Genomic DNA, 60,948 nt, shown 5'->3' with positions numbered 1-60,948 from the left:
GTCATAATTATGGGAATTTTACATGAAAATATTGGAGGGAAGATAAAATAACAAAATTTAACTTTCAATTATTTTATTTTCCCTCCAATATTTTCGTGTAAAATTCCCTCTCTCATCCATTTCCGCCCTATAAACCACGAACAATCTCCTACTTAGATAAGTTTGAGGTATCCAACTCAAATACAACTACATAGACTCCAATAAGAAGAGAAATTCGTACCATTTATTTTCTACTTCTTCTTCTTTTTCTCCCAATTGCTTTCTGTTATCCCAATTAATGCCATCCACATCCAACTATCGCAGGTGCCATCATCCCCGACCTCTATAATCAGGTAAACCAACTCCTCTCTTTGGTTTTGACTTTCTTAATTTCTCTACCTAATAAAATTTTCTAACAACATTTACCAATGTTCTATTTTTTAGTTTATATGCAGGAGTTGAATAACACAAGGAGCAACTCCACAATCCTTTGCTGAGAAAATCGTCTTTTGTTATAATTGAGGGACTTAATTTATGGCTTAAGGAAGGAATTCTTGATATTCTTTTGATGAGGAGGTTAATTTCTATTGATATAGGGTTTTTTTTCTAAAATACTTTTTTTGTTCTTCAAAATTTTTTATGTAGGGTATATTGTATAGTTAACGATTTTGTATAGAAGTTACTATCTCTTTCTTATTTTATTATTATTGATTCACTAATTAAAATAATGAAATCAAAAGTATTTATAAATTTTTTTCTTTACACACAGGTATATGAAGGTCTAAAAAGTGTCTGGAAAGATTGTAGATAAGGGACGCTGCATTGGCACATGAGGAAGCAACATGCTTGTCTTTTTTAGTTTACCATTGTTCATGTATTTCAATTAGACTTTTTATGCTTTAGTTATTTCACTTTATTTACTCAATGAATTTGTAGTCACATGTTTATCTTACAATAATTATAGATGTATTAGTATCTGATTTTGTATGAATTTTTGGTATTACGTTTTCTATTTTATTTTTGTGATGTTTTAAATTTGCATAAGCTAATTTTAAAAAACTGAATAGACATGAAACTAATAACAAACTATTTAACTATAGCGATAAATATATATATGCAATTTCTCGCAAAAAAACATTTAGTAACAAAAAATTATTTCTCCAGAAATGGCCTTCATATTAATAATATAAATATATTTTAACTACAAATTAACTTAATATTTAATGACAATTGAAATTGTCACTAATTAAGACAATATATAATGACAAATTAGTCTTATCACTAATAGTATCATTTGTCGAGACACAAAAATAGTTTTCAACTACGAAATTGTTTCCTTCTCGGACAAACAAATTTGTCGCTAATTTATCTATTTAGAGACGAAACTTTTCTTTTGTACATAAAGCATAACCATTTAGTGACAGAATCACATTCTTTTAACTACAAATTATGCATAGCTTTTAAGACAATTGACATCGTCACCAATTAAAATGATAATTAGTGACAAAATAGATTCGTTAGTATTAAAGATCTTTTTAGCGACGACACAATGCTTTTAACTACAAAAATTTTACACTTTTTATGACAAACAAGTTCATCATAAATACTATGTATTTGGAGACAAAAACAGATTTTGTAGTTAATATAACTTTATTTAGTGACGAAACATAAAGTTGTCGTTGCATACTATTAGTGACGGTGTTTTAGAGACGAAAGTTTGACAAAAAAAATTCGTCACAAAAAGCATTCTGTGACGAAATATGAATTTTAGGTGACAGAATAATTAATCACTGATAATGAAATTTGTTGTAGTGCATATAAACTTAGCTTGTTAGCTTATTATTTGACAGAGACAGCCACTAAACAGAAAAAAACAAAAGGAGGAATTTAGAAGTGCTTGGCTACAAAAAATAGCTTGATTTGGGTCCGTTTGTTCATAATTTTTTTGTTCTAAAAATAAATTTCAAAAATATATTTGTCCATGAAAATTTGTAAGTTTTTGATATTTTTTTTTTTGAAAATGATTATTCAAAAACCCAAAAGTGATTTTGACCATTTTTTCAAATTTTTCATAATTTTTTTTCTCCACACATAAAAACTGTAATATTTTTTCAAGTAGAATGCATGTCCAAACATAATTTCATATTCCAAATACCATTGTTCAACTTAACTCCAAATACTATTTTTTTTAAAATTACAATTTTTATGTCCAAAGGCCTACTTAATTATATATCAAACAAATAAGAAATGAAGATACACTATCCTCAAAATCATGTCGGTCATGAAGGGTAGACTTTTCTCCAACTTCGACAAAATATAAATTATCTCTTGGTTGAAATATATATATATATATATATATATATATATATATATATATATATATATATATATATATATATATATATATATATATATATATATATATATTAAAGTTTAAATACTCTTTAAGATTTGGCTTTAGACACTGAAATTTTAACGGATCAAGATAAATCTTAAATTCAACACGACTCTTGAAATATTAAGAGTCTATTAAGTTAACTTGGTGGCTACTCCAACCAAACCTTAATTCATGCCTATAAATAAGGTTACATATGTCCTTCAAAGACTATCTCAGGAATTCCATAAACTCCCGAAATATGCACAACGAGATCAAATATACAATCTCCGAAATTCCATTAAAATCTTGAAATGTTCATTAAGAGATCAAAGACATGTGAAATATATCTTGCTTAAAGTTCTAGCAACATTAAGATCCAAATGGAGTGCTGCTACATGCTTCCTAATCATCAAATACATCAAGGAGATGCATATCATCCTACATTCGAGAAATACGCCTCTAAGACGAGTTGTAACCTGCAATGTTTATCAATAAAATTCTTTTTTCTTTATAATTGTTTGTGATTGCAGTTTTATTTTTCTGCACAAATTTATTGCAAACAAATTAGCACGCCCAGTGACACCAGTTCTGCTCTTCATCTCTTTCCTCCCGCAAATCGAAAACTACAAGTTTCAAAATTATATATTGTGATAGTCGGATACTTCAAGTCTCGTCTTCAAGTTTCAGCAAAGACTGCACCTCGACAAAACATTGAAGTGTGGGGCATTTGTAGACACTGAAATTTTAGCAGATCAAGATAAATCTTAAATTCAAGACGACTCTTGAAATATTAGGAGTCTATTAAGGTTACTCGGTGGCTACTCCACCCAAACCTTAATTTATGCCTATAAATAAGGCTACATATGTTCTTTAAAGACGATCTCAGAAATTACATAAACTCCTAGAATATGTACAATGTGATCAAATATACGATCTCCAAAATTCCATTAAAATTTTGGAATAGATGAAAGGCATGTCAAATATGTCTTGCTTAAAGTTCTAGCAACATTCAAGATCCAAATGGAGTGTTGCTACATGCTTCCTGATCATAAAATACATCAAGGAGATGCATATCATCCTACATTCGAGAAATACGCATCTAAGGCCCTCGAATTACGGATAACAAATCGAAGGAAAAAATCAAGGGATAAACAGAATTGTAACCCATAATGTTTATCAATAAAATTCTTTCTTTATAGTTATTTGTGATTGCAGTTTTATTTTTTTAACAGCAAAAAGCTTCAAATACTAAAGTTAGAGTCTTTATAAATATTAAAATATTATCTACAACCAAACAAAAACCTTAAGAATTCACCAAAATCTCGTGATCGTACAAATATTTGTGGCTGTAAAAGCTTTCAACAATACGAATATAAAACTCCTTTTCACAAACAAGGAAAGAAAAAAAAATCTTTTTCGTTGAGACCCAAAAATAGAATAATTCCAATATCGATCGCGAAATTTCCTTTAAAGAAACAGACACCATATATCTTCAAAACCAATAAACTCCAACCACGTAAAAAGCAATCACATGAACGTCACGTGACTCAAGCATCATTATTTTATTTTAAAAAGTAAAATAAAAAAAGAAGTCTTCCTTTATTAGTCTTGCCTTTTCTTTTTCTTCTTCTTTCATTAATAAAAAGTTTCTGTAGTGTTTACACACAAAAACCTTTTCTTAATTGACAATTTAATTTCATGATATTTCCAGCTGGTGGATTCCCCACAACGTTAAATAATACTTATACGCATTAAATTAAAAATAATCCTAATACGAATCCACCCCCACCTCCCATCAACCCTACACCAACCACCTTTTAATATAACCCCACAAACAAATAGATAACAGTATACATACAGCTCCATACACAAATCATTTTTCTTACTTTTACACAAACCTCCTAAATATAGCTCAAAAACACAAACAACAACATCAACATCTCCCAACTACACGACAGCCCACCATTTCAATGGCATAAACTCCTCTAAAAACCCATTTTTAAGGCTGACTTTCAACTACCCCTTTTGATCTTTTCCCTATTTTTCGCAAATCTTGAACTACCCTTTGGTTGCAAATTTGGAAACCCCTATTTGATAATATTTTGGGCATAATTTGAAGTATACCATTTTTGGTTAAAGTTTGGAGAATCCATGGCCGGTACCACTACCGCCGGCGACACCAGCACCAGCAGTAGAAGCAACCTAGCGCCGACAAAAAGTCTGAGCAAAAAGGAAAATCAAGGACTTTTATTGGGTAGGTACGAAATTGGGAAATTACTTGGGCATGGTACGTTTGCTAAGGTGTACCACGCTAGGAATGTGAAGACAAATGAGAGCGTTGCCATAAAAGTTATTGATAAAGAAAAGATCTTGAAAGTTGGTCTTATTGATCACATAAAACGCGAGATCTCAATTTTAAGGAGAGTTAGGCACCCAAACATAGTCCAATTGTACGAAGTTATGGCCACAAAGGCCAAAATCTACTTTGTCATGGAGTATGTTAAAGGCGGTGAGCTTTTTAACAAAGTTGCTAAAGGCAGGCTTAAGGAGGAAGTTGCTAGAAAATATTTCCAGCAGTTAATCTCTGCTGTAGCCTTTTGTCATGCTCGTGGTGTTTACCATAGGGACCTAAAGCCTGAAAATATACTGTTAGATGAAGATGGGAATGTGAAAGTTTCTGACTTTGGCCTTAGTGCCATTTCAGAGCAGATAAAACAAGATGGTTTGTTTCATACTTTTTGTGGTACCCCGGCCTATGTGGCGCCGGAGGTGTTAGCTAGAAAGGGTTATGATGCAGCCAAAGTTGATATTTGGTCATGTGGTGTTATTCTCTTTGTGCTAATGGCAGGGTATTTGCCATTTCATGATCAGAATATTATGGCTATGTATAAGAAGATATATAAAGGTGAATTTAGATGTCCTAGATGGTTTTCGCCTGAATTGACTAGGTTTCTAAGACAACTTCTTGATACTAATCCTGAAACTAGGATCACTATTCAGGAGGTTATGAACAATAGGTGGTTTAAGAAGGGTTTTAAACATGTCAAGTTTTATATTGAGGATGACAAGTTGTGTAGTGTTAATGATGATGATTATGATGGCGGGGCTGATTATTCGTCTGATAGATCAGAGTCTGAATCTGAAATGGAGATGAGAAGGAAGCCGGCTACTTTGCCTAGGCCAGCTAGCTTGAATGCATTTGATATCATTTCATTTTCCCGAGGTTTTGATTTGTCTGGTTTGTTTGAGGAGGGAGGAGATGGGGCAAGGTTTGTATCCGGGGCTCCCGTGCCCAAGATCATAAGTAAGTTGGAGGAAATTGCTAAAGTTGTGAGCTTTGCAGTGAGGAAGAAGGATTGTAGAGTGAGTTTGGAGGGGTCTAAGGAGGGTGAAAAGGGACCATTGACAATTGCAGCTGAGATATTTGAGTTGACACCGTCGCTGAGAGTTGTTGAGGTGAAGAAGAAAGGAGGAGATAGAGTGGAGTATGAGGAGTTTTACAACAGGGAATTGAAGCCAGGGTTACAGAATTTATCGCTTGAAGTTGGAGACCCTATCCATTCATCTTATTTGCCATCAGATACTGAATAGAGAGAAAGAGAAGGGAAAAGGGTAAGCTCTCTTCTCTTTCGTTTTAATATCTTTAGGTGCATTTGTATAGATAGCACTTTGTATTTACACTTTTGCATCTGTTATTAGCTCACATTCTAAGGTTGTGATATCTTGTAATTTCTGTTCTTGTTGTGGAATACTATATGAAGATCTAAAAAATGGAATACATCAGTGTCTCAGAATTGGCTCAGTTCTCAATTTCCTTTTATTTTCTCTAACTAATATTATTCTGACGCTAAATTCATAATTTGGTAAACTATTCCTATGAGCGAATCCATAGCTGTACTAGTCTGTAGCTTGTGGAAGTGCTTCTTTATACAGATTAAGCTTCCCAATTTCGTTGTAGCTTGTGGAAGCCATGTGCTATAGATCGAGCTTCTCAATCTTATAAGGCCAGCTTTTCTGTACCACTTGTTGCGGATGATGGTATATGCTTGAATGCTCTCGTTTTGTGCAACTTTCTCTAGTTAGTATGGACAAGAAGCAGGTGTAGCTATCATGCAGTTGTCAATTGTTGGATTGAATGAGCAAGCATTTATAAATAACGAGCAATTTTTTGTAAAATAATATTTGCAATGAGATTTTGGTAATATTTAATTAATTACTCAAAAGTTATTCAATCCATCCCCAACACATATGGACTTCGCAGAATGATGAGAAAAGAAAGAGGACGATGGTCTATGGAAATTCATATCAAGCAAAAAAAAGGGGGGGGGGGTGTCTATGGAAATTCATGAACAATTCCAGATATAGTATAAGGTTCAATTGTTTATCAACCGCTTTTTTGTTTATTTTTGTTTAGGTTGTTGGTGTCTGCATTGGTCTTATAGAAATGGGGATCATTCATGGATTGTAATCTTTTCCTTACTATTGCCAAGTTTCTGATCAAGGCCAGTGGAACCTTGATGATTGGAAATTGGATTAAGGCTCTTAAAGATTTTCTTGAGGATGTTACCTCCTATGCTAAACCTTACTGAATGATTGCTTGTCATTAGCTTTTCACTTGAGCTTTTAGCTTCCCTGCTAGTTTTCTTGGTCAATCTGGAGTTTCCCTTTCAGTTGATTATACTTGAATATCAGTAGATCTTCTCCAGGGAAAAAGAAAAAGAAGAACCTAGTTTGAAGAGCTACAAACTAGCCACGCAATGCCCGTTTAACCTTTGATAGGTGTAGGTGCCACAAGTCTAAGTGAAGGCAACAACTAAGGCAATGACATTTGAGTGAGGTAACTCTTCCTTTTGCAATTGGAGGATAAAACTATTTGTTTACTTATAACAAAAAATATAGCTGGCTGAGCTTCTGCTGGAAGGGATTCTGAAAAAGAATTGATTTTCTTTCAGATCAGTTTGTCCAGATAGGTTTTATTTGCGTGAATGTTTTAGGACAATGTATATGGAGAATTTGACTGTTCAAACTTTTAAGTGAAGACGACTATTGTAGATTTACAGAAACCAGCTCTCTGTTCTCCCTTGGTCGGTGATGAAGTAGGTATATACCGTGTTCGAATAATTTGCCTCAAGCTTTTCCCTTGAAGCCTATAGTATGACTTTTTTCCCCTAAGACCTGAAGCACTGCCTTTTGGCTTTCCAATAGATGGCAACTGCTTTATACTTCATAATGTATAGAATGCCTAAATCTATAGTCAAATTTCAAGACTACAGGGAGAAAAAGTCACATATTACACGGAACAAAGTAATTAGAGAAAATGCGGGATAACTTGTGCTTTGATAGTAAGATTGGCTCTAGCTAGAATTAAACTGGTATTGGGAAAAAACCAAAAGATCTCGGGTAAGACTGCTTCCTGGAGTAATTAGTTTCTGTTAGAGGCAAGCACTTAGTACACTGACATAGCTGTAGGTAGTGTCAATAGACAGAAATTGCTTGATTTTTATTCTAATGAGGAATCAGATATTCAGAGAGAACCATGTTCTGCCGCTATGCTTTTAGTAGGTGTAAAATTTCTTTTATGCGGTGCGAAAATTTAATTGGATAAAGGGGCATTTGGAAGTTATCCATAATACATGCATAGGAGTATATTTTCAATTTGACTAGCATGTTCTAACTTTTTGAGGCACTTTCTGGGTACTGAGGTAATAAAATTTCATTTTACTTATAAAAAAAGTGGTTTTTGATGATCTCTCATATTAGGCTGACCACCCATTTCTCCTTGGTTCTTTAGTTATAGTCCTATTGTTTCACCAGTAGGGAATTATCTTTTGCTGATGGGAATATACTGCAATATCCTGGATCTATGAACAGATCTTTTGTCAATTCTTATGTTTACTTCTTGCATATGCTGTATTCTGTTATGCTGTATGGTTGGTTTTAAAATTAGTGAAGGACTAGTCCTTTCTGGTTCCTTCCCTTTTTATAGTACTATTGTTTTCTTGGTAGTGCCAATTGAACATTGTTGACCAACCTTTCTCATATAAAAGAATGAAACTTTTTTTTCTTTATTATGGCCAGGTCATTCATCACTACGATGCTGGTATTATTAATTAAATATTTAGTAGCGGTTCGTACTGAAAGACGTAATTACTAAATTTGTATTTGGCAACTGGTTGCCTGAATTTGGCCACTTATGGCTTTTTATATACTAATAATAATAGGCCAATTAACTAATGACACATCTATTTATGCACTTTGAATAAGCACTTCATTATTTTCTATTGATGATGCAATCGACTCTTCTGGCATATTGGTTTCTTTCTATTGGTGTGATACATGCATATATAATCATCAATGAACATGCAGTGCCATGAAATTTTTGTAATGTACCAATAAAGAAGAATTGAAAAAAAAAAATAACAAGAGAAGGGGTAAATGGAAAGAGCAAGAAGTAGTCTGGCAATTTTGCAGCTATATAAAGTGGTAAACTGCTATTATATCCTAAAACCTTCAAAGCCCCTTTGAATCTTAATATAACTATTAATTAGTGCTGATTAGTTTTATTAAATTTCTAGCAGAAGTTATTGATTCTTTCTTTTTTAATCTCTCTTTATGTCCTTTAGTGTCTTTATTTATTGCCTGACATTGTCAAATGGGTGTTAGATCTGTGTGATTGCACTGGCCAGCAGGTTCTAATGATTTGGTATCATATCATGGGATGCCAATTGCCAAACAAAATTAGACTGGCAGAAAATGCAGTTCAATAATGTATTTCTGTTTGTTCCATGTATGTTAGGTAAGTGTGGACTTCTAACAACTGGTGAAGGCTACTTCCACTAGAAGGGAGAACTCATGAATTCCAAAAAGCAGAGCCAAATGCCAAGCTGGATGGATCAAGCGCTAACCCTCGGCAACTAGACCTTTGCGTTGCACTTCGTCACAAGTTGATGTTCAAGATCAAGATTTAACCATTTCAACTCAGACCAGTGCATAACATGGTTCGTAGTCTAGTTGTATATTAGTAGTCTATCTAATATCTATGGAACTGGTAGTTGCAGCCAAAAAAAAAATGTCTTCTGATTTGCACTTCATGCCAAGTTAGTGGATGCAACTCTTATGCAGAGAAACAAATAAATAAATACATTGAAAATGGCATAAGGAATAGTCAAAGTAGGTTTTTAAATTAAATAACTTTGTAATAATGGTTCTGGACCATACTAAAAACGAATATTTCTGGACCACTGTGTAGTGAATGAATGAAAGCTTTGTTTAGTGTCGTGAGACGGCAGTTTCAGGACTAGTGCAAGCTGTTGCTATCAAACATTTTGGCCTCTTACCAAATTTCTGCAGGCATGTTAGATGAAATGATCTATTTTTTGGTCAATTTTTCTGCGTGGGGATATTGGTATCTAGCTTTTGTATATGCGAATCTCATTGATCAACAGAGAATTCTTTACTTTGCACTAATTTAGAAATTGCAAACTAGGGAGAGAACAGAAAGGGAAAATAGGATGAGATACAGGCGAAGTAAACAATGATAATTATATCACTTAACTATGGTTGTGCGATAAATGTGTGTACATTAGCTTAATATAAACATTGAATAGTCGGCTCAATTTTCATTAATTTAGGAATTATTTATCACATATAAATCCTATTATTAGTTATTGTACATAATTAACATGTGAATCAAAAACAAACTTCCTTGAGAGTACAAGACAAAAGCATTTTAGTTTATTGTTAGGTTTATGTAATATTACTGTTGTTGATTTTTCACTAATAATCACTATTAATTTATTTCTTCACTTTTAATATTTCGTATAGGTGTCTCATCCTCTTGGAACAACCCTAAAAGAAGATCTGACATGACAAATAACAAATCTCTATTCTCTAGCCGAATCCGTGCATATCGTATCTCGTATAATAAAATCATCAAGTGCCTAGATTTTTTTTATTTTTATTTTTAATTTTTGCCTCCGATATTGGCCAAAAACAATTCTCAAATCTCAATATAACACTCCTCCAATAATTATTCCAAAATTGACGTTCCTATTGCCATATACTATACTAATTTGATTTTGCGGAGTAAGTATTTGTTTTGAATTTTCCTTCTAGGAGCATATTCTAGTGTTTTACCTAGTATATGTTCATTGGTTCTTTAAATTTATATTACAAGGCTATTTGATTCTATAGCATCTAGATGCATTGACTCTCAGCTCGAGGCGATTAAGATTTATAGTTACTGGTTTAGAATAAGTTGAATTTATATATATCCATACAAAGAGTGAATCTTTTTTGTATTTATAGTTATGGATCGAGTCGATTAATTGAAATAAATTTACATGCCGTTCACTTTGAGTAAGGATAATATCTTTTGATGATGAGAATATGATGGACAAGATCCGGGATCTAAGGACTGAGCTTTGTCAATTCCTATGTTTTCTTCTTGCATACTCAGTATTCTGTTATGCTCTGTCATGTGTATTTTATGGTCCTTTTGTTAATAAATGAGTATCCTTATGGTTGATTTTTAAAATTATTGGAGGAATAACTAGTCCTGTCTGATTCTTTTCCTTTCATATACTCTACTTCTCTTTCTTTAGTTTGTAAATTGAACATTGTTGACCAACCTTTCTGATTCAAAAGAATGAAACCTCTTTTTATTTGTTAGTGTTGCCAGCATTTGACATGTCATTCATCTTATTTTTATGCTATTGGAGTATATATATATATATATATATATATATATATATATATATATATATATATATATATATATATATATATATAATGTTAGTAGCTTCTTCTAGGAATAGACCTAATTGCTCAATTTGTATTTGGAAAGTGATTGCTGAACTCGGCTGCTTATGACATATATATTATAGGAAATTTTACCTCCTACAACAAACAAAGGTATACACTCTATTTATTATAAACCAAAATTATTTTAAAATATTATTTTCTATAGCTACCTTTTATATTTTATACCAAAATAAGTATTTTATGGTATATACTACCATTGAGGCACGAAATAAGGCATGAAATACCCTATTTATGTTTTTCCTCTATCTTAGATAGTTGGACATACCTATTTTTAAGGGATTACCGTTACTGTATTCATGAATACATGGCGCAAATACATGTGAATACATGCGCGTACAACTGTATTCATGAATACAGCAGCGCAAATACATGTGAATACATGCGCGTACAACTGGACTGCCCTGTTTTTAGGCGCTTTTTGCTGCTGTATTCATGAATACATGGCGCGAATACATGTGCGTACAGCTGGACTGCCCTGATTTTAGGCGCTTTTTACTGCTGTATTCATGAATTACTGCTGTATTCATGAATACAGCAGCGCGAATACATGTGAATACATGCGCGTACAACTGGACTGCCCTGATTTTAGGCGTTTTTTGATGTTGTATTCATGAATACATTGCGCAAATACATGTGAATACATGCGTGTACAGCTGGACTGCCCTGATTTTAGGCGCTTTTTGCTGTTGTATTCATGAATACAACAGCACGAATACATGTGAATACATGCGGTAATAACTGAATAGTAGCTATAAGAAATAATGATATATATGACAGCTATAAGAAGTTAATAACCACTAAATAATACTCCCTTCGTTCCAGTTTATGTGAACCTATTTCCTTTTAGGTCCGTTTCCAAAAGAATGACCCCTTTCTAATTTTGGAAACAATTTAGCTTAAACTTACAATTCTACCCTTAATAAGAAACTTTTATAACCACACAAATACTATGGGCCCATTTTTAACTTGTTTAAGACCACAAATTCCAAAAGTCTTCATTCTTTCTTAAATTCCGTGCCCAATCAAATAAGTTAACATAAATTAGAACGAAGGGAGTAATGGTTTATGAAAATTCCTCTATATTATATAGTCTTGTAACTGATGACACATCTGTTTATGTACTTCGAACTACACTCTAGTCACTAAGGCCATCTCCATCCTTGCCTCCATTTTCTCCTCCAAAATGGAGTAAAGTTACTCTAATTATTATTTTATTTTTTACTCCAAAAAAGAATATTTCATTTTATATTCTTCTCTCTTCAATATTATATTATTATTTTTTGTTTAAATTTTATTTTGTTATTTCTAATAAAGAAATTCTATCTTTTTTTCCTTTTTACATATTCATCACATATAATTTAATATAAAATTATTTTATACCATAAATTTTTAAATAATATAATTTGTAAGCAAATATTATAGATTATATATAATAACGGATAATTCAAATAAAAGTGAAATCATTGAGATACAAGATAATTAAATACATATTATATTATGATAAAATTCGGATTAAATATTACATAAATATTCAACTTCCACCTCTAGTATGCTCCCATAAATAATCTATTAATGCATTACGAAGTGCAAAACGAGCATCTTTGTCCTTAATCTATTTGTGTCGAGCTAAAAATTGCTCAAACCGGTAATTTTACATATAAATAATAAATGTACGAAAATTAATTTATCAAAATTATACTCCAAAGTTAAGATGTAAAATTAATATTATAAAGATATTATATAAATATAATTAGGTATATATAAAGAGATAAATTAAAAGAGTTAAATAATAAAAATAATAATAAAGTAATGATGAATAGTAATGAAGGAGATGAATAGTGTCACTCCAACACTATTTATCCTTCGTTTTGGAGGCAAAAATGAGGAAAAAGCAGAGGAAATTAGGAAAAGCTAATAAAAAGGGGAGAAAAAAAGATAAAAGGATAACTTGCTTCATCATCATTCCTTTTTTAAATTCAATTCAGATCTTTACGCCCTATTAGATCTGTGCAATATACTCTAATGAAGCAGCTGCCTTCCAACTTCAGTCAAAAATATCTATATATATCAATCAAAACAAGGAAAAAAACAGAGAAAATATATGCAGGAAACTTCCAATTAACCCCACCCCTTTCTCCCTCTCCCCTCCAAAAAACAAAGAAAAAAAAAAAGACAAGAAAGAAAGAAATTATTTCGGAAACAAACAAAAGGATAATACATCATTAATTTCTTTCTTGATTTTGATCAACTTGCTGTTGCTGCTGATCACAACCTTGCCATGTCCAAACTATATCTTTAAGAGAAGTCTTCAATCCCTGATCAAAGAATTTCTTGTATTCCATTGTATCTCCTGATTTTTTTGACACTTCTACCACATGGAAAGAAGGTGTAATCTCAAAAATCTCTGCATCAATAGCTAGCTGTCCTTTTCTCCCTTCTTTAATACTTTGCATTGTCACTGTCCCATCTTTCTTCTTCACATTAAAACTCTCATTTGAAGCCACTTCCTCCAGCTTTGATACAATAATAGAAGCTGGTTTTTTCGCTGTAAATCGAGCATCTGATTTTCTTTCTTTCTCTTTCTCGAATAATCCAGAAAGATCAAAACCAGGAGAAAGAGAAATGATATCAAATGCATTTAAGCAAGTAGGTTTCATTGTTGTTGAATCTTGATCTTTCTTTGGATTGGAAGGTCCCTCTCCATCTGAATTATGGTCCTCAATATCCAAAACGCTACGAGGGGATTCGAGTTGCTCTTTCCCTGGATTTGTGGTTTTATCAATTTGTTTGAAACCTTTCTTGAACCAGTAATTGTCCATGAGCTTAGTTAAGGTGATTCTTGAACTTGGATTTGGATCAAGAATTCTTGAGAGGAGCTTTCTTACCTCAGGATGGAACCATTGTGGACATTTGAATTCCCCTTTGCTTATCTTTTTGTACATTTCCATTAGGTTTTGATCATGAAATGGTAGATAACCAGCTAACAAAACAAATAAAATAACTCCACATGACCAAATGTCAGCCTTTTCGCCATCGTAACCTCTCTTGTTGATCACCTCAGGGGCAACATAGGCTGGTGTTCCACAGGTTGTGTGGAGGAGACCATCTTGCCTTTTTGAGTCTAACAATGCACTCAGCCCGAAATCAGATACTTTCAAGTTGCCACCTGTAATTAAGTAAATAAATTAAAAGTGCGACTTAAATTAAAGGACATAATTAAATAGATAAAAGTTTGCTCTTTTTAGATGCTCTTCACACCTTCGTCGAGGAGAAGATTTTCAGGCTTGAGATCACGGTGATAGACGCCACGGCTATGACAGAAATCAACTGCAGCGATTAATTGTTGGAAGTATTTTCTAGCTGCATCTTCTTTAAGCCTGCCTTTAGCAACCTTATTGAAAAGTTCACCACCTCTCACATATTCCATGGCGAAATATATTTTAGTTTTGCTAGCCATAACCTCATAGAGCTGGACAACATTTGGGTGTTTGATTAGCCTCATGACGGAGATTTCACGTTTGATTTGATCAATTAGGCCAACTTTCATCACCTTCTCCTTGTCAATGATCTTTACAGCAACACTTTCGCCAGTTTTGAGATTTCTTGCATGGTAAACCTTGGCAAATGTGCCTTTGCCTAACAATTTCCCAATCTCATACCTTTGCATCAGAATGTTGCCTTTCTTCTCGTTCTTCGTTGTCATCTTGGAGAAGAGATTGGCGCTACAATAGAGAAAATATTATTTATTGTTGGGGAATCGTCGCCATTGCGCCTAATAAAACTTCCTCACAATCCGTAAGGGTTACAAATTGGGATCCCAGTTTGTTTGAGACGAAAGCGTAGTTGTTATAGTATGGATTAAGGAGCCTTTTTTTGTTTACTCGAAAATTTTGGAACATTGAAGTTTAAAGGATATGGAGGAGACAAGGGAAAAGAGGCCAAAAACCTTGCCGTTTTTGTGGCAGGGTTAGAGGAAATGCCTATTGGGGAAAGTCCAGTGGTATGGACAAAATTTATGCAATAAATGCAGTAATCTCATTCTGTTTGATGCCATAGGTTACTTTGGGAAAATTGGTGAAAGTTAGTTGAGATATGACCATATCTCAAGATGCACCATTCAATTTTCACCTTTCATTTTCCTTTCTCTTCTCCCATGCCTCAATCACCCATCTCTTAGAATCCACTTAAAAAATTTATGTAATTATTATTATTGCAAATAAATGAAAAGACAAACTTATGTAGCTTCATGGGAGGTCCACATGCACTACTTATATCCACAGAGTGCAAGGAACATAATTTTAAGTTGAAAACATAATATTTCTTCTTTTTCAAAATTTCGTCCATGTTACAATCTTTAAGGTTCAATGTATTTAAAATTTTATATGGATTTATGTAACTTCAGAATTTTTTTCCACGTGTAACTGGCTAAAAGTTTTAAATGGGAGTATGTTTAGATCCCCAAAAATTCTTATATTGTATATTTCATCCGTCCCAATTTATATGGCGGTGTTCGAATTTCAAGAGTCAAACAAGTTTTTGTTAGATCGTAAAATTTTCATATGTCTTTTATATATTTTGAATTGTTAATTATTGTGACATATAGTACTTTTTACATAGTTTTCTGATATGTAAATTTTATTCGAAAAAAAATTAAAGAATCTATGTTCAAATTTGTTAGATGCCATGGCTATCAACGAGAGAGAGAGAGAGAGAGAGTTGAGCTTAGATGAAGATAGAATTTGAGAGAGGAGTAGAACAGATCGAGAGAAATGAAATGCAATATGTTAGTTTCCATTCACTGTGCACTGTGTATATATACAATAAATAACTATTCCCTCCGTTTCAATTTAGATGAGGTAGTTTGACTCGGCGTGGAGTTTAAGAAAAAAGAAGAAGTCTTTTGAAACTTGTGGTCTTAAAAGCTTAAGGGGTAAAAGCTTTGTGGGGCCATGACATTTGTGTGGTTATAAAAGTTTCTCACTAAGGATAAAATAGGTAAAATAAAGAATTTAAAGTTAAATTATTTTTAAATTTAGAAATATGTCATTTATTTTGGAACAGACTAAAAAGGAAAGTACATCATCTAATTTGAAACGGAGGGAGTATCACCTAACAACTTAACCATAACTAACTTCTAACTACCAAATCATACATTTAACAACCTAACTACAGTTAAGTCTACTCGCTAACTATGTTCAGTCATCAGCTTGTGTCTCGTTTAGCCAACACCCCCCTCAAGCTGATACTCTAAATAAGTTCTCAACTCCAAGCTGGTTCAGTAAATTATCATGTTGTGCCTTCCCTAAACTCTTGGTAAACAGATCTGTCAGCTGATCTTTTGTATGTATATGTTCAGTTTGTAACAGTCCTTGGCTGATTATTTTCTCTAAGTCGATGTCGATGTGCTTTGTCCTCTCATGAAATTATAGGATTAGCTGCTATTTGTATTGTAACTTTGCTGCCTGATATCATATTTACTGGCATCTGAATGTTGACTCCAAGTTCTTTAAACAAGCCTACCAACCATGTGATTTATGCTGTATAAGCATCCATGCTTCTAAACTCAGACTCTGTCTTGAGACAGTATTCTGCTTCTTGGACTTCCAGGATACCAAAGACTTTCCAAACTTGACTAGGTACCTAGTGACTGATCTTCTTGTTTCTATACATGCTCCCCATGTTAGAGTCACAGTAGGTAGTGAGTTGCTCATTATGTCCTGTAGGTATGATCAATCCTAGACCAGGAGTTTTTTTGATATACCTTACTAGCCTTAAAGTTGCTTTCATATGAAATACTTTAGAAGAGTACATGTATTAACTTAATACCTGTACTGCAAAGGCAATATCAGGTATGGTCATAGTTAGATACAATAATCTTCCAACCAATCTTTGATAGCTGCTGGGATCTTCAAGTTGCTTATCCTCACTTGATTCCTTATGTTTGATACACTCATCATACTTTACTGTTATAAGTTTTTGGTTCAATTCTAGTAGAGTACCAACTGGTTTAGCTCCTTCTAGGTCTGCCTCAGCAATTAGCTCAAGAGCATACTTTCTTTGATACATAAAGATGCCTTTATTTGATCTTGCAAATTCAATGCCAAGGAAGAACTTTAACTCATCCAGATCTTTCATCTTGAACCTCTGCTGCAGTTTTCACCTAGTGTCATTGATCAGATTTGGATTATTTCCAGTAACCAATAGATCATCTACATACACCAGAACTATTACTACGTCACCTGCAACCTTCTTGGTGAATATGATATAGTCATAGTGACTTTGTTTAAATCCCATTACCACCAAAGCTTCAGTAAGTTTCAAATTCCATTGCCTAGGAGCCTGTTTGATACTATATAGAGATTTGTGTAGTTTGTAGACCTTCTGATTCTCCCCCTGTCTAGAAAACCCTTAAGGAATTACCATATAGACTTCCTCTAGGAGATCACCATTGAGGAAGGCATTATGCATATTCATCTGATATATGAGACACTGCTTCGAAGTTGCAAGGGCAATAATGGATCTAACTGTCACTATCTTAGCTACTAGTAAAAAAGTTTCATTGTAGTCTAAGCCTGTCCTTTGGCTACCAGTTTGGACTTGAATCTTTCTATCTTCCCTGAAGCTTTATGCTTGCTCTTGAATATCCATCAGCAGCCAATAGGCTTCTTTCCAGGAGGTAGATCCACAATACTCTAGGTGTAGTTGTCTTCTAATGTTACTATCTCAAGTTTCATGACATTCACCCACTGAGGATCTTTGACTGCTTCTGAGAATGATTGAGGCTGAGTTATGTAAAGTAAGCTGATAGAGCTTGACAGTAGGATGGAGATATATTTGAGTAAGTTACATGAGCTGAGATTGGATAGGTACATTTGGACCCTTTTGACTGAACTACATAGTCCTTCAACCACAGATGAAGCCTATTGGTTCTAGAAGACTTTCTAAGTTCTTCTGTACTTAGAGGATCAACTACAAGAGCTTCACTTGTAGTTGGAATTGCAGTTGTGTTTGGAATATGAGAGTGATTAGACATACTATCATCTTCTGAGGCTGCTGAAGAGGATTGTGTCACATTTTAAGGAGCTGTAGTAGGGGGTAACTGAGTTGTCAAGAGCAACAAGGACAAACTCCAGCACAGGAAATAAAGGATTGCCGACTTGTTTAATGTGCTTAAGGGGATAGATGTTTTCCTGAAATATAACATTCTTGTTGACTAGGAAGGTTCTTGAGGAAAGATCATATAGGATATATCTCTTCTGAGTGGATGAATGCCCCATGAGAACTGTTGGTATTGCTCTAGGTGAAAACTTGTCATGTACCTTAGGACTGGATGCATAACACAAACACCCAAAGACTCTTAAGTGATGCAATGAAGGAAGATGTAAATAGAGTACCTCAAAAGGTTTATTGTACCCAATTACCTTAAAAGGAAGTCGATTGATAAGATAGACAATTGTAGTGACACACTCTCCCCAGAATCTTAGAGGAATAGAGGCTTGAAATCTGAGACACCTTGCCATCTCTAGGATTGTTCTATGCTTCCTTTCCACAACTATATTCTGTTGTGGAGTGTAAACACAAGAACTCTGATGCATGATCCCAAGAGTAGTTAACAGACATGTAAATTCATTGCTAAAGAATTCATTTCCATTGTCAGTTCTCAAGTACTTTACACTAGTAGAGAACAATTATTTTTTGCTTTAACTAGGAAGTCTCTCAACACTACTACAGTTTGAGACTTAGAGTTAATAAGAAATATCCAAGTATATCTAGAGTAGTCATCAACTAGAGTGAAAAAAAATCTCTTCTCATCATAAGTTGGCACCCTATAAGGGCCCCAAATATCACAATGCACTAATTCAAACACAGACTTAGTAGTTGAATTACTTAGAGGAAAGGACAATTTTGATTGCTTAGCCAAAGGACACGCATAACAATGTTCATGAGTACATGCCGTCACATCACTGATTACACTGAGCCTTTTTATTATATTTACAGGGGCATGACCTAATCTCTTTTACCACAAATTACTAGAAGAGAAGGAACTAGAATTAGTAGTAGTACTATAGCTAGAAATATGATCAGAATCAGAAGATACATTAACTGTGTTGAGACATCTTAGCTTCTAGCAAACTGTGTTGAGGAGTTCTGAAGACCTTATCATTGTAGAATATACAGTCCATGAATCTCCCTACCAATCCCCTTCACCTGACCACTGTAGAGATCCTAAAAAATACAGAAGTCAGGGAAAAAGCCAACAAAGCACTGAAGCTCCTTGGTGAGTTGTGACACTGACAATAAGTTGTACTTAAAGTCTGGTATGTACATCATGTTAGATATAGTGTGATCTTTAAGAATAGTAGCCTCCCCTTTATGAGTAACATACACCATCTCTCCATTTGGTAAGTGAACTATATTTTTATTTCCTTTGTTAATTGAACTGTGTGAATTAAGCATGTCAATTCTAGAGGTCGTATGATTTGAAGCACCAGTGTCTATGATCCATTTCTTATTGACAAAGTTGGTCATTAAAGTCAGAGTACATGTTGCAGCCAACCTACTAGATGATCCTGGAGCTTCCTCATTCCCCTTTGACAACAGCTGAAGAATTTGCTGATATTGTTCCTTAGTAAAGAAAGCAAGAGTTGAATGAGACTGAGGAGGGGGTACAATGTTAGGAGCCTGCTGCTGTGGATAAACACAGGAATATCCTCCTTTGTTTTGTTGATAAACAGCATTGGCTTGAGTGAGTTCACAATGTGGTTGAGTGTTCCTGTGAGTAGTATCCCTTGCAGTAAAGTCAACACCTGAGGCACCATTGATATACAGACTAGGGGTAGATGCAGGACCTTTCCTCTGGGTCTTGAAGTCAGGTGGATATCCTATGAGTTTGTAGCAATTCTCTTTGATGTGCCCCTTGCAATGACAATATTCACATTGAACCTGACTTTTCTTGAATTTGTAGTTACCACCTGAAGCTCCATTTCCTATATTGCTATACAATGCTGTGCTTTCTATCCCTTCAGTAACTAGCATAGACTGCTGACAGGTTGCAAGACTTCTCTGACTTTCTTGATCAACAAGCAGAGAATACGCTTTGTTGATACTAGGCACATGAGACATCATCATAATTTGGCTTCTGGCTTGGGCATAGGTTTCATTTAAACCTACCAGAAACTGCATTAATCTATGAGCTTCAAAATGCTGAGAATATTTCTTAGATTCAGGACAAGGGCAACCAGGACAAGGCATGAGTGCATCAAATTCATCCCACAAATATTTCAGTTTAGAAAAATAGTCAGCAATTGTCATGGTTCCTTGGGTCAAGCTATGAATTTCTCTATGAAGATATATAACTCTAGAACCATTGACTTAATCAAATGTTTCCTTGAGATCCTCCCAAACCTTATGAGCATCAGAAGCATACAAAACACTACTCAATAGTCCTGGTCTAATAGAGTTCATGATCCATGATAAAACAACAACATTAACCTTTTTTCACTGGTCATATAGTTCAGGTTCAAACCTAGTTTTAGGATATCGACCATCAACAAAGCCTAATTTTCTCTTACCTAAAAGGCAAATTCTCATAGCATGACTCCATAGGGCATAATTGTCAGATCCAGTAAGTTGAAGAGAAATCAGAGTACTACCTGGAGTGTCTGTTGGCTGTAAGAACAATGGGTGATTGTTGGGAAACTTGTGGTACATGTGCCCAAATCACTATGTCCTGTGGTCGGATGAGCAGGTACACCACTCGAGGGACTCGACTCATCTCTAATCGCCATTTTCTAGCAGCAAAGTAATCGCAAAACAATTGTAGTGAACAATTATAAAAAATTTCCACTCAATTCACAAACCCTAGCTACTTCTAGTTCAAAGGAACTCTAAGACAATTCAACCAGAAATTGTTGAATTGAAGTTTCAGAGACGACTGGAGCGAAACTAGAGTTGCGATGTAGATCTACGCTGGAGGCTCTGATACCATATTAGCTGCCGTGGCTATCAACGAGAGAGAGAGAGAGAGAGAGAGAGAGAGAGAGAGAGAGAGAGAGAGAGAGAGAGAGAGAGAGAGAGAGAGAGAGAGAGAGTTGAGCTTAGATGAAGAGAGAGCTGAGCTTAGATGAAGAGAGAGCTGAGCTTAGATGAAGAGAGAATTTGAGAGAGGAGAAGAACAGATCGAGAGAAATGAAATGCAATCTGTTAGTTTCCATTCACTGTGCACTGTATATATACAGTAAATAACTACCACCTCACAACCTAACCATAACTAACTTCTAACTACCAAACCATACATTTAACAACCTAACTACAGTTAAGTCTACTCGCTAACTAGGGTCAGTCATCAGCTTGTGTCTCGTTTAGCCAACAAAATTCACTATCAATATTTTAAAGTTTGACTCTCGAAATCCGTAAATCTCCACATAAATTGCGATGGATAGAGTATATAGAAGTTAAATTAGAGGTACATAAATTCAGAATTTTAAGTTTATCGGTTTTGGATTGTATTAGAGGTACCTAATTTCAGGATTTAAGTTTATGGGCCTTGAATCAAAATCCCTTTTACTTACTGAATTATAAGAAATGACTCATATATATGAGTTTCTTAATACAAATACAAAGTTTAAACCAAAATATTGATTTTACCGAACTATAACTATAACTATAAACTCATCCCCGGTTAAACTCTAATGAAAGTTGTAAAAATGTATCGTGCGGGTCACTTTTAATGCCTGATCGGACGGGTATCTGCTAAGAAGTTAGTGGTGGAGAAAAAACTTGGGAAACAGGTTGATAACAATTATTGTAGTGCTCGAAAGAAATGTATAAATTATCCATATTCATTTTGTAATTCGGTTCCTAGTTTCACATGTGCTTCTTGCAAGTGCTTTTACGTCTGATAGGTCCATATGACAGAAAATTGCGTAGATATTAGAGATGGACAACTGGTTTTAGGTATTATTATAAAATGTTAATACTTCTAATACATGTGAAATTGATATTTTGTTCATTTGTTCAATATTCCTTCCGATTCTAAGTACATTTTTAAATTGAACATGTGCCTCAACGTTTAGCGTACGTGATTAAACTTTAAATAATATTTCAAACAAGAAACTAAAGCACATATGTATAGGATATAATTTTCCAAAGACGCGTCTTCTTGATAGAACAGCTATATCTTAAAGTAAATTACAAAATATACTACCCGCAAATCCGTATTTATCAGTTGAGAGGAGGTGTGCTGCTATATTATTTGTTAAATATATAAATTTTTGTAACTAGTTTAAGACATTTAATTACTATAGACACTGAGGTTTCCAACTTTATGAAAAACTACTTTAGTCATGAGGGACAAATTCGTATGCCCCAGCCAAATCAGGGAATCATGATAAAGATATATAGCAAAGATAGTGATGACCTGAGCAGTTTAATGTCGATTAATTAGGGTAATCGCGACAGTCCTTTTAGTGTTTATTGCCTATACGATATTAAACTAATATCCATGGAAATGCAAGGCCTAAACTCTTAGCAAGATTCATGACTGTCCATTTATCTATTTCGCTTAACTTAGGAGGCCATGCTGTCATCAGTTGTATTCCTTCCGGTCGTAAATATTAATCGCGAATTTGTTCCAAATATTCGGTGTTGTAGAAATATAAAAGATATACACTTACTTTTTTATTTAGTGAGACGTTAAGGAGAGATAAGAATAGCATAAACAAATGCTTTTATGATTAAGGCTAATAAATATCTTTCTTAAAAGCTGTGCGAACATCATAAAAAATGAGTACTATATAATATGGATCAAAGGTAATACTATTTTGTTTAAACACCCAAATATACCTATCATAGTCGCATCAATAAATTACTTCTAGACCAATAGCATGTGTACACAGATTGGTATAAAATAATTGGAGAATAGGTGTGTCAACATCTGGTAACCGCCTTGACATGTGACTCCTCAATAATGTATCATGCTGTAGTAGCATCCACGACCATGCAGACATGTACCATAAAAATTAGATACGTATATTAGTTTGTGGCTGAAGGAAAGTGAAGTGGACTAATGTCTAATGCTAGCCTAGTGAATGATCTTTGTCACTATTAATGCCTTCTGTTTTTAGGGTTTGTGTGGACACCGGCCAGTAAAATCAGTAGGCTGATATTGAATATCTCACGACGTTACGCCACAATTTATTCGAGGCTGTTATCAATGTAGAGTTACGTTAGTTCAGATTTTGCTTAACTAATTATTAGTTTACCAATCCTATTTTGTTAGTATATTATTCTCCTACTTTAGTTTTCCAGATGCTGTTAGCTTTGATTTTAATGCAAGTTTTACCTTGTTAGTTATTGTGCTGGATTACCAACTTATAATACTTTATTTGTTTGATTCTATTTCTAATGTTAGGAAGCCAATTGGGTTTAACTATTATGGGTCAAAGTCTATCTTTAAAATATCTAAGGGAAAACGTTCCAAGGTCGTCGTTTGTCGAAATGACCCAAGAAGCGACGAAATCTGTGGTCGAAGAGTTAAGGCTAAGGTCGAAGAGTTAACAAGGGCTGAGGTCGAGGAGTCAACAAGGATCAAGGCCGAGGTCGAGTACTGTTGACAGAGTTATAACGGCTAGTTTAAAGATATGACATTAAAGAGAATATTCTAGTGGATATTCTCTGCACTTGTACTATTAGAGTTTTTTAGGAACATGTTCCCTATAAATAAAAAAAGACACAATAATAGGGGACATGTGATATTCATATTGTAAAAATACACTTTGACTTTAGAGAGAGAATCGGATTTCATTGCAAGTATACAAACATCACATTTTCACTAAGATTCTTGTCTACACTTTTTTACTAGATCCGAGAATAACTCAGATATTCAAAGGATTGTCCATCACTCATCATTGTCAAAAAGAACATTCACTGATTCCATCCTTTCTTGGGCGACTCATTTATTCTAATTACTTAAATGTCATTTATTGCTATTCATCGATATTTAATGTTACATTATTGCCTTTGATTTTTTGAGTATTGATTGTATGCTACCGCTGCTATCAAAATATACTTACGTAGTATTTATTGCACTTTCGAGAACTCCATCTTTGGGATATTATTGTTAGCTAAAATTAACCTTCATTTATATAAATTTAATTAGTTGAACCAAGATCTATATTTTTTGGTCAAACAATTTGGCGCCGTCTGTGGGGACTTGATCTTAGTTAAATTTGTAGTTTCCTCTAGATCTACAATTAACGCAAGTCACTAACATCAAAAACCCCGAGATCTCCTTTCTTTGTGCATACAAAACCCTACATGGCAAGTAACCAAGAAGAAATGACAAAATAACAAGTGACTTCCCAACCAACCTCATGAATGTCATCAATGAAAGAAACAGTAGGTGAGGACATGACACATAACGCATCCCCTAGGCGAGAGAGGTCGCCTCCCTCACATTACAGCATAACAAAACCCAACGGAAAAAGGGGCCTACACGTCTGCAGAAGAAGGGACGCCCCCAACTATGAAAAAACTCCTCGAAGTATGGATGACCGACACGCTAGCAAGCGTCCTCAACAAACCTGCTCCAGGCATGACTGTAGAAACCGCAAGAGCTTGCATGATACAACAAATAGATGAGCAGTGCAAACGACCAAACCCTCCAACGACATGTATAACTCACAATATTACTAACAGTACAGGTGACAATGCCCTCGCTGCCATTCTAAAGAGGATGGAAGAAATGGAGAATGAAAAAAGGCACTTCGAGACCAGATGAAAGAACACCAAGAACGAGCCAACAAGATACCGAGAGCTCCTAAGCTGTTGCCAAAAAGGGACGCCGGTAGGTTCGTAAAGAAGTCGTACAATGATGATGCAGCCCGCATGGCATACCAAAGACCTTCAAAATACCACCCTACCTCAGGACATATGACGAAACGACCGATCCTGAGGATCATGTGACTCACTACGTCACCGCCGTGAAAGGCAACGACCTTGCCAAGGAACAAGTGTCCTCTATTTTGCTGAAGAAGTTTGGCGAAACTCTTACGGGAGCGGCATTAACATGGTATTCACACCTACCAGCCCGCTCCATAGAAACTTTCAAGAAAATGGCTGATAAGTTCGTAACCGCCCATGCCGAAGCCAAGAAGGTGAAGCAAGAGTAAACAACATATTCATTATTAAGCAGTCCTTGGGAGAGGGACTAAGGGACTTCCTCGCCCGGTTCAACAGAGTAAGGATGACTCTGACGAACGTATCTGAAGGGATGGTGGTGGCAGCTTTCCAAAACGGGCTGAGTAGAGATATTTCAAGAGCAACTAGAAAACTGTTGAGCTGATTGGTGAAGTATCCTCCAACCACTTTGGATGAAATCCATAATGCTTATTGTGCCGAGGTCCGAGTAGACGAGGACAACCTCAATGAACCAACTCACCGGCTAACCTCGGTACAAGCCAAATCCAAAAAAGAATGAAGAGACAACACCAGAAAAGATCACCCGGTTCTGCGGCCCAACAGGGAACGACACCAACCATACATCAGGACGGCCGCCGCGCCTCCCCCCACTATAAAGAAGGTATATTCCGGCCAAGGACGGGAACTCACCAAAATGCAAAGAGGTATGCCCCCTTATTATCTGCTCATAATTTTTATGTATCACCTACAGAAATAGTCTACGCTCTTGAGAAACTCGGAACAAAGGTGAAGTGGCCGCCGAAGATGAGATCATACCCGAACACCAAAATATCCGATGCCCTCTGTGAGTTCCACCAGGAACGTGGGAACAAAACAGAAGATTACATCTCCCTCAGACAAGAAGTTGTAAACTTGTTACGACAAGGGCACCTTAAAGAGTTGTTAAGCGATAAGGGGAGAACCAACTCCGCTAGAGGACGTGAACATCAAGGCCTGCCAAAGCTGCCATCGCTAGCTAGTACTATCAACATAATCATCGGCGGCGACGACGATGCCTCTATCCATGGCGTGAAGTTTACCACTACCCACAAGCTCAAGCAGTTTATCACCTACGAACGGTACGAAGAACTCGAAGAAAGTATCATCTTCGACGAGTCGAATGTCGACGGTTTGACTTTTCCTCATAATTATGCTATCATTATTACTTTACATATTTTAGATACCGATGTCAAACGCATCATGGTGGATGATGGAAGTGGAGCATGCATTATCCACCCCCGAGCCCTTACTCAAATGAGACTCGAGGATAAGATAGTGCCGCGTTGTATCACGCTAACCAGTTTTAATAATGTAGTTGAGCAGACATCCGGGAAAATTTTACTCCTCATCTTGGTCGGCGGCGTGACTCTGGAGACGAATTCCACATCATGGATCAGGAAACTGCGTACAACGCCATAGTGGGATGACCATGGATACATCCCATGAGAGCTACCCCCTCCAGTCTATACCAAGTAATTAAATTCCCAACACCATGGGAAATATTCAGCATACGTGATAAGTGATAATTTTGACTACTTATTAGCACCTTTTATTTTCGTTTTAGTCCAAAAGCGTTTAATTGTGTTCCCGAAAACTGATGAAATATGCTTAATTGCAGGAATAGTGAAAAATGAGCCCCCAATATGAAATCCAACTCAAGAAGGAGTGATCTGAACTCAAGGACACAAACAGGCACAGAAGCTCAAAGTGCGGACCGCAGATTGTGAAGAAACGCCTATCAGAGACAAGTGCAAAGTGCGGTCCGCACATGACATGTGCGGCCGAAGAACCTGGGCAAGAGCAAAAATTTAGAGAACTTGCATCTCAAGTTTAACAGAAGTGCGGACTGCACAATTATTATGCGACCGCAGAAGAACAACTACGCAACCGCAGTCACATTTGTGCGATCCGCAGAAGAGCAATGTGCAGCCGCACTCAAAAATGTGCAGACCATAGAAAGAGAGAAGTGAGGCCGCAGGTTTCCGTTCCTGTCAGGCTGAAGTAAAGTGCGGACCGCACATGGAAATATGCGGCCGTAGAACCTCCGGAAGGGCATTTTTGTTCGAAAATTCCAGCACTGTATAAATAGAAGAGTTTCATTTTTTTAGGTCAAGTTTTGACATTAACAACTGCAGTAGACGTTTTTTTTAACTCTTTTTAGTAGTTTTTGCTATTTTGAGCTTTTTGAATGTTGATTTCATAATTTTAATTATCAATATGAGTTTAATTATCACTTCTTCTTCTTCTTTTTCTCCCAATTAAAGCATGAGTACCTAGATTTTTACTAGGGTTGTGACCCAACCCTAGTATGTAAACTTAATGAGTGTTTGATTTATTGCTTGTTTATGGTTGGGTGTTAATTATCTAGCCTAGTTCTTGCTTTTATGTGAAGTATTAATGGTTGCAAATATTATTTCATGCCTATTTGACTTGGTCTCTACTTGAGAAAGAGAGACTTAGTCTAGAAAAACTTGGCTAGCAAGAAATTGGGTAAATCGAGGGATTGATAAGCCCAATTAAAGGGTTGGTACTCCGCGGGCTATTATAAGCGATGGGGTTTGCATTTTTGCAACAAAGCTTTTGACACCTTACTTAGCAAGTATGGTGTCACTCATAAAGTTACGACTCCCTATCACCCTCAAACTAGCGGTCAAGTGAAAGTCTCCAACCAGGAGATAAAAAGTATTTTGTCCAAAACAGTGAATGCTAACTGGACGGATTGGTCAAAGAAGCTTGATGATGCACTATGGGCTTATCGGACTGCTTTCAAAACTCCTATCGGAATGTCTCCATACCGGTTGGTGTTTTGGAAAAGCTTGTCATCTTCCGGTGGAACTCGAGCACAAGTCCATGTGGGCTTTAAAGAAGTTAAATCTTGATTGAGATGCAGCTGCTAACTTGCGGGTTGCACATTTGAATGAATTAGATGAATTCCGGTACCATGCATATGCAAGTTCGTCCTTGTACAAATAAAGAATGAAGTAACTTCATGACAAATACATCAGAAATAGGGAGTTCAAGATGGGCGATCTTGTTTTGTTGTTCAACTCACGATTGAAGATGTTTCCCGGAAAGCTGAAATCCAAATGGAGTGGTGCCTTTGAAATTATGGGTGTGACACTTTTTGGTGCATTGGACTTGAAGAACATAAATGATGAGGTATTCTGAGTCAATGATCACCGAGTGAATCATTATTTGGGATAAGTTGATGATGGCCACGTGGTGGTAGTGATTCATTTGACGTGATGGTAATCTGTGTCGTGCCACGACGTTAAATCAGACGCTTCTTGGGAGGCAACCCATGTTTCTTTTTATTTTTTATTTCTTCTTCTTTAGATAGGTCTTATTTTATGCTAACTAGATTTGAAGTGTGTTGCAGGAAGGTGTGTGCTTTACAGGAACTATGCTCAGAAAAATTGGTTAAGTATGGAAAAAGTACGGACCGCACAATTTTGGACGCTATAATAAAAGGCAAATGCGGCCGCACAATTCTTGTGCGGACCGCACAACTTGAGATGGAAAAATGCAAACTCTCTGAAGTTTGTTTGTCAGAGAAACAGCCAAAGTGCGGCCGCACAATGAATTCTGCGGTTCGCACCAAAATCTGCGGCCGCATAGCTTAATCTGCGGATCGCAGATGATCAAAAGGAAGTGGAACACCAGGTAACAGAGTGCGGACCGCAGAAGGAATTCTGCAGCCGCACTCGTCTCTTGATTCTTTTGCTAGACACACTGTGTATAAATAGTAACCCTAAGGCTACTGTTGAAACTTTCCATTCTCTGAGAAATCAAACTAAAATTTTGCACGCATCTGATTCAATCAATTACCACCTAATTATGCATATGTGATCATTCCATTGCACCACTTCATCACTAGTATGTTCAAATTATTTCTAGGGTTCTTCAATTTTCTTAGTTTAATGCACAATTTGTTAGTCAGTTTAGACCATTTGTCAATTTCATATCCATGTGGGGGTTAAATTGTGTGGGTTAACTCTTACTTGCTTTTTGGGGCGTGGGGAGGTTGATTATCATGTTTAGTTGCTATCACCATGTCCAATTTGTGCTTAAATCAAAAGCCTACAGGACTCTGCCCGATTGAATTTTGAAATGTGCGGTCACACAAGGAATTGTGCGGTCTGCAGAAGTATAGATTAGGGCAGTTGGTGAGGCAAGATTGTGCGGACTGCACATAAAATTGTGCGGACCGCAGTAATTTCATCGCGACCGCAGAAAAGTTTGTGCGGCCGCAGATAAGGCCAATCTCTGTCATCAGAGAGTTGGCACTTTTGGAAAGTTTCATGTGCGGCCGCACTTGCAATTGTGCGGACCGCACTTCAATTCTGCGGTCGCACTCAAAATTGTGCGGACTGCAGTTTCATTGTTGTGGCCGCACTTTAAAATTGTGCGGGCCACACTTTAAAATTGTGCGGTCCGCACAACCCAGGCTGCGGTCGCAATTGCAATTGTGCAGACCACACTTCCCCACCCTGTAACGTGTTTTGTTCTGTGACTTTCTGTGTATCTGCAATTGAATTGGAAGTGACTCCTGTTGCTGTTTGTTATAGAAAATGGTTAGATCACGAGGTCGTGATGATATATCAAGGGGGAGGGGTGGACCTTCCAGAGGCAGAGGCAAAAGCAATTTACCCCTCACCCTCCAAAGAGTAATTAAAAATAAAGCCAATATAGGTAGAGGAAGACAGCCCAACCCCTCCGAATCTAGTTTATATGCCCCGTCTAGTGAAGCTTCGGAGGGCAACTCAGTGCAAGAGCATCCTGCTATGCAATTACAGCCACAAGAGCCACATGACAGATACCAACTTAGAGACGAGACTTCCTCCTCTGAGAGCTCTTTCAGAGGTTTGGAAGGTGACAGTCAGGCTTAAGAGCCCTCATCCACACATGCCCCCGACGCACCTGCTACTACAGTGGATGTTGATGATATTCCGAATGATGGCCGACGGGGTGATACCAGAGTTTCCGGCCTTGAGAGGTCGAAGAAGATAGATATTTGGGAAGATAGGTTTGTCAATCTAGCTGCTTTCACAAGCTTCTGAGAGTGGTGGCCAATGAGCTCGCTCACTCTTGAGCGTCGGTTCATGATAAAAGACCTTGACAAATACAACCCGACAGTGTCGAGACAGTTCTGGGAGTGGAAGGGGTGGATGTGGTTCACCAAAAGTGTGGTAGATTCCAAGGAATACCTGGTCCGGGAATTTTATGCCAATGTGGCACATATAAAGAAAGGGACCAAGGTAACAAAAGTGAGAAATCTAAAGGTGCGATTTGATCAGAGCACCCTGAACACATATTTAAGGTTTGAGGATGTGGAGCCTGTGCAATACGTGGAAAAGTTAGCACTGGGAGATACAGTTCGACCATGGCTAGCTGAGATTCTTGTAGCTCCGGGGCTGCCTCCAGCATGGATCACAGCAGGGGTTTCCATTCCCCGGAACACCCTAAATTTTGAGGCAAAGGGATGACAAACATTCGTGTGTAGCAGACTAGACCCGTGACAAAATGAAATAAATCTTCCAATTCAACGGACAGTGCTAGTCGCTTCTATCATGGCTGGGTACCCAATCAATGAGGGTGCCGTGATATCGGCCAACATGTCTGTGGTCGCCAGGCAAGGTGACACCTCCTACCCATATCCCAACACTATCACTGAGTACCTTACGGGTGCGGGTGTGGAGCCGAGGGATTTTGATACTAAGGTGCGGGCGAAAAAGCCCTTCTCATGGTATTATTTGATGGGTGGTGGAAACCCAAAGAAACAGGGTCAACCCTCTACTACTGCAGTCCAGTATGATGAGCCTATCCGGGTAGCTGCTGAGACAGTTGACATGCCATCTACTTCAGCAGAGCCTATGCCTCCACCTCCTTCTTCAGGCCCCTCAGCATCAGTGCCTCCCACATCAGCTTTGAAGCCCGTGCCCATGCCCGCTCATCCACTATCTGCGCTGTGTGTCTCCTAAACACTAGCGAGCCTCAACAACTGGATACAGACAGCTACTGCAAAGCTGTCTGACATATCCAGTACTGTTGCAGCACAGTCCTCCACTCCGGCACCCCAGATTCCTCCAACAATGGAGGATACATTGAAGAAGATCTTGGAGAACCAGACCACCATCATGAACACCTTGGTAGCACAAGGAGTAGTGATTGAGGAGCTAGGGAAGCAGGTAAAGAAAATGAGGGAATCCCAGGCGTCCAAGAAATCAGTTGAGAGGCTGAGGAGAGAGGTGACCAAGATAGCAGCAGCTGGTGATCTTTCATTTGATATGGTCATGGAGTCAGACCCACCAGCACTAGCAGATCCAGTAGCACCATCAGCTGTAGTGGCACCAGCTGGCCAGTCTGAGGAGCCAGACCTGGCTGCCGACACTGTTAAGGCAGTGCGCCAGATGTTCACCAATCCAGTTACTCCCTGAGCCGATGATGAGACTCAGTTAGAGTAGACTGAGGGCGGTGATGCTCTTATGGACACAGAGATGTACAAGGCCATATAGGGAGTTTTTTTTCACTCTTACCCTTCTTTATTCTTGTTTTGATTAAGCATTGCGGACAATGCTTATTTTTATTCAGGAGGGTGGAGTTTGATTTGCTATTTTGATGACTTTTAGACATTTGGTTTGTAATAACTGACAATATTTTCTTCTTTCTCTTCATTCTATATATATAGACATTTGGTTTGTAATAACTAACAATATGTTTTTCTTTCTCTTCATTCTGTATATATATTCTCTCTGTTCTCTCTTGATGTATATATTCTCTCTTTTCCTCTCTCATTATGTATATTCGTTAGCTTCTTTATTCTGTTTTCTTATTAGTCTATGTTTAATCTAATAGCTTCTTTTTAATTTTGTAGCTTTTTTTTTATGTTTTAGTGAGCAATAAGCCTTTGGTTTTCTTAATGATACGGTTTTTTTCAAAGGTCATTTTTGTGTGAACCGGGTGACTCTTTCCAATGATAGATGGTGTGACAACCTTCTTAAGGGATATAGTCCGTTTTTGGTGTTTAGGTAAGAATAATAGTAATAATGAATAAAAAGACCTAATTGAGTCAGGCTCAAAGAGTAAAACATGCTTCACTTGGTACCAACACACTTAACTACGTGCTTATGGTTAAAAATAAGTTTTTTTTGGGAAAGATATAGATCTAGTTAGTGACCTTGTGACTCTTGTGTTGACTTAGGCAATCATCGAGTGGTTTAGTCGAACCATAGTGATTTTCAATCTTGAATATGGTTGTTGTGGGCCCTCGGTTCTATCCTCTTTAACAATCTCGCTGCGTGAGAGGTGAGATGTTTTTGATTCAAATCCAAGTACCAGTGCGAATGGTCTAGAACTTGCCCCGAAGGTGTCTCTAGGCAAAATTTTAAGTTTTGCTTGGCTTGAGAAGTGAGTATAGGCTCTCCTTGACCCGTTTGAAATTTTCCATGGCCCACCAATGTTGTTATACCTAGTCAACCCATTTGCGCCTAAAACCTTTCTCATTTGAGTTGGCAAAGCATGAGCTGATAAGAGAAAATGGAGTTCTTATGGAAAGATACCCGTTCTATCATAGCATATCCATCCGTAGTCCAAAAGTCTTCATTTCATTCCGAAAAAAAACTCTACATGATTTTAAGCCGAGCGAGCTTACATTAGTGGTGATTTACATAAGGGGCAAGCCTATAATACTTAAAGCCGTACTCGTGACTTTCTTTTGAGAGAGATGATCGAACCTTTCACAAATCTTTGAATTAAGTGCTACATTCTTAAGTGAGTTATGCAAACGGAGAGTAGAGAGGAGGAGTTTGAGATCCACAATGATCTACGTGAAAGAGCGAGCTCCTTGATGAATGAAGTCAACTCTTGATGCTCAAGTGTCACATTAGAACTATTTGTGCTTAAACGTTTAACCCATTGCCTTGTTAATAATTCATAAGTGTTGTGGGTAATTGTTGGTCCCAATTGATGCGTGATTGATGCATCTTTGATTAGCAGGAATAGCTTTTAACTTGTGGAGGTGAGAATTACCTTATTTGCTTGAGGACAAGCAAAAGCTTAAGTTTGGGGGAGTTGGTAAGTGGAAATTTTGACTACTTATTAGCATGAGTAGCTAGATTTTCACTAGGGTTGTGACCCAACCCTAATGTGTAAACTTAATGGGTATTTGATTTATTACTTGTTTATGGTTGGGTGTTGATTATCTAGCCTAGTTCTTGCTTTTATGTAAAGAATTAATGGTTGCAAATATTATTTCATGCCTATTTAACTTGGTCCCTACTTGAGAAAGAGAGACTTAGTCTAGGAAAACTTGGCTAGCAAGAAATTGGGTCAATCGAGAGATTGATAAGCCCAATTAAAGGGTTGAACCTAGAGATAGTAAAACCTGACTTGAGCTTATCATCAACTGCTTTGTTCAATACCCATTTGGACTTGAGAAAGTCAAATTGAGAAAAATCACTCTTTGACCGAGAGGTATTGAGTAGGTACTTGGGTGTTGATAGCTATAATACACCCAGACTAATAAAATAAGCTTTAAAGTTTACAACTCATTAGGTGAACACCTAGGTGAAGGTTGATCTTATCTAATTTAACTCCTCTATTTGAGGATATGAAAACGGTCGATGCAATAGTAATACCCAACAGGGAGTCAGGGTCGATTTTCCACAGGGAGCTATGAATGGGTCTTAGGGATATATATTATAGTGCATGAGCTTGAATTATCTCAAATTGCACTTTCACAAACTTGGGTTGTTTCTATGTCTAATTTAAACTAATATTACAAACTAAGAATTTAAACTAGGAAATTATTTTTGGTTGTTTTTCAAATGATATAAAAGGCCGAGGGCTATGACCTTCCCCTAGGTGTTCGCTTAATAGGTTGTAAGCCTTAAAGCTTGTTTTATTGGTCGGGGTGTATTATAGCTATCAACACTCAAATATCCACTCAATACCTCTCGGTCAGAGAGTGATTTTGCCCAATTTAGCTTTCTCAAGTCCAAATGGGTATTGAACAAAGCAGTTGATAATAAGCTCAAGTCGGGTTTTACTATCTTTAGATTCAACCCTTTAATTGGGTTTATCTATCTCTCGGTTGACCCAATTCCTTGCTAGCCAAGTTTTCCTAGACTAAGTCTCTCATTCTCAAGTAGATACCAAGTCAATTAGGCATGAAATAATGTTAGCAACCATTAAATCTTCAATTAAAATAAAGAACAAGGCTAGATAATCAACACCCAACCATAAACAAGCAATAAATCAAATACCCATCAAGTTCACACACTAGGATTGGGACACAACCTTAGTGAAAATCTAGCTACTCATGCTTAAATTAGAAGATAAAGAAGAAGAAGTGATAATTAAACCCATATTAATGACTAAAATGATAAAACTAATATTCAAAAAGCTCAAGATAGCTAAAACTACTAAAAGAAGCAAAGTAAACGGCTGTTGATGTCAAAAGTTACAAACGTTGCCCTAAAAAAATGAAACTCTTTTATTTATACAGTGCTGGAATTTTCGAACAAAATTGCCCTTTCGGAGGGTTTGCGGCCGCACAATTCCATGTGCGGTCCGCACTTTGCTTCAGCTTGACAGGATTGGAATCTTGCGGCCGCACAATTCTGAACCACGACCACATCTCTCTATTTCTGCGGTCCGCACATTTTATTGTGCGGCAGCACATGGCTCTTCTACGAACCGCATAAATACAAATGCGACCGCATAACTGATCTTCTGCGACCGCACAATAATTGTGCGGTCCGCACTTCCGTTGATCATCATATGCATGTTCTCTGAATTTTTGGTCTTTCTTTGTTTCTACGGCCGCACATTTCATGTGCGGATCGCACTTCTCACAGGTCTCTGATGGCCTTTGCTTCACAATCTGCGGCCGCAGATGAGAATTTGCGGTCTGCACTGTAGAGCTCATGTGCTTGTTTTTGTCCTTGGTTTAGATTACTCCTTGAGTTGGATTTCATATTTGAGGCTCATTTTCTACCATTCCTGTAATTAAGAATATTTCATTAGTTTTAGGGAACACAAATAAACGCTTTTGGACTAAAACGAAAGCAAAAAGGTACTAATAAGTAGTCAAAATCCCCACTCATCCACTCCCCCAAACTTAAGTTTTTGTTTGTCCTCAAGCAAACAAGGTAATTCCCACCTCCACAGTTTAAGCGCTATTCCAGCTAATAAAAAATGTATCAATCACACATCAATTGGGACCAACAATTACCCACACATTTATGAATTATTAACAAGGTAATGGATTGAACTTTTAAGCACAAATAGTTCTAACGTGACACTTGAGCATCAAGAGTTGATTTAATTCATCAAGGAAGCTCGTTCTTTTATATAGGTTATTGTGAATCACAAACTCGTCCTCTTCTACTCTCCGTTTTCTTATCTCACTTAAGAGTGTAGCACTCATCAAATATTTGTGAAAGGTTCGCTCATCTCTCTCAAAAGAATGTCACAAGTACGGCTTTAAGTACCATAGGCTTGCCCCTCATGTAAATCACCACTAATGTAAGCTCACACGGCTTGAAATCACGTAGGGCTTTTTCAGAATGCAATGAAGGCTTTTGGACTAAGGTTGGATATACTATGATAGAACGGGTTCATCTTTCCTTAAGCACTTTATTTTCTCTTATCGGCTCATGCTTTGTCAACTTTCTGAGGCATTTTCTTTTCCAAAGGGAGATTGGAGAGATTTAGCTTCCCTCTTTCTTGGTTATGATATTCATTTTAACCTTCTTTGTTTTCTTCATGCCTTGCATCATTACTATTCTTTGAAATCCCATTCAACTCTTCAACTTATTCACTTTCTTTTTGTATTTTTCTTTTTGTTCTTCTTTCTTTTTCTTGCTTTTTCTTCACTTCATTTCTTTTCTCTTTTTTTTGTGCCTTTATACCTTTTTCAAACTCCTCGTCTCTCCCCCAAACTTATATTTTTAGCCAATTATTTCATAAGACTGTTAAGGAAAGCTCGGGTGCCAAGAGAGGGTCACGACAGAACTGGTAAAGGTTTGTAACATGGTGATCAAATGTAAAGGGTTTTAGGCTCAAATGGGTTGACTAGGGATAACAACATTGGTGGGCCATGAAAAATTTCAAGCGGGTTAAGGATAGCCTACAATCACTTCTCAAGCCAAGCAAAACTTAAAATTTTGCCTAGAAACACATTCGGGGCAAGTTCTAGACCATTTGCACGGGTACTTGGACTTGCAACAAAAATATCTCACCTCTCACGCAGCTAGATTGTTAAAGAAAAATAGAGTCGAGGGCCCACAACGACCATATTCAAGATTGAAAATTACTATGGCTCGACTAAACCACTCGATGATTGCCTAAGTCAACACAAGAGTCACAAGGTCACTAACTAGAGCTATTTCTTTTTCAAAAACCTTATTTTTAACCATAAGCATATAGTTAAGTGTGTTGGTACCAAGTGAAGCATGTTTGACTCTTCGAGCTTTGCTCAATTAGGTCTTTTTATTCATTACTACTACTAATCTTACCTAAACACCAAAAATAAACTCAATCCCTTAAGAATGTTGTCACTCCATTCATCACTAGGAAGAATCACCCGGTTCACACAAATACTACCTTTGGAAAGAACCGTGGCATTAAGAAAATCAAAGGCTTATTGACCACTAAAAATATAAAAAGAAGCTAAAAAATTAAAAAAAAGCTATTAGACTAAACAAGAAGCTACTAAATTAAACATTGACTAATAAGAAAACAAAATAAAGAAGCTACAAGGCAAGCTACTAAAAGCATAAATGAATATACATAATGAGAGCGGAAAAGAGAGAATATATACATCAATAAAGAGAGAGAGAGAGAGAGAGAGAGAGAGAGAGAGAGAAGAATATATACATAATAAAAATAAAAAGGTAAATGTAATCAGTTATTACAAACCAAATGTCAAATTATCCAACTATCAAATAGACTCCACCCCCTGAATAAAAATAAGCAGGTAAGAGTAAAGAGGACTCTGTATGTGTCCTTGGACATCTCTGTGTCCATAGCAGCATCACCGCCCTCAGTCTCCTCTAACTGGATCTCATCATCCTAGGCTCTAGGAGTAACTGGGTTGGTGAACATCTGGCGCACCGCCTCAGCAGTGTCGGCAGCCATGTCTGGCTCTTCAGACTGGCCAGCTAGTGCCACTGGAACAGATGGTGCTGCTAGAGTAGCTGATGCTGGTGGGTCTGACCCTATGATCAAATCGAATGGAAGCTCCCCAGCTGCTGCTATCTTGGTCACCTCTATCCTCAACCTGTCAATTGATTTCTTGGACGCTTGGGATTTCCTTATTTTCTTTACCTGCTTCCCCAGCTCTTCAATCACTGATCCATGTGCTACCAAGGTGTTCATGATGGTGGTCTGGTTCTCCACGATCTTCTTCAATGTGTCCTCCACCATCGAAGGAATCTGGTTTGCCGGGATGGATGACTGTGTTGCAACAACACTGGATATGTCAGTTAGCTTTGTTGTGGATGTTTGCATCCAGTTTTTAAGGCTCACCAGTATTTGGGAGACTCGCAGCGCAGATAGTTGATGAGTGGGCATAGGTACTGGCCTCAAAGTCGAGGTGGAGGGAACTGATGCTGAAGGTCCTGAAGAAGGGGGTGGAGGCATTGTAGTTGAACCGGTAGAAGGAACTGCTGTAGTGTGAGGCATGTCTGCTGACTCTGCTGCTACCATAGAAGGCTCATCAGACTGGCCTACAGTAGTAGTTGGTTGATCCTTATTCTTCGGGTTCCTCGGGTCCTTCAGAGAGTACCACGTGAATGACATCTTTGCCCGAACCTTTGTGTCAAAACTCTTTGGCTCCACCCCCGCATCCGTAAGATACTCCGTGATAGTGTTGGGATAGGGGTAAGAGCTGTCAATTTGTCTTTCAACCAAAGACATGTTGGCCAACATCACGACACCCACATTGATTGGGTACCATGATCGAGGCGACTAGCACTGCTCGCGGGATTGGTTGATTTGTTTCATTCTGGAATGGGTCTATTATGCTACACACAAATGTCTGCCATCCCTTTGCCTCAAAATTCAGGGTGTCCCGTTGAATTGGAACCCCTGCTGTGATCCATGGTGGTGGTGGTCCCGGAGCTTAAAAATTGATGTCGCCCAAACTCACACCATAAATATAGGTTGTGAGGCAGTCAAAGCAATAATTAAACCCAACGCAAGTCGGGGTTAAATCCTCAGGGAGTTAGAACTGGGATTAGGTATATATTTAGCGTAATTGTACGATATACCTTAGATTACACTTCTGCATTTTTGTTTGTTGTTTCTACTTCTACTTTAAACTATTGATTGCAATTATAAAACTAGAAGACAATATATTTGGTTTTGGTTATTTTTCAAATGATAAAAGATCTAGGGTCGTGACTTCCACCTAGGTGGTTACCTAATAGGTTGTAAACTCTAGGGTAAGTTTGATTGGTCGGAGTTGTAATATAGCAATCACACGCAATTACCCACTCTATACCTCTCGGTAGTTTGAGTGATTTTGCCCAATTTGGCTTTCTCAAGTCCAAATGGGTATTCCACAAAATAAGTGATAAATGCTCAAGTTGGGTCTTACTATCTCTAGATTTAACCCTTTAATTGGGGCTATCAATTTCTTGAGTTCACCCCAATTTCTTGTTAGCCAAGTTTTCCTAGACTTAGTCTCTCTTTCTCAAGTAGAGACTAAGTCAATTAGACATGAATCAATATTTGCAACCATTAATTCTTGAATTTAAGCAAGAACTAGGCTAAATATCACTAACCCAATCACAAACAAGTCCTAAATCAAACACTCATTAAGTACCCACACTAGGGTTCGGCCACAACCATAGCTAGAAATTTAGCTACTCATAAAAAATGAAGAAATACAAGAAGAAATTAAGATAGAATGCATAATAATTGGTTAGGGAAAGAAAATCTAATGCTTAGAAGCTAGTATAGTACAATATTACTCAAAATAGTAAAGAAAAACGGCCCAGGTGCTCTTCTAAAACAAAACTTACCCTAAAATGACAAAAAGTTATATTTATACTAAGCTGAAAATATCTGACAAAAATGTCCCTACGGAGGTTGTACGGCCGCACAATTCTGTGTGCAGTCGGCACTCTGAGCTTGACTGGTCAACTGGGATGCAGCCGCACTTCATTTGATTGTGCGGACCGCACAATTCTGAGTGCGGCCGCACACTTGAACTTGGACTGGAACATGGCTCTCTGATTCTTCTCTTCTGCGGACCGCATAATTATGAGTGCGGCCACACTTGTCATCCTGCAGCCGCACAATTATAGTGTGGTCCGCATATCTTCAGCTTGTCCAAAAACTAACTCTCTAAATCTCCTCTTCTGCGGCTGCATAATAATTGTGTGGTCCACATCTGACAGTGATGATTAATTGTTCTGCGGCCGCACACTGTATTGTGCGGTCCGCACTGTGGGCCTTTTTGCCTTGTTTTGGTCCTTGTCCATTTTTGACTCCTTTATGAGTTGATTTTGATTTCTTTGGCTCGTCTTCCAATATTCCTGCATGAAAGCACATTTTATTAGTTCCTGGGAATACCTTTAAGCATTTCTGAGCTAAAACGCAAGTAAAAGAGATCAAATAAGCGGTCAAAATTCCTACTTATCAGCTGCCAGAAGCTCAGCTAGCCATGGGCGAGCTGCATCGCCCATAGCCTGCTTTTCCAAATATTGCACTGGCTCCACATCCTCCAACCGTAAGTGTGTGTTCAGGCGCTCTAGTCAAACCTCATTTTCAGATTTCTCACTTTCATCACTTTGGTCCCCTTCTTTATGTGCGCCACATTGGCTTAAAATTCCCGGACCAAGTACTCATTGGCATCTACCATATCTTGAGTGAACCATGTCCATTCTTTCCTCTCTCTGAACTGCCTCATCACTGCTGGGTTGTATTTCTTAAGGTCTTTTAACACGAACTGACGCTTAAGAGTGAGCGATCTCGACGGCCACACTCTCTAAACCTATTGAATGCAGTTAGACTGACGAACCTATCTTCCCAGATTTCTTTCTTCTTTGACCTCTCAAGGCTGGCACCTCTGGCATCTCCCCCTCGGCCATCATCCTGGATATCATCCACATCTACTGTAGTAGCTGGTGCATCGGGGGAATGTGTAGATGAAGGCTCTGAAGCCTGACTGTTCCCATCCGACCCCTCAGAAGTACTCTCAGAAAGGGTAGGCTCATTTCTCAGTTGGTATTTGTCCTGAGGCCGCTGTGGCTGTGCTTGTACAACAAGATGCTCTTGCACTGAATTTCCCTCCGATGCTTCCCTAGACGGGGCATATGAACTTGATTTGGAGGGCTCCGGCTGTCTACCTCGGACTATTGTGGTTTTCTTACTGATTACTTTTTGGAGGGCGAGGGGTAAAGTGCTTTTGCCTCTGCCTCTGGAAGGTTCACCCCTCCCCTTTGATGTATCACCACGACCACGTGATCTAACAATATTCTGCACAAAACAGCAGTAAGAGTCAGTTCTAGCTCAAGTGTAGGTAAGAAAAATAAATTTGCAGAACAAAACATGTTGAAGGGTGGGAAAGTGCGGTCCGCACAATTACAAGTGTGGCCACAGGTCTGGTTGTGCGGACCGCACAATTTAAAAGTGCGGCCGCAGACATGAAATTGTGGTCCACACAATTTTTAGTACGACCACACATATGAAGTGCAGACCGCACATCTGAAGTGTGGACCGCACATTTTTTAGTGCGGCCGCACAGTGAAGTCCTTAAAACTGGCAACTCTCTAAAGACAGAGAATGCCCCGATTTGTGGCCACATACACTTTTTTGAGGCCGCGATTGAATTTCTGCGGACCGTGCAATTTCAAGTGCGGTCCGCACATTTGCCTAACCAAATGCCCTAAGCATGCAATTCTGCGGACCGCACAATTCCTTGTGCAGCCGGACATTTCAAAATCAAATCGGGCACAGTCCTTTAAGGTTTCAATGTTTATGCACAAATTGGACATGGTAGAATCAATTAAACATGACAAACCAATTACCCATTCCCCAAATAGCAACTAGGAGTTTACCTAACACAAATTACACCCCACATAGACATGAAAATGATAAATGGTCTAAAATAACTAATAAATTATAAAATAACTAAGAAAATTGAAAAGTTCTAGAAGTGATTTGAACATACCAGTGATGAAGTGGTGTTAAGGAATGATCTAAGATGCTCAATTAAGTGGCAGATGATTGGCTCAGTAGTGTACAAGATTTTAGCCTTTGTGATATTTTCTCAAAGGGTGGAAAGTCTCAACAGTAGCCTTAAGGCTACTATTTATACTATGCGGGCTTTGCTAAGGGTTCAAGAGTCGAGTGCGGCCGCATAATTCCTTATGTGGTCCACACTCTGTAACCTTTTCTTCAAACTCCCTCTGTTGATCTGCGGTCCGCAGACTTTGGTGTGCGGCCGTAGTTTTTGGTGTGGACCGCAGATTTCCTTGTGCGACCGCACTTTGGCCAATTCTTAGACAGACAAACTTCAGAGAGTTTGCAATTTTTCCATCTCTACTTGTGCGGTCCGCACAATAATTGTGCGGCCGCAGTTGCCTTTTTGCTGTAGCACCACAAATTGTGCGGTCCGCATTTTTTTTTTCTTACTTAGCCAAATTTTCTGAGCCCAGTTCCTTTAAAGCACACACATTCCTACAACACACTTCAAATCAATTATCACAAACTAAGACCTATCTAAGAAAAGAATAAAAAAGAAAAAAGAAGAAGAAACATGGGTTGCCTCCCAAGAAACGCCTGATTTAATATCGCGGCACGACGCAGATTACCCTCACTTCAAATGAATCATTGCCACCACGTGGCCATTATCAGCTTGTCCCAAATAATGCTTCACTCGGTGATCATTGACTCGGAATGCCTCGTCATTTTTGTTCTTCAAATCCAATGCACCAAAAGATGTAACACCCACAATTTCAAAGGGACCACTCCATTTGGATTTAACTTTCCGGAAAACATTTTCTCAATCATGAGTTGAACAACAAAACAAGATCACCCACCTTGAATTCCAAATTTCGGATGTATTTGTCATGAAGGTACTTCATTCTTTCTTTGTACTAGGACGAACTTGCATCTGAATGGTACCAAAATTCATCTAATTCATTCAACTGTGCAACCCGCATAGTAGCAGCTGCATCCCGATCAAGATTTAACTTCTTTAAAGCCCACATGGCCTTGTGCTCAAGTTCAACCGAAAGCTGACAAGCTTTTCCATACACCAACTGGTATGGAGACATCCCGACAGGAGTTTTGAAAGCAGTCCGATAAGCCTATAGTGCATCATCAAGCTTTTTTGACCAATCCGTACGATTAGCATTCACTGTTTTGGATAAAATACTCTTTATCTCCTGGTTGAAGACTTCCACTTGACCGCTCTCTTGAGGGTGATAGGGAGTCGTAACTTTATGAGTGACACCACACTTGCCAAGCAAGGTGTCAAAAGCTTTGTTACAAAAATGCGACCCCCACCGCTTATTATAGCCTGCAGAGTACCAAATCTTATGAAGATGTTCTTTATAAAAAATGCCACCACACTTCTTGGTTCATTGTTGGGTAGAGCAATGGCCTCAACCTATTTAGACACATAATCAACCGTGACCAAGATGTAGGGGTTTCCACAAGAACTCACAAAAGGTCCCCATGAAGTCAATACCCCACACATCGAAAATATCAATCTCCAAAATGGCGATGAGGGGTATTTCATTTTTATTTGAGATTCCACCGGCCCTTTGACATTCATCACAATGCTTGACTAGATCACTTGCATCCTTGTAAAGAGTGGGCCGATAGAAACTGCAACTTAGCACTTTGGACGCCGTTCTTTCTCCACCATGGTGACCCCCATACGGCGAAGAATGACAAGCCCCAAGAATTTCAACTTGTTCCTCCTCCGGTATGCATCTTCTAATCACTTCATCCGTGCAAATTCGAAAAAGATACGGTTCATCCCAATAATAGTCTTGACAATCCCGTTTGATCTTCTTCCTTTGGTTTGAAGAGAACTCATCCGGGATGATACCACTCACAAGAAAATTTTCTAGATCTGCGAAACATGGCACCTCTTTCATTGAAATAGCTAAGAGTTGTTCATCGGGGAAGGATTCATTTATTTCAAGGCCATCAAGCGGCCTCCAATCCTCCTCCAAACAAGACAAGTGGTCCGCCACTTGGTTTTCACTTCCTTTTCGATCTTGAATGTCTATGTCAAACTCTTGCAACAAAAGCACCCATCTCATCAACTGGGCTTCAAATTTTTTCTTTCTCATAAGGTAATGAGGTACCGCATGATCCGTGTGGACAATCACTTTTGCACCCATCAAGTACGGGCAAAACTTCTCAATAGCAAACATAATGGCAAAGAGCTCTTTTTCGGTCACAGTGTAATTGACTTGGGCATCATATATTGTCTTACTAGCATAGTAGACCGGATGAAAGATCTTGTTAATACGTTGCCCCAAAACTTCTCCAACCGCCACATCACTAGCATCACACATGGGCTAAAAAGGAATGCTCTAATTCAGGGCGGTGATAATGGGAGTAGTTGTCAACTTGAACTTGAGCAATTCAAATGCTCTCATGAAATCATCATTGAAGTGAAATTTAGCATCTTTCTCCAAAAGGGGTTCACCACCTTGGAAAAATCCTTTATGAAACGCTGGTAGAACCCCGCGTGACCCAAGAAACGTCTCACGCCCTTCACGGATGTTGGAGGTGGAAGTTTAGAAATTACCTCTATTTTCGCCTTGTCGACCTCTATTACCTTCTTTGAAATTTTGTGGCCATCGACAATACCCCCCTCAACCATGAAATGACATTTCTCCCAATTCAACACCAAGTTTGCTTCTTCACACGTTGCCAAAACCTTATCCAAATTTGCCAAGCAATCATCAAAGGAATCCCCGACTACCGAAAAGTCATCCATGAAGACTTCAAGGTAGTCCTCTACCATATCCGTAAAGACATCCAAGTTAATCTTGTGCATGCAAAATGTAGGGCTTATTCTCTGAATATCCGCCAAAGTCCACCCAATAGCTTTCTTCTTCTTGTGGAGCACTGCCAATGTAGAGTTAGCCAGCATGTTAGTCAAACAAGAGGAAAGAATAACCGGTAAAGTAGAGCAAGGGCCAAGGAATTCATACCTGAGATGTGGAGGCAATGGCTTCAACTCCAAGATAGGAGGCTCTTCAATTGAAGGTTTTATAGGAGGAGTTTTCCTATTTTCGAGATCCAAGGAAAGTTTCCGAGGTGCATAATTGTATTACCCCATCCCTTGCAAAGAATTTACACATTCCATGAAGCTATCCATTTCCTTATCATCAAAATTTAGCAAAACGGCCTCCAACATGTCACCCACAGTAATCGTGGCACTTGTATCATCAATAATCACATTTGTCACCAAGTCCACGAACGAACACACTTCATTACTATTCGGTTGCCTCATAGATTTGCACACGTGGAATACCACCTTTTCATCACCCACCCAAAAAGTGAGTTCACCGGCTTCCACATCAACAAGATCCTTTCCCTTAGCAAGGAAATGTCTACCAAGAATAATCGGCACCTCATAGTCCACTTCATAATCAAGAATCACAAAATCTACCGGGAGAATGAACTTGTCAACCCAAACCAATACATCCTTAATCACCTCCAACGGTCTCTTCATTGTACAGTCAGCCATTTGTAATCTCATAGATATGGTGGGTCTTGGTTGCCCAATTCCCAATGTTTTAAAAATTGAATAGGGCATCAAGTTGATACTCACCCCAAGGTCACATAAAGTTTTTGCAAATTTGGCACTTCCAATGGTACAAGGAATTGTGAAAGCACCGAGATCTTCCAACTCTGGAGTCATTGAATGCACAATTGCACTCACTTAGTGAGTGACTTTGATAGTTTCAAAATTCATCGATCTCTTCTTTGTCACCAAGTCTTTCATAAACTTAGCATATCCGGGCATTTGCTCCAAAGATTTATCTAATGGAATATTTATAGAGAGACTCTTCATCATATCAATGAACTTCTTGAATTGATTCTCGCCATTTTTATTGGCAAGCCTTTGAGGATAGGGAGGAGGTGGCTTAGGAAATGGTGCCTGCTTTTTGCACTACCGTTTTCGGTATGTCAATCATATGATCCCTAGACGGGTACATATCCTCTTGAGTCTCTTCCACCGAGACATCAATATCAATCCGCACTTCATCATTTACTTGCACCACATTGTTCGGGATCTCCTCTTCTTCTACCACTTGCTCATCATCCACAAGTTGCCTTTGGCTTGAGGTAGGTGCATTCCCACCCTTTTCACTTCTTGTGGTAACGACCATGGCATGCCCCGGAGTGTTCCCACCCTTCAGGTTCACTACCGTATCACTTGCTAGTGCCCTTTTAAGATGAGAATTTAAAGCTTGAGATATTTGACCCATTTGCACTTCTAAGTTACGGATTGATGTGTTGTGTGATGTAAGTTGGGCATTGGAATCGACATTAATCTCCATCATTTGCTTGAACATGTTCTCAATATGACTTGTTTCATTGTTGGAGGAACTAGGACCATGAGAAGGATAAGGAGTTGGGTTACTCGGTTGTTGGTACATCGGGGGCCTTTGAAAACCCGACCCCCGATTTCCTTAGTTGTTGATCCACCCGCCTTGGTTATTGATTCCCCAGTTTCCTTGATTATTATTGTTTTGGCCAATTCCCTTGGTTATTGATCTAGGGGTGAGTGCCGGTCAGTTCAGTCGGTTATTACGAAAGTACGGTTTGGTTTATCGATTTTCAGTTTTGTAATTTTAATAACCAAATCAAACCAAAGTATTTACGGTTCAGTGCTGTTTTTTCAAAGTTCGGTTCGGTTTTTTGTGATTTAATTTTTTCGGTTATTAATGGTTCCAGATTTTTATATTTAATGTAGACTACTTATGTAACTGAATATAATAGACGTGCTACTGATTCTAAGAATTGGCAGAGATTATAATAGATGTGCCACTGATTATAATAGACGTGCCACTGATTGATGTTTTTTAAAATCAAAAAATAAGAAATTTTCATTCCACTAGGGGCAATGTCCACTGATTCTATTCCAATTTTCATATGAAAATCAGAAAGTTGTAACAGAGACTAATTATTCTAAGAATTGAAAGCTTTTTTGCATCTCTTTGGCATGCATACTGATTCTGTCATTCTGATTATGATTAACCATTGCATAATCAGACAGACCACTCTAGGATGAGTAAATCTCCATTAACAATCAAATAAAATCACCAAACAACTACCAAAGGGCAAACAATTACCAACAGTTGGTTCAAAACAGTGGCATCACCAAACAACAAAACAGTGGATGAGGATCACCAAACAGCTACCAAAGTCCAAAACAAGTCTAGAAAATAGAAATACCATCACGACATCACCAAACAACAAAATAGTGGCAAACTAGTCACAACCCACATGCCACAAAGTAAGTCTAGAAAAGGATACTTAAAGTCTTAAATACGAATCACTGGATGAGGCATGAGACACTTCTTAATATGCTTCACTAAGCCAATAGTGCCATAATACTTCGGATGACAATTATAAACTCGACCACAATGAAGGCACTTTGCTTTGCGGGAGGATGAGCGACCGACGAAATCGACGAGCTGAGGAAGAAGGATGAGCGTCGGCACTCGGCAGCACTGCAACAGTCGCATAGACTTAGAGTGACAGGGGAGGAAGTGACGAACCCTAATTTCTACTTTCTAATGAGTAAGGAAGGGAAAATGGAAAATGGAAAGTGAAAGTCTGTACTCTGTAGTGTAGGCTAATTAGGCTTAGGGTTTGGGTAAATTGGGTGGGTTGGTATTGGGCTTTCAGAATTTCAGATGGTGTGTGCTTCAGAACATTAAGTTTAGTAGTTTACATTTTACAATGTAAGTTTTCAGCATACCCAAAATTTCGGTTTTTTAGTTTAACCGAAAACCGAAATACCAAAACCGTAAACCGCACCAAAAAATCAAAATCTAATAATTTAAAAACCGTAAACCGACTGAATAACCGATTAAACCAAAATTGAAAAATCGAAATTCACGGTTCGACCGATTTTTTCGGTTCAGCCGGTATTATGCCCACCCCTAGTTGCTTCCACTCCAATGGATAATTGTTCACATATTGGACCTCTTCATCTTGATCATTGTAAGAATCTCCTTGATCAAACCCACTATCATCTTGCACAAAATTATCCATTCTTTGTTGCACTTGTGGACTTCTTGGTCTTCTCTTGTTTACCATCATATTGACTCCCACCATAGAATTGACTTGCCTCGGGTTTTGCACTTTTTGAATTTAAGCCTTTGCCAATTGGTTCATGGTGGTTGTCAACTCGGCTATTGCTTGCCCATGGTGATGTAACTATTTATGAAGAAGAATCACATTTGGATCACCTTGTGGGACATTGGCTCTAGATTGCCACTCCGATGAAGTATCCGCCATTTTATCCAAAATATCACACGCCTCTGCATAAGGCGTAGTCATGAAGTTCTCACTGGCAAGTTGATTCACTACACATTGGTTGGTGGTGTTGATCCCCCGATAGAAAGTTTGTTGAATCATATTCTCCATCATATCATTGTTGGGGCACTCTTTCACCATTGTTCTATATCTTTCCCATATCTCGTGTAGTGGTTCATTAGGCTCTTGCTTGAATGCTAGAATTTCATCCCAAAGAATGGACATGTGTCCGAAAGAGAAGTACTTTGAAATAAATTTCTCTGCTAGTTCATATTAAGTATGAATGGAATGATTTGGCAAACGTTCCAAATGTGGAACGGGCACATTGTCTTGAGGCGGTCGGCCTCGTCTATTGGCTTGAGGTTCGACAAGGACCTCATCCATTGCATCATCATCAACATCCACATCCCCCACGGCTATGTTTCTGAACTCGTTGTTTTCCATGATTGCACCTACAATACTCACACGTTAGTAACAAGGAAGGAAAAGGAGACAAATGACACATAAAACCAAATATATAGCTAAATCCGTTTTTATCTCCTCGACAACGGCGCCAAAAAATTAATCTCGTCCAATTTCACCCCTCTATGTGAGGATATGAAAACGGTCGATGCAATAGTCTTAAGGATATGAATGGGTCTCGGGGTCGATTTTCCACAGGGAGCTATGAATGAGTCTTAAAGATATATATTATAGTGTATGAGCTTGAATTATCTCAAATTGCACTTCCACAAACTTGGGTTGTTTCTAGGTCTAATTTAAACTAAGATTACAAACTAAGAATTTAAACTAGGAAATTGTTTTTGGTTATTTTTCAAATGATATAAATGGTCTAGGGCTATGACCTTCGCGTAGGTGTTCGCTTAATGGGTTGTAAGCCTTAAAGCTTGTTTTATTGGTCGGGATGTATTATAGTTATCAACACTCAAATACCCACTCAATACCTCTTGGTAAGAGAGTGATTTTGCCCAATTTATCTTTCTCAAGTCCAAATGGGTATTGAACAAAGCAGTTTATAATAAACTCAAGTCGGATTTTACTATCTCTAGATTCAACCCTTTAATTGGGTTTATATATCTCTTGATTGACCCAATTCCTTGCTAGCCAAGTTTTTCTAGATTAAGTCTCTCATACTCAAGTAGAGACCAAGTCAATTAGGCATGAAATAATATTTGCAACCATTAAATCTTCAATTAAAAGAAAGAATAAAGCTAGATAATCAACACCCAACCATAGACAAGCAATAAATCAAACACCCATCAAGTTCACACACTAGTGTTGGGTCACAACCCTAGTGGAAATCTAGCTACTCATGCTTAAATTAGAAGATAAAGAAGAAGAAGTGATAATTAAACCCATAGTAATGACTAAAATGATAAAACTAATATTCAAAAAGCTCAAGATAGCTAAAACTACTAAAATAAGCAAAGTAAACGGCTGCTGATGTAAAAAGTTACAAACGTTGCCCTAAAAAATGGAACTCTTCTATTTATACAGTGCTGGAATTTTTGGACAAAATTGTCCTTTCGGAGGTTCTGCGGCCGCACAATTCCATATGCGGTCCGCACTTTGCTTCAGCTTGACAGGATTGGAATCTTGCGGCCGCACAATTCTGAACTGCGGCCGAATCTCTCTCTTTCTGTGGTCCGCACATTTTGGAGTGCGACCGCACATGGCTCTTCTACGGGCAGCACAAATACAACTGCGACCACATAACTGATATTCTGCAGCCGCACAATAATTGTGTGGTCCGCACTTCCGTTGATCTTTATATGCATGTTCTCTGAACTTTTGGTCTTGCTTTGCTTCTGCGGCCGCACATTTCATGTGCGAACCGCACTTCTCACAGGTCTCTAATGGGCACTTTAGATCTCCTGTGCATGTTTTGCCCTTGGTTTAGATTACTCTTTCTTGAGTTGGATTTCATTTTTGAGGCTCATTTTCTACCATTTCTGTAATTACGCATATTTCATCAGTTTTCGGGAACACAAATAAATGTTTTTGGACTAAAACGAAAGCAAAAAGGTGCTAATAAGTAGTCAAAATCCCCACTCATCAAAGGTCATAGCCCTAGGCCTTTCATAACATTTGAAAAACAACCAAAAACACTTTCAAAGTTTAAATTTTTAGTTTGTAGACTTCGTTTAAATTAGACCTAGAAACAACCCAAATTTGTGGAAGGGCAATCTGATATAATTCAAGCTCATACACTATAATATATATTCCTAAGACCCATTCATAGCTCTCTGCGGAAAATCAACCCCGACTCCTTGTTGGGTATTACTATTGCATCGACCGTTTTCATATTCTCAAATAGAGGAGTGAAATTGGACGAGACCAATACGCGGGGAACAACGTACATCCCGGGAATGCTACCGCATTTCCTTAGACAGCACGGCCACCCAACAAAAAAAATAAAGAAAAAGAGGCATAGCAATCAATAGGGTCGAGGTCGAAGCAAGAAGAGACATGGGATGTCATCATGGATCACCAACACGGTCGAGGCTGCAGGTTAGACCATAGAAGTCCTTGAACCCATTCAATAAGACCTCAACAACCATAACAAGAAGGCCTATATCGGCTGCAAACTCCGAGAACTAGGTAAATTCTGTCAATTCTTAATAGCTAATGTAGATTTGTTTGCTTTCAGCCATGCAGATATGCCGGGCATCCCAAAGGAAATCGCCACACACAAATTAAACATCGACCCAATCCACCCCCAGTAAGACAGGTCAGGCATAAATTCAACTCTGCCATCAACGATGCAGTCCGCGAGGAGGTGGAAAAACTGTTAGAGAATGGCTCCATCAGGGAGTAGAAGTTCCCCAAGTGGATTGCCAACATAGTGATAGTTTAAAAGAAAAATGGGAAATGACGGATATGCGTGGATTTCACAAACTTGAACAAAGCATGTCCGAAGGATTCGCTCCCATTACCCCATATCGACCAACTCATCGATGCAACAGCCGGACACGAACTATTAGTTTCTTAGATGCTTACTCACGCTATAACCAAATTCTTATGAAGGAAAAAGATCAGGAGAAGACCACGTTCATCACCTACCAAGGAATGTATTGCTATAGGGTCATGCCGTTTGGACTGAAGAACGCGGGGGCTACTTATCAAAGATTGGTAACAAAGACGTTCAAAGACCAGCTCGGTAAGACCATGGAGGCATATATAGACGACATGTTGGTCAAGTACAAAAGGGCAGAGGATCACATCAATTATTTGAAAGAAACTTTTGACATACTCAAACGGTACGGAATGAAGCTGAACCCGGAGAAATATGCGTTTAGCGTAGCCTTGGGAAAGTTCTTGGGTTTTCTAGTGTCGCATCCGAGGGATCGAGGTCAACCCAGACCAAATCAAAGTTATCGAGGGGATACCGTAACTTTTAACCACCAAAAAGCAAGTCCAAAGGTTGACTCCCGAGTGCGTCCAGGCTCTGCGAGAACTGAAGACATACCTATCATCACCGCCTTTACTTTCAAAACCCAAACCGGGGGAGCAACTCCTCGTCTATCTAGCTGTCTCCGGGGTAGCAGTAACTGCAGTCTTGATCCGCAAAAACAAAGGTACGCAATCTACCATCTATTACATTAGAAAAATACTCGTCAACACCGAGACGAGGTACCCGCACCTCGAAAAATTGGCTCTGGCCTTGGTCGTAGCTTTACAAAAGCTTAGACCCTATTTCCAATGCCACCCCATCTCGGTCATCACAACCTTTCCCTTGAGAATCATTTTGCATAAACCCGAGCTATCGGGGAGGCTGGCCAAATGGGCCATCGAGCTAAGTGAAAACGATATCACATACCAGTCGCGAACGGCGATAAATTCACAAGTGCTCGTCGACTTCAGTGCAAAAATAATGCCTAAAGTCGAAAGGGAAGTCATCCAAGCTTCCCTTCAAACACAAGACCTCTAGGTCCTATGCACCGATGGCGCATCCAACGCATCAGGGTCCGGACTGGGACTCATAATTCTCCAGTCTATAAGGTGCCCGAATATGACTAACAATGAGGCCGAGTATGAGGCCGTAATTGCAGGGTTGAGGCTAGCACTCAAGTATGAGGCGAAATGGTTGAAACTCCGTTGTGACTCCTAACTCGTAGTCAACCAAGTCACAAGGGCTTTCCAAATAAAGGAATAAAGGTTGCAAAAATACCAGACCAAATCTGCAAGCTATTGCCTGAGTTCGACGAATGTCAGCTCGATCAGATCGCACAAGGGCAAAATGCCAAAGCAGATGGCCTCACCAAACTAGCCGCAACTACCAAAAGCATCACAACCAGAGATAAAAGTGTAGTCTGCACATCTCCTCAACTCATCACTAGACCAAATCGAGGTAAAAACCATAAACTTAACTTGGGACTGGCGCAATCGTATTATCTCATATTTGCATGATGGCACACTCCCAGGCGACAAAAAAGAAGCCAAAAAACTAAGAATGCAGGCATCCAGATATAGTCTCCTCCATAGCGACCTATACAATAGGACTTACGGCAGCCCTCCAGCGAAATGTTTGGGCCCGAACCAAACCCAGAGCGTCCTCGAAAAAATCCGTGAAGGCTATTGCGGTGCTCACTCCGGCAACCAAGAACTGATCAGATGCCTCTTACGGACGGGATACTATTGGCCCACCATGCAAAAGGACATTGCAGACTTCGTGAGAAAATGCGAACAGTCCCAAAAGTACGCCCCAATGATTCACCAAGCAGGCGAACACCTCCACTCAGTCGCCTCCCCATGGCCATTCATCAAATGAGGAATGGACATCGTGGGCCCCCTCCCAGCTGGGTGAGGTAATGTACGATTCCTTTTGGTTTTAACTGACTATTTCTCTAAATGGGTTGAAGTAGTAGCATTCACCCAAATATGGAACAGGAGGTAATCACCTTTATATGGAGAAACATCATCTGCCGATTCGGCATAGACAAGGAAATTAGTTGTGACAACGGACCCCAGATCACAGGAAAGAAAACTGTCGAGTTCTTCGAGAAATGACATATCAAGAGGATACTCTCAACACTATATCACCTAATGGGTAATGTGCAAGCAGAATCCTCCAATAAGTCCATACTAAACATCATGAAGAAAAAGCTCGAAGACGCCAAGGGACTATGGCCAAAAATACTACAAGAAGTATTATGGGCCTACCGAACAACTCTGAAGACGAGCACATGAGAGACGCCCTATTCTTTGGTCTTTGGGACCGAGGCAGTAATACCGGTGGAGGTTGGAGAACCCAGCCTAAGGTACTCTCACGAAAGTGGCACAGGTAACGATGAGAATAGAAGGCAGGAATTTGATGAAACCGACGAACGAAGAGATATGGCGTACATAAGAATGGTCACCCAAAAACAATATGCAGAACTCTATTACAACAAGAAAGCAAAAGTCTGACCACTTAAATTTGGGGACTACGTACTGAAAGCCAAAATGCAAGCGAGTAAAGACCCCGGGAAGGCAAGCTGGGAACGAATTGGGATGGTCCGTACAAAATCACAGCCAAAGAGAACAAGGGTTCATTCCAACTAGAGACAATGGAAGGAAAGCTACTACCAAACAACTGGAACATCAGCCACCTCAAATACTTCAATTTCTGAGAAACAAAACGTCCTCCAAGTCATACTCTTTTTCCCTCACTTGAGTTTTGTCCCATTTGGGTTTTCTCAAGGAGGTTTTTAACGAGGCGGCAAAGGGAACACTTCTAGTAGAAATACGCGAGGGTAGGATCGTTATTACTATTTCATTACTCGACTTCTCAATACTCTCCAAGTCAACTAATGAATGGACTTGGTAGACTGGGACTGGGACTGGAACGCCAGTCAATACCCAAAATCTATAATTTTCTCCAAGCATGTAAACAAAGCAACAATGTCAAAGCAATAAAAAACTTACGCTTATTAGGACACCTTTTTTGTATTAAGGTTATGTTCGACCCCATTCGAGCAAACACCTACCGTCCCTCGGCCGTGACTTAACAAAAGATTATGTTCGACAAAGCTCGAACAAACACCTACCGGCCCTCGGCCACGACTTAACGAAAGTTTATGTTCAACGAAGCTCGAACAAACAACTACCGGCCCTAGACCGCGACTTAACGAAAGGTTATATTCGACTAAGCTCTAACAAACACCTACCGGCCCTCGACCGCGACTTAACAAAAGATTATGTTTGACATCATTCGAACAAACACTGATTGGGCCTCGGCTACATCTCAACAAAGAAACGCATGCGACCTATGAATATTCGGCTCCAAGGCCATGACCAGCTAAACGATAATAACTATAAGAAGGACAAGAGCGAAACAAGCAAACAACGAAGCAAAAAATGTATACAAGTACAAAAAACAAACCACCAGAATGAGTGAAGATGCAAGGAACAACTTTGATATTTCACACTTAAACTGTTTACAAAGGCTCGTGAAGAGGCCGGAAAAAATACACAAAAATTCAAAAGGAAAACTACTGGTCGTCACCATTACGGACTTCAGCGCCTTCACCAGTTCGATCTTCAACGACATCACCTCCCTGGCCTCCAACACCCTCACCACCTTGGCCTTAGCGCCCTCGCCATCCTTATCGGAGGGTATACAGAATCATACGAGGCCTCGTCCTCGAGGCAATCTATAGCATCCTCATCGCCCTCATCTTTCCCACCAGGACAAGGAGTAGCCGGATTATAACCACACACAATCCGAGCCTCGCAAGCATGAGCACCCTCAAAGTCTGCATTAGAAATGGAGCCCGCTATATGCACAGATGGGTTTCGACGTGAATTCACTCCTCATACATTTCACAAGGAATGTTAGGAAATCCAGAAGTCGCAGATGAAGAGGGACGATCAAATAGTTTGGCCTTCTCGGCCTCGACAACAACAACTTTATCGTAAAGGTCAGAGGTCTCTTTCTCCAACTCCCCTATCCTTTCATCGAGCCGCTTTTCTTTAAGCCTTGCCGTTGTTAAATCATTTTATCTCTCGGAATGAAGAGTATGGATTACTACCTCAAGGGACTCCACCTTTCTCAAAGCCCCCAACTGTGTAGACTCGGCCTTCTCTAGCTCACCCTGCTTCTCAGTGACCTTGCCACTAAGAGCCTCCACCCTAAATTGTCATTACTCAAACTGGCCTCGCAACAAGACTACCTGAGCTTGAAGATCATTGCACTGGGCTTTGACCCCCCTGCTAAGCTCGAGCTATTCCTCTTTGCCCCTCAACGTCCCTTCTAGGATGCTGCACTTCCCCACTACCCGTACCAGCTCTTCATCTCTTGCCTTCATGTCCTCCCTCAGTTGGCGCACATTGCCGCCGTCATGAAGTCGACGCCGAAGCTCTCTTTACTTCTCAAGGCATCTGAAGTACTTGTCCTTAACCTTCACATAGATATCTTTAAGTTCTCTGCTCCCTACGAGCACTTTTAATCTCCAAGACAACCATTACAAAATGAATGAAGGAAGTTAGAGCCTAAGAAAGAACAAAACCTAAGGAAAATAACAAACAACAAATGTACTTACCCGAATGGCGAGACCGGCAATGTTATTCGACAAGGCGCTATCATCTATAGTCTTGAGGGTCGTACCCTAAACTTCAGAACAAAGAGGGACAAGGTAGGGGATAATCTTCTCGGTGTCCACAAGAATATTACGATCCATCGGGATCGTAATAGTCCTTGAACCCCCTTCCAACCTCACTTCAAGTTGAGTAAGCCCCTCGTCGATCATCCTCAACTCGTCTACATCCATATCGGAGTGATCCAACATCCTCCTCAATGATGACTTTCCTTCTATCATCAGTCGAAGAAGGCACGTCCCCCGCATCCCCGAAAGATGAGGCCTCTTCGCGCCTTATAAGAATAAGGCTGTCATTGCTCACTGTGCCTTCGGCCGCATCCCACACAGGACGCATACTCGTAACCTCCAAGCAATGAGCCTCGAGACTTGCCTCTGGGATCTCCCTGATATGCAGTGTGGTCGTTTCCCCGAAGGACAAGGCCACAATCTCCTACGTCGACGGCTACCAGTCTCTCTCCCCCGACGTCCACGACCCACCTTTTACGAGGCATCAAACCACCATCTTTAGGCGAGACGTCTTCCTCATGAATTAGAGAATAAAGTTGGGAGGCAGCAGCCACATAAGGAACAGAGACAGGCTCCCGAGTTATGGTAGCCAAGGTCGAGATTGGAACGGAATATGCAGTAGCTGCAACATGAGCCTAAGTCGAGGAGGCAACAGTCGTCTTACAGAAAGAAGGCATTGGTGTCCGGCTCATCCGAGAACCCCTGCCTGAGAATAAGACAATACTAAGTCAGCAAAACGAATCCTCATATAATAAGAGACGGAGTGGCCACGGTCAAAGAGAGGAAATTACCAGTTGAAGGGAGAGGATGCCCGAATTTCTTGAAAAAACTTGGACAATCACAAATCCCTACGATGTGAGGGAGAAGTCGCTCGATCCATTCAGAAATATGAGAGGCCAGAGAATGAGGCTGGCTTTTGGCTACAAAAGGGAAAAAAAATCATCATCAATCAAAGTTCAGAATCAAAAGTAAAAGTAGAAGGAAACAGGGCACTCACGAGTGTAGTTCCAAGCTTCAGGGAAGCCATTGACATTGGCCACAACGTTCTCGGTCCTGACAAAGAAGAAGTTAAGCCAAAACTGACGATTATCTTTTTCATCCATCTTCACCACCAAACACTTGCCTCCTCGGTGGCGAAGGTTCAATATTGTCCCCCTATAAAAGCCAAGGGCGAACAAGTGTATCAAGTGTTGTAGCGTCAGTTCGACCCCCGGCTAGCTCGGGAAATTTGGTTAGCATCTTTATAACCTTGTAGACGTACAGTGCAAGCTGAACCGGGCAAATACCATAGTGGTGACAAAATTCCTCTACTAGCGGGAGGAGAGGGAGAGAATAGTCGATGAGGAATGGATAGGCATAAAGGGCGCAGTACCCAGGGGTGTACCTGTACCACGTCCCCTTCGGCCAAGATCATCTCAACATGGTTAGGAAGGCGGAATTTGGCCTTGAGCTCCGCCAACTCTTTAGGCGTCATCATCGATTTAAAAATTCTACGCGCAACATCCGGTACTTTTGTGAGATCGGACTTGGAATCAGGATTACACGGGATTGTCTCATCCATCAATGGGAATGTTACATCCTCAGCAATGGCGGAAGCACCTTCCCCATTAGAGGGAAACACCACTGCCAAGGGAGAAACACAACTTTCGTAACCAGACTCAGAAGGTACGTTAGACATGATTCAATGTAAGGAAGAAAAGTATCAAATGAGGAGGAGTAAAGAACAGTGTAAATCACTGGAACAAAGAAAAGAAGTTCAGAGGAGAAGAGAGCACGAGAAAGGCATGGGATTTCGAAACAAAAGAAAATTTAAACTTCAAAATCGTGTCCAAATACCTCTATTTATAAAGGTCATGGCACCGAAACCAAAAATGGCTTATCATTACTGGCACCGAAACGGCATGTCTAATCAGAGGTCACAAACGAAACAAAGCAACACATCGGGAATATGCGTCATAATGACGAATGAGATTATGACATCATCCTAACTCGTGGACAACATAACTCCAGAAAATTACTCGGGAAAATCGAAGCATTTGAAATGTACGGCCCACGTACGGCCATGCTGCCTGTTCGCCGCAGTCACCATGACCTGTGTAGCTCGCTCGATTAGCTCGACCACAAAGAACATGATCCGCTCATCAAACCCGACCGTGAATCCAAACTCAATAAATGGAGGGACTAACTGTATGGGTCAAAATCTATCTTTAGAATATTTAAGCCAAGATAATACTGGGAAAAAGTTTTTAAGTCGTCGTTTGTCGAAATGACCCAAGAAGCGGCGAAATCTGTGGTCGAAGAGTTAACAATGGTTGAGGTCGAAGAGTTAACAAGGGCTGAAGTCGAGCAGTCAACAAGGATCAAGGCCGAGGTCGAGTACTGTTGATAGAGTTATAACGACTAGTTTCAAGATAAGACATTAAAGAGAATATTCTAGTGGATATTCTCTGCACTTGTATAGGAACATGTTCCCTATGAATAGAAAAAGACACAATGATAAGGGACATGTGATATTCATTTTGTAAAAATACACTTTGACTTTAGAGAGAGAATCGGATTTCATTGCAAGTATACAAACATCACCTTTTCACCAAGATTCTTGTCTACACTTTTCCACTAGATCCGAGAATAACTTAGATATTCAACGGATTGTCCATCACTCATCATTGTCAAAACGAACATTCACTGATTCCATCCCTGCTTGGGTGACTCATTCATTCTAATTACTTAAATACCATTATTACTATTCATCGATATTTAATGTTACATTATTGCCTTTGATTTCTTGAGTATTGATTGTATGTATTTATTGCACTTTCGAGAACTCCATCTTTGGGATATTATTGTTAGCTAAGATTAACCCTCATTTATATAAATTTAATTAGTTGAACCAAGATCTATATTTTTTGGTCAAACAACTATATTTTGACAGTAATATTTTTTCAAAGCTAGAAAAGCAGTGGTGTTTGTGCAACTGAGTTTTGTGATGACATACGAGGAAATTGATATGTAATTAAGCTCTTGTAGGGATGACAATGGGGCGGGGCAGGGCAGGCAGGGCATGTCAAGGCAAGTTTTGACCTACTAATATTTTGACTCGCCTTGCCCTGCCCCATTTAGCATTTTTCCAGATTTTTGTCCTGGCCCGCCCCGCCTCGCTAAGCCCTGCCCCGTTTATGTTTTTCTTATAATTATTTTTCTTTATTTTTTCTTTTCCAGTATTCTAAAATATTTTTTTAACTTTTTAATTTTTTTTTTGAATCTTATATAATTAAAGAACCAATTTGAACTAATGGCAGCAAAAAGAATATACACAATTTGTTACAATTTGAAATTTTTCTACACGTAAAAGTTATACCATTCAATTCAACATTTCAATAGTAATAATATGAATAATTAAACAAGCAATCTAACTGGACCATGTTGTTATAGTTACTATATTCAAAGCCAAATCCACAAAAAAGAAAAAAAAATGATAACAGAAAGTAGAGATAGAAGTGATACTGAATTATTCAATCAAAATGTCAAATAGATTAATAGAGCAACTTCAAGATATTCCAAAATAAAGTTTGGCCTGCCCTGCCTGCCCTAACCCATTCAATTTATAAAACAAATTAGCCCTGTCCTGCCCGCCCCGCCCTTTCCTTGCCCTGCCCCATTTTGTGTTTGCCCCGCCAGATTTATCTGCAAGAAGATTTCTATTCTGTTTCTTTGTTATGTAACCAGAACTTTCCGTTTCTCTGTAACTAAATTTGAGCATTTTAGATATGTTTTCCTACTTTGATTGACATATCATAAGAGAAATGCTAGTGGCCTACAAGTTTCTCATCAAATATTTTTATTTCATCATTTCAATGGTGAGTCTACTTTAATTGTGGAATAAGAGAATCATCGGGTGACAACAATGCAAATCACCAGGCAAATACATATTACTATAAATTTTCATTCCGAATAATAAATATTTTGAGTTACCTATTAGTTTAGTTTGATAAGGATTTGAACATCTGATATTTGTTTATTGTTATTATGGTTATTTGTAATGGAATTTGATTTATATTATGAGTTATTCAATAAAATTATTTATATAAAACCAGAATTCATTATTTTTTTAAACAGTGAGATCATATTAAGGGGGTTATAAACCCCGACAAGTATTTTTTGGTTTTTAAACATTGGTATTATCTTGTAGAGGTTATAAATCGCCACTAATTGTCTTTGAAAACCCTCACAAATTAAAAATTTAATTAGAGCGGATTGTCGTGGAGTTTTTAAAAAACCGTCTCAATATTGTTCATGGCACTCATAACTGTGGCATTTTTAAAAACAACCGCAATTTATTTTGCGGAGGTATTGTCAAAATAACCCCCACAAAATAAGTAATTTATTGAGGTGTTGGTTGCATATCTGTGAGTACCCCAATGTATATATGGTCGAGTAAAATTTTGTCAGATCCCACGTCCGAGATTTCATCAAATTTTTATTGCGTAAAAAGTAGAATTAAGTTGCTCGGGGATTTCATCAATTCTTTATTGATTTGTTGAGCATTATCGATGTTAAACTCATCTGCATTCCAAATTATCATCTAGAGAATCCGAATTAAATTAGTTGTGAACCTTGTCTACACTTTGCTGAATTATTTCATGCTCAATTTGAGAATTAACTATATAAGCGAACATAAGCTTCCTAAATGGCTTATTATGGAGTTATGAGCTTTTGGACAAAAAAGAAGACATAATTATCGTAGGTTATACCTGGTATTTGGTCTTCTTTATCAAAGACAAAAACAAGACAAAATGAAGACGAACTTATTCGTGGGTCATTAGCGGGAGAAATTAAAAAATAACCAGATTTACAAGTGGTAATTGAAAAATAGCCATAGTTTCAAAAGTAATCGAAATTTAGCCATTTTTCATGTAAAGATAAATCTGAACGAAAATACTGTTCAAAATCCGAAAAATATTCCAGCATAATATACTGGAGTTCCAGTATAATATATTAAAACTCCAGCATAACTCTAGTATAATATGCTGGAACTCCAGCATAATATACTGGAGTTTCAGTATAATATATCGGTCCAGCATAATATGTTAGAAGTTCATACACAAGTACTCCAATCTCCAGTATATTATGCTGGAACTTTTCGCGTGTTGGAGTTCCAGCATAATATGCTGGAAGTTTATACACATGTGCACCAATCTCCAGTATATTATACTGGACCGGTCTGTGTTGCAGCAAAATAGTGGATATTTTTCGATCACTTTGCAAACGCTGGCTATTTTTTAATTACAAGTCCGAAAACTGGCTAGCCCGTGCTATTTTTACGTCATTAGTTCATGGGCATAGTAGTATTTCACATTTTCAATCAAACTCTTCTTTCCAATTTACGGCACTTAATGTTAGGGATATAGTAGATATATCCTAGATCTAATCTCATACTTAATGACTTGAACATATTTTTATGAACGGTATTTGATATAAAAAATATATGGCATTTGATATTCTTTTATTATAGTTATTATTAATTGTTTGATTAATTTAATAAGATCCTTGATTAAATTTTGAGATTTACCATCGTGATAAAGATCATGATAATGAGAGTGAAGTTTCTTATAATTTAATCTAAATTTTGTTCTTGATCGTAGGATTATTAATTTGGATATTAGTAATCCGGTTAGATCAATATTTATG

General features: G+C 38.5%; 3 protein-coding genes across 4 annotated transcripts; 1 reads left to right on the top strand and 2 right to left on the bottom strand.

Annotated features, from left to right (window-relative positions):
- Nucleotides 1-4,204: 4,204 nt before the first annotated feature.
- Nucleotides 4,205-9,656, top strand: LOC107781785 (CBL-interacting serine/threonine-protein kinase 12-like). Of its 2 annotated transcripts, none has more exons than XM_016602555.2 (2): nt 4,205-5,968; nt 9,153-9,656. In XM_016602555.2, the coding sequence occupies exon 1, from the start codon at nt 4,508-4,510 to the stop codon at nt 5,945-5,947; it is 1,440 nt and encodes a 479-aa protein (XP_016458041.1). In that variant the 5' UTR covers nt 4,205-4,507; the 3' UTR covers nt 5,948-5,968; nt 9,153-9,656. The 2 variants fall into 2 exon arrangements, with proteins under 2 accessions (XP_016458041.1, XP_075091084.1); XM_075234983.1 differs by lacking the exon at nt 9,153-9,656 and adding an exon at nt 7,063-9,109 and having other exon boundaries at nt 4,209-5,968.
- Nucleotides 9,657-13,222: 3,566 nt separating this feature from the next.
- On the bottom strand, nt 13,223-15,388 carry LOC107781784 (CBL-interacting protein kinase 5). Its single transcript, XM_016602554.2, has 2 exons — nt 14,438-15,388; nt 13,223-14,345 (listed from the first exon to the last, which is right to left on the bottom strand). Exons 1-2 carry the CDS (start codon nt 14,880-14,882, stop codon nt 13,402-13,404), a joined length of 1,389 nt encoding a protein of 462 aa, XP_016458040.1. The 5' UTR covers nt 14,883-15,388; the 3' UTR covers nt 13,223-13,401.
- Nucleotides 15,389-18,216: 2,828 nt separating this feature from the next.
- LOC142172084 (uncharacterized) lies at nt 18,217-20,491 on the bottom strand. Its single transcript, XM_075235852.1, has 3 exons — nt 19,506-20,491; nt 19,388-19,405; nt 18,217-18,811 (listed from the first exon to the last, which is right to left on the bottom strand). The coding sequence occupies exons 1-3, from the start codon at nt 20,489-20,491 to the stop codon at nt 18,217-18,219; spliced, it is 1,599 nt and encodes a 532-aa protein (XP_075091953.1).
- Between the last annotated feature and the right edge of the window lie 40,457 nt (nt 20,492-60,948).

This window comes from Nicotiana tabacum, chromosome 17 (assembly GCF_000715075.1).
Source record: "Nicotiana tabacum cultivar K326 chromosome 17, ASM71507v2, whole genome shotgun sequence".
NCBI classification, from domain to species: domain Eukaryota; kingdom Viridiplantae; phylum Streptophyta; class Magnoliopsida; order Solanales; family Solanaceae; genus Nicotiana; species Nicotiana tabacum.
Note: the sequence above shows the minus strand (reverse complement) of the source record. Positions and strands in the feature narration are given on the sequence as shown.

Excerpts from the sequence above, each read along its gene's own strand:
- LOC142172084 (XM_075235852.1), bottom strand. The coding sequence starts at position 20,491 with ATGACAATTGCTGACTATTTTTCTAAACTGAAATATTTGTGGGATGAA.
- LOC107781785 (XM_016602555.2), top strand. The coding sequence starts at position 4,508 with ATGGCCGGTACCACTACCGCCGGCGACACCAGCACCAGCAGTAGAAGC.
- LOC107781784 (XM_016602554.2), bottom strand. The coding sequence starts at position 14,882 with ATGACAACGAAGAACGAGAAGAAAGGCAACATTCTGATGCAAAGGTAT. Across the intron at positions 14,346-14,437 it reads AAATCTTCTCCTCGACGAAG|GTGGCAACTTGAAAGTATCT; the intron begins GTGTGAAGAGCA and ends ACTTAATTACAG.